The sequence below is a fragment of the Battus philenor genome, unplaced genomic scaffold (genome assembly GCF_028537555.1).
Source record: "Battus philenor isolate CCGP_79_NKW_IND1 unplaced genomic scaffold, ilBatPhil1.0.hap1 SCAF_18, whole genome shotgun sequence".
In the NCBI taxonomy this organism is placed as follows: domain Eukaryota; kingdom Metazoa; phylum Arthropoda; class Insecta; order Lepidoptera; family Papilionidae; genus Battus; species Battus philenor.
This window is the reverse complement of record NW_027181680.1, coordinates 3,637,893-3,709,981: the sequence shown is the minus strand read 5'-3', so window position 1 is coordinate 3,709,981 and position 72,089 is coordinate 3,637,893. Positions and strand designations below refer to the sequence as shown.

Here is a 72,089-nt window from a genome sequence, read left to right as displayed (position 1 = left end):
CCGCCCCCAAATATATCTACCAGGAGATATACCGTAATCTGGTTGGCGACCGCTGTGTGGAATTAAGCAGTAAATCCTTTGGAAACTTGTTTGTGAGAATTAGCAATCCTATATAATGAATGCATGAAGTGTGAATTGTATAAGGTTGCAGTTCGGGGATCGAATCCACGACCTAAGATTGCAAGTCTCAATATTCTACCGCTCAATAAAGTACGATCTTAATTGTTCATTCTCATTTTTTAATTTGGTCACGCTAAGCAATATAACAATGACACTGTGGAGATGCCTTTTGACAAAGGTTAAGTGAAATATTCAAAATTCAGAGGGTGAATATTTAAACGGTAAAATAACACCGTTAGATTATCAAACGTGCTTCAAGACTCAATATTGGGTGATTTTTATATTATATTTTTACAAGGCTTATTTTACCTTGTAATATATAATATGTATGTAATAATGTTTAATCTTTCCAACCAGTCCAATATGGCAAAAGAGGTTCTTTGACGCCTATTCCAAATCTGTGAAGGTGGCCTATGTCCAACAGTGGACGTCTTATGGCTAAAATGAAGATGACGGTGATGATATTTGTAATCATTAAAATTAAATTATCACGAACATTAACAGACGATATAAACAAAGTTTCCTCAAAATTTGTACAAAGATCACTATTTACTAAAAAGAATATTTTTACTTAAATTTTCATAGCGCAATTTTCAGTAAAAATGCGTAAATAAATATATGACGTGTATATGCAATCGTTTCATAAACGTCCCATTAAAAGGACATTTTCACCGTCTTTATATTTTACCGCGACCAAACGTTTTCTTGTAAAAATACTTCTGACAACAATATGTCACACGCAGATGGTAACTTCCGGTTGTTAGTTGAAGAGGGTCGCAAGGATCGTTATCGTTCAAGAGTTATTGTTTCTTTCTATCAATTCTCTTTTCTACAATGTTACATAACTCAATGTTAACAATCGAAAAGTGTTTTAATAGATGTTATTCCATAATATTTATTATTAATAAAATTATTACGACAATAAAACGATTTAATGCTTTAAATTTTAGTGTATTTTAAACGGTTTTATTTAGTTCGACCCGTACGGAATTTGTTTATTTGAGTCAAAATTAGAAATTGAAATTTAAGCACCTTCCCGTTGTCAGATTGATCTGAAATTTGGCACACATATTTAATTTAGATGACAATACAATATAATAAAATCAACAACTTTATAAATCTAAGATGGCCGCCGATACTAAATGGCGGATAACATATTTTTCCTTAACCCCCTCAGTATGGGTATCAAATGAAAAGGCTATACTGGTAAAACACGATGATTATGTCATAATTTGAAATTCAAGATGGACGCCGTTCCAAAATGGCGGACTAGGTACATATTTCAAAACTGTTTAACTTAAAAGTTTTTTAAATGTATTTATATTAGTGTGTGTTGTTATTATGATGCATCTCTTTTATTAATTTGATTGAACTACCGATTTCAATGTCATTCAATTTTTATTCAATTTCAATTTAATCATAGTCAACAGAAAACTGTTTAATTAAAACTTATTTTAAATAGCGTATTGATGAAAAATAAACAAATGGGTAGTTTTAAAAAATGAATGTTTTTTTTTTAATAATATTTATAAAGTTGGATAAAAAATACTTCATGATCAATTTTCTCTTTGGCAATAAATCACTACTATGTAGAGACATTATTTTATCATCTATTTGATACTTGTCATTATAACACAATCATAAGACATCTACCCAAAGATGAAACAAGATATCTCTTGAATAATTTACCCAGGTTTTTTTACCACAATGGATGGCTATCGTTGTGTTGTATTATGATACGCAGTGGACGCTGTTGCCCATTAAAAAAAAATAACTAGTATGTCCGTAGCGAATCATATTTAATTGTATCTCACGATATTTAATGGAATCAGGCATTACCTTGCGGAAGTTCATCCTAAGTTTAGTGTTTTGTGTACAGAGTTTAGTGATTAGTGCCAAAGACTTTGTGTTTGGCACTAATCGGTGTAACATAACTCCTGAAGATGCCCCGTGGCAGGGGTGAAGCACGTGTTGAGTGATTTGACGGTGGCTGTTGTGTAATTTGCATTATTTGCCGTATGCGCATTTGTCAGCGGGCTGGCGGGTGCTGCAGTTTATTGCACGACTACCACTGCATGTGCGGAAGTGGCTAAATATTGGTCCTTTTCTTACTTGTATCTCATGAATTGAACCCGCAACTTACAATCACAAGTCTAGTTCCTCTACACCTGCTGCCGCAAATAAAATTGCATAGTTTATAATAAAATAATAAATATCATTCCAAGTTCAAAAAGAGACGATCCGTAATACACAAGCTCAGCAGGAAAGGTAAAAGTAAAATAGAAGCAAAACTCAACGTTTCTTAACAAAACGTAAAGAATGGTTTGTCGTGCGAAACGATGACCTCCCGTTGGGACCCGTCTTCCATTTCCAATAAATAAAGTTAAAAGGGTAGGGCAGGGCTATTCCTATAGGAATTTAAACATGGTCAAAAACACCCGGCAAATGAAACGAAGACCTTTGTGATAATGAAATGTTCAAATTAAAATTTTCTTACAGGATTAAGTCTAATAACGGTAGTAAGTAGTGATAAGTATCCTCTGTTGGAGATTAGGGTTGCAAGTTAACGACAAGTTATGTCGGATACGGTTTGGCGATCAAATTGCCATGTCATTACGTCGCTCTTGGACGGGTGGATTATTGTAATAACACAACAAACAACTTACGTAAGACTACCTCAAACTTACATAGGATTAGTTTTAAGTTACAAATACAACAATAAGATTAATAAATAGTTAATAATCAATTTTTCAATTATTTAACCATTCATCGTTTATGGTCAAACTTTTACCACACAAGCCGTTCGATCATGGAATGATTTACCGCTGAATGTAAAACTTGCTAACTTACTTCATATTTTTAAGAAAATGGTTAATAACTATTTGTTAGACCTATGACTTTTTATTTGTTAATTCATTTATTTTTCTCCCTATGTTTTTTTGTTCTTTCTGATGCAATTGCGATCCAAATTAAATTGATGTTTTTATTTATAATTGTATTATATATATTATATGTATTATACCTTATTCGTTATATGTAGTATGTTAAATACATATGTATGTATGTTTGTGTACGTATGTATGCTTTGTATGTTAATTTTTACTTCTAGATTTTTCATACTATGATTGTATGTAAAAGATTGCGTTGTGTGATAAGACCGCCCTTTGTATTTTTTGTGTATTATTATGAAAGTATTTAAATGTATCTTAGCGTGTACAATAAAGAAGGTTTTTGTTCAGGAAGGTACAAAAAACTTCCGATTTCATTTTAATGTACATAAATGACATTAGATGACTCTTAATGAATGTATTATTGTGATACATTCAAATTAATCAGTTCTTTTATAAAAAGAGCTTCAAATTGGTTGTCAAGGTTTGAGGGTATAAAATAATAAGATCATGAAAGAAACGTCTTATTAAGGTAGAATATACTTTAGACGCCGTCTACAAAGCGAAGCCTCTCAAAGATCTTCACGATCACCTGTCCTGCACTGCTCGCATCCAGCAACCATAACTATTACAACGCATCCAACAGCTCGTGGTAGCCTGTCAAGAACATTTCAGTCCCAACAGCTTAAAAACTCTACTGCTTCTCTTTTAATGAATGAATAATAAGGGTGGCTGGATAGGGCAGTGCAAGACTGATTATTATGACAATTTTTAGAGAAACTCTATGCCTTGCAGGGGGCGTCTGTCGGCTGACATAAATGAAACAATGTCGCTATTTCTTTATTTCAAATGCCCACGTTTGTCCATAGTAGGCGTACATAGCCTTGGAGTTATGCACAGGTACCAGCCACCTATCATAGTATTCTCAAGTGACAATTGCGTGGACTCTTTTTTTGTAATATATTGGACAATGACATGAAAAGATCACATAATGAAAAATTGACTGATTTAAATTCTTTTCGTGCTTTTTCGTCTTCGTTTCAACTCATACATGCGCACTGCAATTAGCATGCGGGTTGGCAATCGCTGTGTGGCATTATGTTACGCAGAGGACACTGCTGGCTATCCTCTTGAAACTTGTTTGTGGGCAGTTGCTATTTTATGTAATTAATATACTAAGTGTGAATTGTACATGATTCTATCCCGAGAATTGATCCCACGATCTGCGATCGCAAGTCATAATCCCCTACATCAGGACTACCACTGCTCGACTTTCTTACTCATTTTAAGTCTATTCAAAAAGTTATAGGAAAGTAGTTTTTATTATGAAACTCTGGCTTGTAAATTAATTATTAAATAATCAATTTAAAAATATATTTTCTTAAAAACATTAACAATTTTGTTTCAAATTGAAATTTGACCCTAAATTTTACAAACAGCATTTTGGAACTACTCTGTTAAAATATCGATCCTGTGTCGGGTACAACCTTGTATAACTTTAGGTACAACTTGAAACCGAGAAACCATTTTATCACCATCATTTCAGTCGAAGGACTGGACATAGGCTTTACCCGTAGATTTATAATAAAACCTGTAGGAAGCGGTCTACATCCTGCGTTTTCCAACGACCATAACAATATCACCTGTCCAACATTTAATCTATTTACTTTTTTTAAAAAAAGCGCACTGTAAATCAACGTTGTATTGTTTTTATAAGGTATGTACCTGCCGGTAACAATTTTAACAATTTTACCATTTGATAGTATCTTAGTTAAAGTGTATATAGTTAGTGTCTTGTAGGTTGGTATTACATATATGAACTGATGAGCAAAACCATGCTAAGATGTATGTTGCTAATTTCTTAGCAGACTGTTGTATTTTATATGATACCTTCTATTATGGAATATTTTGTACGTTTACAACAATTAACATAAATTAAAAAAAAACGGGGAGTTCATAGTGTATTTATATAGTGAAAAACTCGCTATACCAAAATATATAATTTATTTGTAGTAAACAGTTTGAGATTTTTAAATAAAATTCTGCAAAATATTATTAGACTACCATTTATAAAATTCATAAGGCATATCAAAAGAAAATTGACGTAAAAGCATTTATTCAACAAACGAATATTTAAATGATTAGAATACTTTGCAGTGATGTCACTTAGACTATATCTGACAAAACGTGTACGTGCATAGATCCTGTTGTTTCGAACATGATAAACAATATTAGCAAACTTTATTAAAAGATTTATAACTGTGAACTTTCTTCTTGCTTCTTATCCGCAACTATAACACGTTGTGAAGCAGATTAGAGTAAAACATAAAGCAGATTAAAAAAAGTTAGGGTTAATAAAGGTCCTGTTAAAAGTTCAAAAGTCAAAAAAAAAAATATTTAATCTATGTATTTGTATATAAAAGCAAGTTTATACATACATAAAGCTCTTATTCTATATTTATAACAAGTGTGTGTTCAGTATTCTATACATTTTAAAGCGAAAATATTATTTCTAGTTTTAACTAATTTAAATTAAATTTCATTGTCTTAAAAGTAGACCTCTTCCAGTATTGTTCTATTCTCTGTCGTACAAAGATTAAGGTTTCCCTATTTCCAACCTATTTTTGTTAATTAATGTTTGGTGCACCTTATTCGAATTACATGAATTTAGTTCAACGGTTTTCGAAATAATAACATAATGATAGTGTAATACGAAAATTTATTAAAATTCAGATTATTATCTATAAAAATAATTATTGTTTACTATCTGTCGTTGAGGCCGGTCGCATTACAATAGAAAAAAAGTATGCAATAAAGTTCAGAATGATCACATTATATAGGGTGATGAGAAAGAGTGAGGCTTTTTGCTGACTATTTTCAACACCTATTTTGAATCACCCGTAATATATAAGATACAAAAATTTCAATAAAAAAAGAAATGATCAAACGTAAACATTTTCGTCAAAAACTTCAATTCTCCAGAGTCACACGAAGCCTCATACATAATATTACCACGAAAGTTTTCAACTTAATTTCCCTCACTATAATTATAGAGGGGAATATCGCCATACGCGAGTTCCGAGAACACCAATTTCAATAACACACAACTTTAATTACAGGTGTCAAATGGCTTTAATCAACGAAATCGTGGCTTAGAATGGAGCGGGGCACCTTCGTGAATAACGTGGGCCGTGCACTCGTTTAGTCTATTTAAATGAAGTCGCTAACAAAAAGTACATTAGCGTAATTGGGTTTGGGATTGCCGCACCCGTGTCCACCGCATTCCGTGACTAAGTTACAACGAAATCGACGATTTCAATTAGAAAAGCGCGTAATTCATTTGGGTTCCTCGTTTAAATATGGTGGATGGATAAAAATTAAGGTTATTCAATTCATAGATGACTTTTTGTTTTCACGAACAATTTACTTTTGGTACAAATGGTATTAAACTGTAAATGATACGCTACAATGTGAAAAAAAAAACATCATAGACTTATCATAGCACAGTTCATTTATGCTAAGACTCAAATAAATCCCTATAATATTAATAAGTAATCAATCAATTTTACTTACTCTATTACACGTACAATATGTTATCATCATTTCAGCTGTAGAACGTTCACTGATGGCAAAACCCTTACTCATTTTTATTTCATTTTCATATTTCCACTAAGACTGTTGAAATAGTCCTAAGCAAATTGCCTCGTTCTCATGCGAGGAATGTCTGACAAAGGTACAATTGCCCGCCATACATCTTAACCATAAATATTGACACAAGATAATACAGACTCTTCGCATAATACCCGAAAAGCAACTTTTAAAACACTGTACATTTCCTACATATACCTTCAAGTTACGTTCTCATACGTCTATGGCATAACCCTCACATATTGATTTTCACTAAGACCAGTTGAAAATGTCATACATTTAGCGTCTTCTAATGATTTTAACGAGAACGTTTGTTTACCTTCTTTTTAATGTCTCCCTTTTTTGGAGAACTTTCGTCCCCTCTCCCATTTTGGGGGCAGAGACGGTATAGATTCGAGTAGATAGGATTTCCATATTTATTATTTTTATCCAACATTCTCCATCATTTCTTAATATTTTCTTTTGTACCATTCTTTTATACGTCACCAAATCTATTTTTACTCATTTATATAATTTCTTCTATACTTTGCATCTATATCTTCTCGCTTCTATATTCCCAGGTCAAGGTTTTTATTGATTATGACAATGTTTACATTATCGCAGTTATTAACTCCTTTGTATAAATTATTAACATTTTTAATATTATTGTGAAATTTTGAATATTTTATTGTAAAATTTACATTCACATTTTTAACTTATATTTTAATAGAAGCGACTTATTCATTTTGTTTCGCGTACAACTTATTTTGCCCCTAGAGTCTTCTTATCTTACTTCCTATATACTTTGAGTCTTAACTGACTTTTTATCTTATTTTTATTCATTTTATCCCAGTTCCGGGTCTAATTACAGCTTAGAGTAGACAGCACCACATTTCTGTGGAATTGTAGGAATGTTGGGCACAGGTCTCGTCACCCAAAAGGGACGCAAAGCTACCTTCTTCTATCCTTTTTACCATCTGGACTTCTGCATCAGAGTAGACGTGTATTCACCTTGTGGGTAGATACCATACGTTGTGCCAGTCCATGGTCTTCACTTCAATACCATAAGGCCCCAGCGACTATCTGTTATGCGCGATATCACTCTTCATATACTCGTCTCATAGTCATTTCAAAATACCAATCCATCGAGCCACATCTATTACTCTCGGTCGTCTAAGGCTCTCATTATTAATGACATTAAAAATAAACGGTGCGTTCTCATAAATCAATTATTAGTTAAACACAATAACAACAATACGCCGATGTCATTACAACTGTAATAAAAATATTAATTATAAGGTTTTTAATTATGATTGTGTTGTGAAACAAAAATTATTATTATATTCAGCTTGTAGGGCCAAGTGCTTAAAGAAATAGTATATTATCAACGTCATATATTGTTTTAAACAATAAATACTTCTCAATAGTAAAATTTGTTAAAAAAATTTTCAACATACTATAAATTAATTCATATTTACCGTTGAATAAACTTGAATAGAGCAGTCAGTTGTACGAGCTCATACGGATCGTATTCGACTGCTATGTTAGCAGGTTGTGTTATGATTTCAGACACGCTGAAAATATATGGAAATTAAATTAGTCTTGTGGAAAAGGCTCCATTTGATTAATAGAGATATTCCGTTATTCAATTAGTTTGATTTGAACATATCTTTCTACAGTTTATACTGTGCTTATTCTTAGTATATACTATGTGCATTATTAACATAACGAGAGTTAATGTATGGCATAACATATCTTAAAATCAATACTTTTAGAAATAATAAATAAGTTAATGATAATGTTGTAAGAAAAAGCGTTTTCGAAATTCGGAATACGATATATGTAACATAATCATTGTTAACTATCTTTACTTTACACGAGTTAAATTGAAATCACTTGAACTAAATATTCAACCCTTAACTTGTACAGATATAATGAAACACCCTGTGTACACATACATTTTTTTATCTAAAAATTCTACTGATTAAACTATGATTTAAAAGTTTTAAATTCCAAATTGAAAAATCGGTTTCTCCAAAGCACCCATTACTTTATTTCTTCTACTATCCACTATCTCCTTTCCTGTTCTCAGCGACACGATGTTATGATTTCCAATCCATTACTTCCTTAGTAAGGTCATCGATCTTAATAAAATATGACAAGCCCATTGACCCTTCAATATAAATCAATAGAAAATAGTAAATTAAATATCAGTTCGTGGTTTTGTTAAATAATATATCAAATTACTATCATATTTATGATGACTTAGTAGTGATTATTTAGAAATAAAATGCACGTTAAGATAAATATTTGTACCAAGACAAATACTTCATCAACACTATTATCCTGTCAGATGATTGGCGTCTTCTGCAAGGTATAGGTCTATCCCAAAAATAGCCACTCTGTATTCAGGTTGATGTATTCTTTGTTAGCCTTGTTGGGCTTTTTACAACTTCGTCGGTTTCAGGGTTTTCTAGTAAGAAATATTTTCTACGCTATACTTTTCGCCGCCTCGCGGCGCTTCGGTGCGCTGCGAGAGACTTGTTTTGTTGCTGCTTTTCTCCTTCGATGATGGTGCTGGAGTCGTCGTCGGTGTCTTGTTGTGTTGTGTTGTTCTTCTTGCTTCTGCCTCCTGGCAGTTGCTATTCGGTGCGCCCTCTTGCTTGGGCGTGTCTTGTCACCTTGTGTGTGACCTTCTTTATGGGGGCAAAATAGCCACAATGGCCGGTCTTGTTCTGCTCGCATCCTGCGTCGTTTCACATAGTGTGGCGCTTCTGACATCGTAAACGCTATTTCTCGTATTGTAAATAGATTTTTCAATAATAATTATTATATTGATTAATAAGTAGTCCTTATGATTATAATAGAAACGGTAACGTTACAAATATTAACAATGCACGCTTCCAATCAATTATTTATACTTGTCAGTAATCAAGAGCCCCACCACGGCGTGTACCCTATATTTACCGTTTGGTTATAGGTTGATATTGGTTAAAGGTGTATAATATTTGAGGAGACTAATTGTATAATTCACTTACTGGATCAGAAATAATAAATAATTTAGTAGTAAAGTACAAAAAGTGTATTCGAAATTCGAATCACTATGTATTAAAATGGATGGAAATTACCATTTGGTCATGAAATTAAATATGTCTTTGTAAGCTTTTAACAAAAATTGTTGACCTACCGGTGGACGCCCAATTTAAAGCACAGGAATCTCTCAAATATCGCCACGATGATAGTCTTGCGCTGTATGCAGTGACTTACCACGACCCTGGCTATGTCATCGGTTCGCCTAGTGTAGGCTCTACCCAATCATCATCTTCATCATCATACTAATCGATGGATGCTAACTGCAAGGTATAAGCCTCCTCCAAAGATAGCATCGCCACAATCATGGGCGACGACAACCTTCGCCCATCATTCCTATAGATTGCTCGTAGGGTGGTGAGTAACACTGTTAATAGAAACAAAACAGTACAGATAAGTAGGTACCTAATAAACTGCATATAAAATAAGTAGTCAATTAATAATAGGAAAAATAGAATAAGAAAAGTGTAGTAATGTATTAAGAAAGCAGAACCCAAAGAAAACAGTGATAAAAAAAAATTGAATATGTAAAAAATAAAAAAAAGATTAAAAAAAATGTACCTAGCCACCTAAGAGTAATAAGATGATGGAAAGAAATAGAGTAGAGCCATAAAAAAAAGATAGTCACGATAACTAGTCTTTCGCTGCTCGTATCCAGCTATAGAAAAAATAAATTATTTATGAGCTATACATACCTGTTTAAAGGTTTACCCGTATCTAATCATTTTGTATATAAACACCACAAAGTCCCGGAACATCTAAAGAATATGTTGTGTAAGAATCCTTGTGATACCTAGTAAACCATGTTTACGTCAATCCCTAAATTTCCGAGAACATTACAAGAATTTATCGTGAGCCTTCAGAACCTCAATCGCTGAAGCGAAAGTGCTATAGTTATAATGTTTAGGATACTAGGGAAGAATTCCTCTCATACTGCAAGGAAATAATTAAAAAAGTGATACAAAAAAATAAAAATTAAAGAAAAAAAGAAAAATTTTAAATAGACGATAAGAAAAAATGTGATAAAATGTAACTCAAAATGTGATATAAAATGTGATAAAAATGTAAAAAAGAAATAAAGATAAAATGTAACATGTAATGTGGGAGGAATGAAAGGTCACAGAGTAAAAGAGAAAGATAACAGAAAAGTGGCATGAAAGAATAGATTTAAATCATATGTGAAGAATGAAAGGAGAGAATGGAAATAATAAATAATTATGTGAAAAAATAAATTGCCCGTAAAGTCCCTGTCCCACCAAAGATAGGGGTACAAGAGGCCCCCAATAGCGGGGGCCATTAAAAAAAATGTTTAGACATAATACGAAGTTAATTAAATAAAGTTACAACACATCGATTCCGATGTATTTTAAAATAACGCCTAAAGACCACTAAAATAATAATTTGCTTTGAAAAATCTAGTCTAAACTGATCTCTCGTTGTCTACAAAATAATATTAACTAAGTTAGGTGGACACGTCGTAAAAATGTTGAAGCTTTCCAGGTTTCGCCGATATTGCAATCTTAGAGTACAAAGTAACTTTAGAACCATCACAGCTTTATAAGTATTATTCTCTTAATTAAAAAACCACTATTGAACTTGTGGCACGTTTTCTATTTCTTAAAAAAATATTAATTATAAAGGCACAATGAACACGGTAAGACTGAGTTCACATCGGAAAGTGTACCATAATAAAAGGAAGCCTTAAATCTGTTATCTCTAATGTCATCAACTTCAAGTTCGTATCGTCTCTCCATACAACGCTATAGATCCGGAACCTGTTCGGTAAATTCATAGAACGAGAACTTAAGTCTCTATAATAATTGTAATTTTCTCTTCAGAGTAAATATAGGTATGTAAACTGATACGCAGGAAAAATTCCAGCCGCTATTATCAACTTTGTTCTAAATGTACCAATAGAGATCACATCGGCCATTGATCTCAGGAGACGAAAATTTTCGGATTATAATCCATCATGTGTACTCACTGCATGTTAACGTCATATGTCATTTGTATATTTAAGGTGATGCTTTTAGTATCATATAGTGTACGGCTGGCATACGTACGCGAATTAGCAAAGTATCCATGTACCTTGATTAAATTCCAACTATTATATCGAGAATACCTATGCAAATATAATCGTGGTATTTATCACGAAGATCGGCGTAACTCGACCTACCTACTAACTCTCGTATCGATGCTATTTCGGTGCTACGTAAACTCTACGAATGTGCTACGAAAATGATACTGGTGCTGCTACGCTTTCTAGTAAATAGTTTTGTGCAATATTTTATAGAAAAATACTAGAGACATTGTTTTACTTCACATTAAAGTGAAAATCATAGCCTTACCAAAAAACTATTATAATTTCTTTTTTTTTTACTCTTTCGTCAGCAAATACCTTACATTTTAATAGCAAGCACTAAAACTTTTTTTTATATCACGCCAGCTACAGTGATCACTTTGAAAAAAGTTACATTATTTATTTTTTTAAATTCAAATGCGACTAACAAAAAGCTTTTGTCAGTACAAGCCTGCAGGTCCAGATAGTAAATAATAATTATTTTTCGTAGGCTGTAATTCGAATTTCAAAACATTTTTACAAGCTAAACGGTCACCCATTTCAAACCTTTGAATATAATACCAATCACCAATTAATTAATCTCTTATGTTTTGATACAAGTAATACATAAAATATAATAAAATTTAATCATACTATTTTTACACTTAAACATTAAAAGTAATGTAAGCATAGCTTAATGCATCAGAATCCGATCGGCAGTTTTGGTGCAATATTCGAATTTTATCTATGTATTATCTACTAAAATGTTTTTACGCTGCCAGGCATAATCGCTTCTAGTTTTTTGAGAGAATATTTTGTTTGTTTTTTTTGCAATATTTTCATTTTCACTAACATTACGCTGTACATTTTATTGTTTATACTGGCTTAAATTGATATGTTTAATGACTAAAGTGGATAAAGTATGTAGTTTTTTTTTCATATGATATTCATTCAGCCTTCATATCAGCTGTCATATACCGACTGCAAGACATGGAGCTCTCACAACAACTTCTTGCGACCTTGAAAATGTCGTCGATCTACTTCGTGGGTTAACCTAAGCCCGTCCCGTCTACCAGCTCTCTGTTACCACTCGGGAACCTTTCAAACCCATCGACATTCGGCTGCACGAGTGATGTACTGCATACTGCATTTCATAAGAGCAATTCTTTGAGCTACTTCATATTATATAATTGCATTATTCATTAATAAAAATCACTGTTAGGGATTAACTTATAAAAGCTTTTAAAGCTTACTACTAACTTCAGTAACTAAGATAAACAATTTCACACCATTGTTCTACACTTTATATCAAGAGAGCGAAACGCCTGATTCTCATGCGAGGAATGTCTTACAAAGGTATGAATGCCAGCTATACATCATAACCATAAGGAATATTGATGTAAGATCGTACAAACCCTCTGCATAATGCCCAAAGAGCACATTTTAAAACACTAATTTCTAATCAATATTCGACTTATGTTTTTATATGTCTGTATTTAAGATCGACCTGATTAACTATACATGAATCTTTTAATTAATTTTTCAGCTTTTTTGCCGTTGACTACAAAGCTACAGTTTACAGTTATTTTCTTATTTATTGGTACCGATATCCATATGGGTATTATATAATTATTAAATTACCATTTATGTGCGACATCAGAATAATTCCAAATGATTCCAATTTGGTAAAAACTGGAATCCGATTGAGTTATCTTATAAAGGCATCCCTCAATTTGAAGCCACGAGGTTTTCAAACACGCCCTAATATGAGAAAGTCCACGCTAAACTCATGAGTTTTCGTGGTCACTTTTACAACATTATTAATACAGTAGTAGAGCAATTCATTCCTAAAATATATGTTTGCTTAAAAATCTTTCACACTTGTGTCAGTAAATACACAAACACAGCCACACAAATAACACTCTCATACGCAAGTACTCAAGCACACGTAGGCACGCACATACTCAAACACACCCAGAGCAACAGATAGAGGGCGTGTGTGAGAGAGAGAGACATTTGCACGCACGCACCCGTTTATATTTGGACAGTCACACAGTTACGGGCACACGCACACACACGAATACAACATTGTAAAGAAGTGTATAATTATGTGTATGTAAGCAGGAAGTAATCAACAAAAATAATTTACACTTGTTTAGTTAAAGCTAAGTTATAAATAGCGTGTCGAAAATCAGTATAGCGTGTCTAATAATTGTAGAGACTAATTGCTGTTTTCATTTGCTTTATCTAGAGAGCCTGCTGAGCGGGTAGGATGCGGCGGCATGCACTGGAGCGTGGTACTAATGGCGGTGCTTACGAGCGCCATCGCCCCACAGACCAACGTAACAGGTATTATCCACTAATCTACTTTTTTGATATATATTTAAAACTAGAACATCTTGCTTGCTGCCAATTTTATTCATAGATATATACATCTAAGTTTTGTGAAGTGTTAATTAAGTAGGTTCTAATTGCAAAAAGGTTTTGTAAGTTATTTGCATATATTTAACTGAAATAGTATATATAATTAGATATCAAATAAAAACTATTTTACGTCTTTGATAATCTTGTTTGTATTAAACAACCTTTTACAACCAATTATAAGTATATATTTGCGTGTCGCTGTTTTTAATATGATGTCCTTCCTCGTCATTATTATGTATATTATTGTCGTATCAGCCCATAGAGCCCACTGCAAGACATAGGCTTTCCAAAGATACCTAGGGTCAAATATACCATATTCTTCATGCTTCACGCAGTGTAGTTTTACGTTACGCATGGAACGCTGCTTGCTATCCTCTAGAAACTTAGTTTTGGGCAGCGGCAATCGTATATAATTAATGCACAAAGCGTGAATTATATAAGATCGTATTCGGGTAATCGAACCAGCGACCTACGATCGCAAATATCTCTCCTCTACCGCCGGGCTGTCATTGTACAATATATATTTTAATTACAGAATAATATTTGCGCAACGTTTAAAATATTTTTAATTTTGTGTAAAAGTTTTTTTTATTTTTTAATTTACAGACTACATTAAAATACAGAGAGATTTTAGAAATTGCACTTGAATTAGTGCTATAATCTAGAAAAAAAAAACTGTTCGTTGTAATTATTCTTTTTTTATATGATCTGTCTATCTAGTAATATATCCGTTACTAGAAAGATAAATCGTAGAAAGTGTTAATAGACATAAGTAGAATATTTTTGACCAGTATTCTCTGTAGAAATAACAAAGCATTGTAACACACGTAATAAACTTCTAATATCGATTGGAATTAAATGTAATGTTTATTTGATATTTATTTAGAAACCCTATTTAAACGTATTTTGTTTTATTATACAAAGTGAGCTTTAGAGACTGTTAAAATATAAATATATCGATGTTATAAATAGAATTTAGAGTTTTTTTTCAATATTATTTTGACATTGATTTTGTCAAACATTAATTTTAACAAATCTAAGTCTATTAAAATATAAATAAGGATCATTATAAAAATAGTTATCTTTAATTTAAAACCTTATTATGAATAATTTATTTCTTTAATATTTGTATTGTTATAGAATTATATTCATGAAATTTTATACATTTTAGAACTCCCAAGCGTTGAACTAACAAACGCTATCCAACAAACAAGTACGTTTGCTCCCACGCCGCAGAACATAATGAGATCAATGACAAACAAATCCAGAAGACTGCCGCCACGGAAGGGTAAAGGAGATTCGCCAATGTTGAATTATATATTCGATTCATATGCAACCAGCAACAAGCATTTTCATGACAAGTAAGTTGTAAACTATATTGAAAACCGTCTTTTAGTAATGTACATTTGTATGTATTAATTACCTAATTTTTAAATAGATAATGTTTATAACTGTCTACAGCTCTATCTATAATTTTAAAATAAGATTCTATACTCTCCATCTTCCTTAAGGAATCAGTTTAATAAAGGTGATTGGAAATAGATGTAATAGCTTTAAGGGTTGAAGTTATAGCTCATTTGCAGACAACCGGTATAACACAATGAGAATATAGTGATAAAACGCGTTTTCTAAATTCAAATTTTTACATATTAATAGCAATTGTTATACTATCTGTCCCCGCAGAATTAATACTCTCAGAAGTTATTGGCATATTTTAGATTGATCATTTCACACAGGGGGTTTGAAAATGCCTGTATAATACAATATTGTAATATTGTAGAGACAGCTTGAAATCATAATGGGTTTAATACATTTTTTGATGTCTTGTTAAAATCATTGTGACGATGAATAGTTTATTATGTGGCAAATATGTATCTTTATAAAACGTGTTTCGTCGGTCTTTTATAGAATAAGTATGTAAGATAAGATATATGCTTAACTATTAGTGAGTGCATTGTTCTATTCAACTAAATCGTCAAATGTGAATTAAAATTCTAATACGAATTAATATGGAACACATCAAATCTCCTTTATACTCAAATTAAAAAATATATATATTTTTGGAAAAAATTAGAAATACTATAAATTACATTTAGCGTATTTATAAATGATTTCTACGTCTATTGTACTAATTTAGCGAACAGACAAGAAGGAGAGTACCCGTATAAATAATTTTTTTGTAAGAGATCTGTGTCTAGCAGAAGGCATCTATCAGCTGAAAAGAAGTAGAAGCTAAGCTTTAACAGAAATGGGTGTTTTATATAATATTAACAATAGTGAATTTCTTAATTTTTTTCCTACGATAAATAAAAGGATATCGAACTTACTTAAAAGTAAATAGGAAGATTGACATGAAGCAATTTATTTTAATACCCAGTAGACAAAAAAAGTTTTATTTTCAATTACTAGTATCATTTTTGACATTATATAAAAAGTACTACCAGTTAATTCAAATAAATTACGAAACAATTTTAGATATAAACAGTAATCAAACTTTGCCTGTTACTAAATAATTACATTTTTATCATAACAACATCTTGGTTAATCATTTGAATAAATCAAAATTGGAACACGCTACATATTAATTAACTGTTTTGTTCTCTACATAGTTCACTTTTAACTTGTTTAAATAGAATGTTTCTTTTTAAATATTGTATAAATTTGTAGTTCGTATAGAACTTTAAGTAAATAAACCTTAGTAATAATTATATAGATGACACTAGTCACAAAATGAATATTTTCTTGGTGACCTCATTGTTAACTTAAAAATTATAGAAGAATCATATATCAATTTAATCGAAGTAACACTGTTTATCATGTCAGCCGTAGAATTGTCGTTAATGCCATCCTCAAGAAAATATTAATATGTCAAGTTTATTTTTAACTTTTTCTTTTTTTTCTTAACTTTTTCTTCTTTTGTAACTTATCATATAACAGAAATAGACAATTACAAGTACATCTACATCTGCCTTAATATGTATAGAGTAGGAAATGTGAGAAAATATTACGAATGGAAAAGAGAAAGTAAATAAAATGTAAACTAAAAAAATAATTGTCCCTGGTACTTGATCTTAAAAATGTTTAAGGAATGACAGGCCCCAATAACGAGACGATATTAAAAATAATTGTATATTTCTATACTTGTTTTTAACACCTGCCTTCTGATTATCTCTGCACTAAAATTTGACTGGTAGAGAATGTCTAAAAAGGCATTAGTTTTCCGTCTTAGGTACCCAAATAATAAAAAATCGTATTATATATTTAGAAAATAGCATTTAGCATTTAAGTGCTAATTTATTTTCTACACTTATACTTATTTAACTGCCTCAAACTCGCTCAAAGCTTTGGCATTTACATTACACATTCGGGTATGTGGAATCCACAAAGATAGGAATTTAATTAAGTATGAAACTAAGTTAATAGTGTTGTCTCCGTTGCACCCGTTGTAAGAAAACATGTGTAAAGAGATCTTACTTTTAAACAAGACACTATGATCTCTACTTAATGTCCATTACCGTACTTGTTTAAGGTAAAGAAGTGATCTAAGTATTGCTTTCAAATGAGTGATGTCATTTTTGCTGCAATCGTCATCGATATTTCAGAGTTAGATTGTCTATTGCTAGGTATAGAGCTTCCCATAAATTTCCAATTGAGCAGTCTAGAAGCAGTCTAAATCCAGCATTTTAAGCGATATTAACTAGGTCAACTTCGTGGGTGACCTCCTAAGCTTCATTTCCCGTGGCCACTTTAGAACATAGAGGTCCAAATGCCATTTGTTCTGCGCGCTACATAGCCTTCTCACTGTCACTTCAACTTGCCTGACTATATCGGTAACTTTCATTCGTCTATAGACTTCTTCATTTGTGATTCGATGTCGTAGATAAATCCCGAGCATAGCCATCTCCATAGTCTGTTGACTGACTTTGAGCTTGTCAATGAAGCTTAGAGTGAGAAATTACGTTACTTTGCCGGAATCCTCACTAGGTAGGCATTAGTAATAACTTATATTACGAATATAAAATGAAGAGATGTTATCGTAGTTTCTCTCATGCTGCCCTGCTGATTTAGATTCGATGATTAATCTCTCTTGCTAACATCACTGATATAATTTCTATGATCACAAAAACTCCTAGTAAAACATATTTTTGAGGAATCTTGTTAAACTTGACTTACAGGATAACATCGTCCTGTGATATCCGAACGCTGCAACAGTTCAAACGTCTACTTTCTTTTTTCTGTGCCGTCGATGCGTCGTTATTTATACTACCGAAAAGACTTACAAACATTTGTTTATTTTCAATAATTATTTATTAACAAATATATTATTTTACGTTTACGCCATATAAAGCATTCATACATGTTATTTTTTTGTAATTATCTATTAAAAATGGTCAAAAGTGTAATGCGGTCTAAAATTGTGGGTTTATTATTTTAGTTAATTTTTTTAAACGTCAATATTTTTCCAAGCTTACGTGGTCACCTGTATTGTTGTCAGATTTTGTTATGAATTCTGAACATCCAGATATACGTACGAGTTTAAGCTGAAATTGTTTTTCCGCTATTCCCAAAACGACTTCTCCGTATATTCGTCGAATTTTGAGACATATTTTCATATGCTAAGCATAACCGCAATGCAGTTGACAAAGTGTGTCACTGATAATACAACGCGGAATTGAATCCAGAACTTTGTAGTCTTTATCTTTTTATTGCTTGTCGTTATATATCCCGTAATAAAATGTCCTTCCCGCTGTCTTATAGGCTCTTCTTACAATGATACAGGTTTCTATTGAAATACACTTTTAGTACAAGGAAATATTTTCCGTGTTACAAATAAAAACCACTCCTGCGTAGATAAACAATCTCTACATCAATCTTTATACTCGTTTCGTATTCAAAACGTATTATATTGTGTAACGTAAAATTTTATGATATTCTTTCAAAAGTTTTTAAATTTGAGATAAGAAGAATACAAATGACAGAAGTTAAATGTTTATATCGTCGTCGTTTCAACCGTAGGCCAACCACCGCACATACGTCTTATTCATATATTTTTAATAGGCGCTTTTTTACAAGCGCCATGGATACTGTCTTTCCTTAATAAGGTCGTCTGTTTACCTTGTATGTGGATATACTCTGTGCGCGCTGATCCATGGGGACACCATGAATTCATTGTTTTTTGGAGGAAGTTATTATTTACGCATATACGTATTTTTATCCTCAACAGTAATTTAACAGTTTTTCTGCCTAAAATCTATTATTGCACAATTTTATTCGAGAATTTTTTTCAAGTACAATTTCAGAGACGGTAAGCAGAAGTTTTTGTTATTATCCTAGCGTAAGTTATCTAGTTTGATTTTTTTTTAGATCTAAACCTTTCAGATTTATATCTGAAATTTTACAACTAATTTTATTTTTTATGAAATAAATAAAGACTCGTTGGGGACAAAATGATTGTAAATTGGAACACCGAGTTCATTCTATTAAGATTTGGACCCTAAGTGCAACGTATAAAGCTAAATCAGTATTTCTGTGTGCACATAAAATTCGAACTACAAGCACAAACTTCTACTTAACGATATTATAAAAACTTAAACTCTATCACTGGTGGATATTTTGTTACCAACTAACATTATAGGGCGTAATAGTGGCACGATAATGGCGTCGAACAACCATAAACGGTTTAGAAACTTCACGAAAGTTAAGTAGTTTTAAGCTCTTAGTACAAAGAAGTGTCGATTTCTGAAGTAACATAACAAGACTAAGACACTTTGTCGGGTACGAAGGAAATAAAATTACAAAAGAGTACGGCATTGAGGCGTCGGTATGAACGTTGCAATTTCCAACGAAATACTTAAATTTACATGTTATTCTCATACATATGGTAATTGTACGTAAAAATTGCCATTCCTCTCTGCCGGTTATAACGTTTTTTTAAATTGTCATTTTCACGTTGGTATAATTCTTACACTCGGCTGTCGTGTCGATTGTACGGTACGTTTTCTTTTATGGACATAACAATTAAAAGCATATAACAACACGTTGATATTTCACATGTTCGCTAAATACTATATATTTATACGTATGGTTTTTATTTTCATTTTTACCAACTATAAACCATTTCAACCAACCATTGCTGTCTCTCCTGATGTTAAGTGATGAAGAAATCAACAATGATATATGCTTGCCTAGAAGAAACCTATTCACTCTTGACTTTAAGTCTATTTAGATTGAAACTCGACTTTAGTTATGGATTAAATATCTTTGGTAATTTAGTCTTATGATTATAAATTATTCCGCACATATTCTATTAGTATCTACAAGCTTAAGATAGAAATATCTCGTTTATTATTATAAAAGTCGATAGAAAACAAAAGAAAGGCTTTTATTAATCATGATGAAAGAACGCTTGATAGCGATTTTTTTTATTTATTTATGTTATTTGAGACGTCAATAAGATAAAATATTGCGCGTAGACTCTTTTTCCAATTAACTGTTATTTGCTCTATCTCTTTCGCTGAGCACAGAATACGTTAAACAGGCGAAAGTCAATCGTTTACAGCCATTAATATTATACTTTTATTGATAATTATTTAACTAATTATAATTGTTACATATTTACACTTTACATTATCATGAAATCAGATTGTTTTAACGTTAATTATTATTATTAATAATTGTTTCAAATATCAACTTTGTAGCGTTCTCCGTGACGCACCAGAGGAGCTGTACTGTTGTTATTGGTTGTTAAATATAGCTTGTCATTGGTCGCCATCTTGATGAATTTCTGGAGGTGTAGTGATTTAAATTCTCATATTTTCTACACGGTTTTTATAAGTTTTATATAAGTCGTATCTTTGTTGATTCTTATTAATAACTTACTACTGGTAACTTTGTATGCTATCAGACATCAAACTATAGAGCTAGGATGTCATCTTCTAGCGCCATCTATGGGTCACATATGTAATATAGTTCCGACATGTGATATCGAATAAATTATTTTTTTTGTGTTTTATAGGCTGTAACTTAAAATTATACTTCAAAATACTACAAATAAATAAAAATTATAATAAAATGAATTTCTCAAAATCAATATATCCTTGTGATTATTACTATAGTTCATTCATTCATTCATTCATTCGGTTAACCGATAGCCGTCCATTGCAATGCACAGACTTCATTCAAAAACCGTTGTAGTAAATTAAGTATTATTACAAAATAAGTACATGTAACATACGAAATTAATTACACTCATATATATGATAATTTCAAAAATTTCTCTATCGCACATAAAATACGATATAAAACTTTAAATTATTTGTGCGACTTCTTTAAATTAATTATAATAACTTGCAGGACAAATTATTTATTTTTTAATATAAATATTCATTGTTACCCTTTTTTAAATACACAGGTTTTACGAAAATAGACAAGGAAAATAAATTATAGACAGTCTGGTTGAGTAATATATAAGTTCCGTTACGTAACCTTGTATATACCACCGCCTCGAATAAAAATCCAACGCCCCTTTTACATAATAGTTAAATATATTAAGTTTATATATCCGTCAATAATCTATTTATATCAAAATAACTCCCTCTCTCTCTTTCTCTGGCTCTTCCCTTTTTTCTTTATATCCCTCTCTTTCTCTCTCGATATGTCTAACAGACAGCAATGATTATTAATAACAAAAAACATTAAATAAAATTTGTGTAAAAAACTCCATTTTTCAATCTATACAGTAGCCCGTAGCTTTCTTGAACGAAGTCAGTATTGTTTGTTTTGTTTTACAACAATAGAAAAATAAATGTTAAATTTATATCTTTAAATAAACTCTTCAATTAAGAAGGCAAACTGTACTACTACTATGCCTCGGTGAACTTAAAACAATATTTATTCGATGTAATACATACTACATTTTTACAACTTTTTATACAAAAAACACTTAAAAGACACTCTGAAATATATCCTTCATTTTTATCTATATTAGGCACACCATATTATCATGTATTACTACACAAATCACAAATTAATACAAACGTCATTCCGTTTTACAAGAAAAGATCAAGAGGTTGACCGGTCAATATATGGAGTGATGACACTATGAAAGTTGCGGCATATTTAAGACCAATTACGAGGGCCAAACTGAAAGTTTTTAGAACTGGCAACTTAAAAGCATTATATTAAAAAAATAAGTTTAAATTTTAAAAATAGAACTCTTTACCAATAATATTGAGTATACATTTCATTCATTTGTCATTTGTTTTACGATTTGGCGGCAAATTGAAAATTGTCTGTGCACGTCAGAATGAATTTAAGCCGAGTAAATTTTCGTGCAATAATTTTTTATGACTTTCGATGTCATATAAGTCAACAAGAAAGTTATGATAGACTTCGATTGGCTTTTCACGATGAAGCCCCATCTCGTGCCACAGTTTACAACTGGTTTAATGAATTCAAACGTGGTCGAACTAATCTCACCGATGATTTGCGTGAGGGACGGCCTTCTACAGCGACGACTGAAGACAATATCAGTGTTGTGCGGCGTATGATAGAAACTGACAAAAGAGTGACCTATCAGCAGATTCGGACAAGTCTAGGCATAGGTATGAGTCAAGTGCACAAAATCCTCCATGAACATTTAGCGGTCAGGAAGCTTTGTGCCCGCTGGATACCGCATAATTTGACCGAGGCTCAAAAACTCTGCCGTGTTGATTGGTGCCGAGAAATGATCCAAAAATTTAACGGAGGTGACTCAAATGCTGTGTTCGACATACTAACGGGTGACGAAAGCTGGATTTACTGTTATGATCCGGAAACCAAAAGACAGTCTGCTCAGTGGGTGTTTCCTTCCGAAGAGTTGCCAACTAAAGTGAAGAGAGGTCGAAGTGTTGGAAAAAAGATGGTGGCCTCGTTCTTCGGAAAGACAGGTCATTACGCGACAGTTGTCTTAGAGGATCAGAAAACGGTTAATGCAGAGTGGTACACTAACAACTGTTTGCCACTTGTCTTGGAAAAAGTTCGAGAGAAACGACCTCGCAGCAGGATCCTCCTTCATCACGACAATGCCTCGTCGCACACCGCCAGGCAAACGATCGGCTATTTGGCGACCTCAGAGGTGTAATTACTGGGTCACCCGCCGTATAGCCCCGACCTCGCACCCTGCGATTTTTATTTATTCCCGAAAATAAAAGAAAAACTTCGAGGAAAACATTTTATGGACGCCGAAGAAGCAGTGGCTGCGTTTCAAAACGCCGTCGAAGAGACCCCTAAGGCCGAGTGGGCAAGGTGCTTTCCTCAATGGTTCCATCGAATGCAGCGATGTATTGATGTAAATGGACGCTATTTTGAAAAGTTATAATAAAACTAATAACTTGCTAGAATGCTTAGTTTTTGATTTTCTAAGAACTTTCAGTTTGACCCTCGTACAGTTAGAGATACAGAACTCTGGGATAAAATAGAGGAGGCATATATTTAAAACTTAAAATACCAAATAATTTCAACCGTTTTGAAATGTAGATATAGCTTAACCGATTGATTGCTAAGCAATTCTTGCAAGAATACTCCAAAACTGCGGGACTTATTTTGACTTGTCGTCAAATAAAAAACTCTCATTTAGATAAATATCAATAAATTTTAATAACTCTTTTCGTACAATTTTCCCTGACTGACTGACTGGTTTCTGATGATGATGATGTTGTTAGCCTTGCGGGCTTTCACAACTTCGTCGGACTCAGGGCTCGCGGGTCGAAGACCCGCGAACTAATATTTATATACTATCCTACTGCTGACTCTCGGCGCGTGTGTGCGCTGCAAGAGACTAGCTAGAGTTGCTGTGGCTTTCCTCCTTCGATGTTGGTGTTGGAGTCGGCGTCGGCTTTATCGGAGTTTTCGTCTTCATGTCTTCTGTGTTGATGATGATGGTGTTGTCTTCGTTTTCTTCTTCGATGTTTTCTTCTCGCTACTGTCTCTTGGCAGTAGCTATTCGGTGCGCCCTCTTCGTCGGGCGTGTCCTGGCCATCTTGAATGTGGTCTACTTGGTGGTGGCCCCCTCTGATGTTTTCAGGGGGCGTTTTTTAATGCCTTTCGGGGTCGGAGCGTCCTCGTCCGGCACTGCGTGGCGTGGCCTACGCTTTGTTGTCGTTGCGTGTGTGTCTGGTATGTAGTTGGCCGCTTGGGCCACCAGACTGTTCGGATGATGTATGGCGTCATGGAAGTATCTCCTTGACGCCTCTCCAAAGTATTCTCTGATTGTGGGGAGGTCTAAGTCGCTGTGGAGGTCGACGTCCCTCTGGTATGGTGCCGCACCGGTAGCTTTCCGGATGAAGCGGTTTTGAATTACCTGCAGGCGATTCAATTTCAGCTCGCTGACATGAGCGAAGACTACGCTTGCGTAGGACAGTATAGGTCTTACGCAGGCTTTATAAATGTGAATTTTGTGCTTCAGCGAGAGTTTGCTGGAGGCACAGAGTAGAGGGTGGAGTTTACCCAATACGAAGGCTGCTTTGTTCCTCACGGTTTTGATGTGAGGTGAGAAGTTTAGTCGGGAGTCTAGGGTGACTCCTAGATACTTGACCGATGCTTTCCATGGGATTGGACGGTCGAAGAGGGTGATGTTGCCTAGTTTCCTTCTCTCAGGTACTGGCTTGAGTCTGCGCATCGGCTTTCTTTCGAATTTCCGGCCGAAGAGGACGGCTTCGCTTTTGTCCGGATTGATGTTGATTCTCCACTTCCGGAACCATTCGCCTAGGCGGTTGGCCGCGGTTTGGAGTCTGATCGTGATTCGGCCCTGATGCTTGTCTGTGTAGAACAGGGCCGTGTCGTCGGCGAACATAGCTAGTCCGACCTGGGGGTCTTTTGGTATGTCGCTGGTGTACAGCGAGAATAGGAGCGGTGAGAGGCAGGAGCCTTGTGGTACTCCTGCCAGGAGCGGTCTTTTGGAGGACCGGGCTCCTTCCACACGATATCTGAACGTGCGGTTCTTCAAGAAGGCTTGTATGGTGAGCACAAGCCTGTCGGGCACCTTGAGTTGATAGAGCTTATATATTAAGCCCTCGTGCCAGACTTTGTCGAATTCTTTCTCGACATCGAAGAAAAGTGCGCCGGTGAGGACGGGCTTTTTTGATCTTCCTTGACCTGACAGTATGTGTTCTGTCAGTCTGTGTACTTGGTGTACACATGAATGCTTCGGTCTGAACCCGAACTGTTCGTCCGGGATGAGGTTTTGACCGAATGCGAATTTCTTCAATCTTGATAGGATTATTCTCTCGTACACTTTTCCCATGGTGCAGAGGAGGCTGATGGGGCGGTAGCTGCTTGGCAGCTCTCGGGGCTTGGCTGGCTTGGGGATGCCGATGACGACCGCTTCTTTCCACTCGTCGGGGAAGGTGCAGCTGGCTAGCAGGACATTGAAAATACCTGCAAGCAGAGTTAGTAGCTGCCCGGGCAAGGCTCGGAGCACCCTATTGGTGATGCCGTCCGGCCCGGGTGCCTTATTAGGTTTGAGATCTGTTATGATCTCGGCGACTTCCTTTTCTGTCACTTCCGGTAATGCATCTCCCTCTGGGGGGAGTGCGGTTCTCCTACTTACTTCTGTGTTTACCAGATGTAAGTGAATAGGGTCGGTATAGTGCGTAGATGGTGTGCACTGGTTTTCTAGACTGTCGGCTAAACATTCGGCCTTCTCTGAGTCCTCGAAGGCGAGATCGGCATTGTTTGTCCTAACTAAGGGAGGGATGGTTGCGCAGTTGTCCATCTTCAGGCTTCTGGCCAGCCGCCAGAAAGCGTACTGCGACGGTTCCAGGTCCTGAAGCAGCGCATCCCACCTATCGTGTCTAAAGTCTGAGACGCGCGCTTTCACTTGCCTTTGTAGGCGGCGCAGTCTCTGTTTGTTAACCTGAGAAGGATGTTTGTCATGCTGCCTCATAACGGCATCCTTTTCCCTAATCAGCCTCCGAATGGAGCCTGGGAGAGCCCCGAGTCGGTGTTCCGATTCGGGTATCACCCTTGTGGCTTCTTCGATTGCTGATGAGAGGTGAGCTGTTAAGGATTTGATCGCTCGGCATGCTATGTCGGGCGTATCAATTACGTCTGGAATCTCATCCAGGTACTGGGATTTCGTGGCCTCGAGTTTGACCCCGAGGCTACGCCAGTTGACGACGGTTTTGGTCAGAGGGACCTCACCGCCGGACCGGCCCAGCTTCATGACTACTGGTCGGTGGTCAGATGTAAGATCTTGTACCACCTTTATAGCTGCTACTTCTAATGTTATGTTTTTAAGCAGCGCTATGTCTAATGTTGACGGCCGATGGGTGACTGAAGGTGAGTACCTCGTCGGCTTATTTGGAGCAACTATGTCATAGTTAAGTGTCCCCGCTAGCTTGAAGAGCACCTTACCGTTCTGATTTTGGCCTGATGCGTTCCAGGAGGTGTGTTTACTGTTGAGGTCACCTGCCAGAAGCACTGCTGGACCTAGATTCATAATGGATTCCAGGTCCGATTCTAATATTGGTTTCTTGCATTGTTGGTATGCAGACACAATTACTAGGGACTGATGGCCCGTCATTGCCACCTTGCAGATGGTGGCTTCTAAGTTGTCTAAAGGGGGGGGTGTGATAGGCACACAGTGGAGTTTTCTTTTGTAATAGATCAGGGTGCCGCCTAATGGTCCGGTCAGCCTGTCCTGTCTAACTATTTCATAATTGGCTATCTTGGGGTCGCGAGTTGCTGGTTTAAGAAATGTTTCTTGAATGAGCATGATGTCTACATCGTGCTCCCTAAGAAACAAGCCGATCTCGTCCCTCTGAGACTGGAGTCCGGCCGCGTTAAAGTACGCGACAGTAAGTGTTTTAGGTTTAGTCCTTTGTGTATTTGTACTACCCATTGTGGTTAGTTCTTGTGTTTAGTGCTCTGCTTTGAGAGCCCTGATTGTTGCGGCGTGTCTGATCGCCACCTCCATCCTTTCTTTCCACCCGCTAGCGGCGTGGAGGTCATTTGATAGCGCTAGGACGCTATCGATATCAATACGGTCCAAAAATCCCGTAAGGGACTCTAGTCCCGCACCTAAATCTGTCATACCTGCCCTGGGGGTGAGTTTTCTTGCTGCTGGTGCTGGTGGTTGCGGCCTTGCGGCCGCCGCAGCTCGAGCTGACTGGGTTCCCGGCAGGGGTTTGGCCCATGCCGAGACTAGTGGAGCCGGTGCCGGGCGCAGCGGCGCTGGCGGTGGCTGGGTGGCGGTTGTGGTACCGCGTGGTTCCGGGCGGGGGCGGTGCTGGTAGCGCTGATTGCGCTTTGCACCCCCGCGGTGCCTGCGCGGAGCTTTGGAGCATCCGCGATAGTTCGCGGGATGTCCTCCAGCCTTACACAGGCAGCAGGTTGGCGGGTCGGCCGAGTTGGCCGGTCTATCGCACTTAATTGTGCTGTGATCTCCATCACATTTAACGCATCGGGGGCGGGCGTAACAGTTACGCGCCGAATGCCCGTATAGTTGGCAGTTGTGGCACTGCCCTATCTGTCCTTTCCTATGCGGGGTTTCTATTTTAATGCCGCTGAGCTGGCACAACGTTTTTACGTTGTACACTTTTTTGCCCTCCGGGGAGAGCTCAATTGAAGCCATCAACAAGGGGATGGGTTGTTTTGTCCTAGAGTTGGACATCCTGTAGACACTCCTCGCCGGAATGCCTTGTGCCTTAAGGTCTTCGAAGGCCAGGCCTGCGTCAACCTCAAGAGGGATGCCTCTGATGACAACCCTTAGCTGTTTGTCCTCCGGGAGAGCATAGGTGTGAAACCCTATGTTCTGTGCCCTGAGGTGCTTTGTAAGTTTACGGTAGTCGTCTACCGTACCTATGTTGATAATGATACCCTGCTGGGTATTTTTTGCCTTAAGGCAAGAAATTTTATTTCTGGCTATCCATTTGGATAGCTCATCCCATTTGCCCTTCTCCTGAAGGATAATGGGCGGAGGGGGTTTGGGACCCCTGGGTGCCTGTGGTTCGATTTCTTGCGGAGCCTTGCGCTCCGTCTGGGCCACTTTCTTAGGCGGCGATGCGCCTGGTGATGGGAGGACCGAGGTGTCCTCGGTTTCGCTTTTCTTGAGCGCACGTTTGCGCTTTTTAGTAACGAGGGTGAAGCCCTCGTCACCTGTCGAGTTAGCGTGTTGTTCGACCTCCATGTCGGAGCCGCTGGACTCTGACTCTGAGGTCGTTTTGGATCTCCCGTAGGAGGTGGAGGGCCGGCCCTGTGGGGTCGGACGGGTCTCTGGCCTGTGTGCGGCCCTTGGGTTTTTATCCGGCACTGCTGTGCCGTCGTCGGTTTCGCTTCCTAGGAAGCGTTTATGCTTCGCTATGAAGCCTTCCCATAGTTTGGGGTGAGATTCCTGGAGGAAGAGGACTAGGTGCCTCCCTAGTTCCTCCATCTTGATGCTGTTGGATGGTTGCGTCAGTTAGTTACTCCCCGCCTAGCGGCAGGGAGAGAGAGTCTTTCCTCCCTCGGTAGCCTGCTCGCTTGCGCGGCAGCCACCAACGGGAGGTAAGGGCGTCGAATTGGTCTCCCAAGGGAGACGAAATAAATGGTGTACTTACCCCACTGGAACCCAGCGGCGTTTTCCACCTCAGCGTGGCACGTGCACACTCACACACTCGGGCGCTCTGAGCGCACCGTCGGCTGCGCGCACTTGCACAAGACACGACCGCCCGGCGGGCTGTCGCGTCGAACACTGAATCACACAACTACTCGTCGGTAACTTTGGCGGGCAGCATGGGCTGCCGGGGACTTCACAATTTTCCCTTACGATGGTTTCAAGATATGATAAGAAATAAATTAAAATACGTTATGGGTGTATCGAGGTTCTCCTCGAGCGCACTCTAGGGGCAACAAAGACACTGAAACGTCGTGATTTAAGAGATAAGATAACGCATTACTATTGCGCCGCTGAACACAACTGTATTTGGCAGGCTGGATAGGAGAGCTCAGCTCAGGGTCGACACACCATAAGACTCCTTTCGAAACCCTTTGACATAAACAAACTGCAATAACTCATCAAAGACATCTTTCTATCTTACTCGAGTACTAAGCGAGCAGGGGTACGGCAAGCAATACCTGCACAGTTTTAAAATAATCAATAACGATACTTGCCCATGTGACGGCTCCACAGTACAGACTTTTCAACACTTACTTAGACACTGCACCCGAATCGAATTCAAAAGACGTAACCTCGTGACCTTATGTGATAACCTTAATATACCTCCGTTCAACTTACCGGACCTCCTCAAAAAAAAAATCTACGGCGGAATCTTTTGATGAGTTGGGCTGGCACATTATCCTTAGCCTCAAGGCATTTAGGGGTCTGTAGCGCTTGGGCAGCGACTTGAAATAAAATAGTAAACCAACTAATGTATAATTAAGTAAAACTTCTAAAATTGTATTGTAAATATGTGTAAATTTTAGCTGTATTTATCCATAAGTGAAAATTGTATTAGAAATATTGTAAATAATGATAAAACGCTGTCGCGCCTCGTAGCTGGTAGAAGAAAGATCCGTATCTAATAGCGGCAAACCTCCGCCAACTGTCTGCGTTTAGTAAAAGTGAAAAAAAAACAAGCGATACAAATTAAAATAAAAAAAACCATTGCGCCGTGCAGCAGTCAAACGGTTAATAAATGTATTGTGACTTCAGCCGTATTCCACAGAATCGATTTGACTTTAATATTTAGAGGACTATAGATTGACGCGGGGTTAGTTCAAAAGAATCTCGCAGGATGATACAGCGAATAAGCTGATTTATTAACACTTTAAATACAAACTGAAGCTAATTAATACGAACTAACTATGCTATTTAATGGAATCAGGCGTTATTTTGCGGAAGTCCATCCTAACTAAGAAAATGACCAATATTTAGCCACTTCCGCACATGCAGTGGTAGTCGTGCAAAAAAATGTACCGCCCGCCAGCCCGCTGATAAATGCGCATGCGGCAAACAATGCCAATTACACAACTGCCACCATTAAATCACTCAACACGTGTTTCACCCCTCCACGGGGCATCTTCAGGAGTTATGTTACACCGATTAGTGCCAAAGTCACTCTGTGGGCTGGCGGGCGGTGCACTTTGTTATATGACTACCACTGCATGTGCGAAAGCGGCTAAATATTGGTCCTTTTTTTAACTATGTTATGTTTCGAGGTATCGTATCTGAGAGAGAGTGCGCGTGGACACGGTGACTGGGTCCTTTCTTTTATCTACTCGGTCCTGAGCGATGGTGGCAGAGGTCACCATCTGATTGTTTCGGCGAATCTCTCAAGACACGAGACGCGAGGTGAGGTTCCGTGTATGAACGTTCAGCGTAACGCTAGATGACTGTAACAAAAATCGCGATGTTTGTTGTGTCAAGAATTTTAGGAGTATATAGCCTCTTTAGATTAGGTTAAACAGGTTGTATATACTAAAGGAAATAAAAGTCAGTTAAGTGAAGTAAATCGCATGAATGTCCTATACTATATGTCGTGAAAGTTACCTGTCTATTTACATCAGGGATATTATTACGAAAAGTTCAAATACCGCGGCGCAGTTGTCGTCTTATTGCACTTGAGTCGTAGCTTGAGATCGACGTTTATCAACATGACGATTATTTTGACGGCAGATAAAATATGAAGGTTCAATTGGCAGCTGCAGAATTAAACTTTACACTTAATAATAATTGTCTTAAACAAAGTATTTAACGGTCCGTAGCGATTGGGCAGCGACTTGAAATTTAATAATGCAGAAATTAATGTATAATTGAGTAAAAGACTTACCTTATATTGGTTACATATATATACATTTTAGCTGTTTACCTGTAATAAAAATTTTAAATAGTTATAAAACGCTGTCGTGACTTGCACCTGAAAGAACAATGATCCGTATGAAATAGTAGACGCAAAAAAATTAATATAACTAAAAATACAAATTAGAATCAATAAAAAAAACACTTAATAATATATGTAAATGTTTATCTAGAATTCAGTTATTTATAAAATAAACAAAATTTTCTTATTATCTTAATCAAATGCATTAATTTACACTCCAAGTAAAATAGAATTTATATTTATATTCTGGAAGTTTCTTCTTTCTTCTGTCACTACAATAAACAAAAGACTGGCCAGACTTTTTTAAAGTAATAAATGGAAGTATTATGAAATTTACGACACTATAATAAAAATATGTAAATATACTGGTTATCGTTATGATACAGAAGTTCATAAAATATAAATTATGACAGATTTCGGGCGCCTTCGTTCGAAGGAGACGTTAGCTCAGAGGACACTGTACTCGACGCCTACACTGGAGCTACAGTACTTTTTGATTGTCAAGTATCGTCTTTAAGAGATAAAACGGTGAGTTTAAATATACATTACGATTTTTATATTTTTAAGCTTTAAATAAGCAGGCTAATATGTCATATGATATTATGATAGATAGGTGGAATTAAGTTATAAGTATAAAGTTATGAAACAAAACTTATCAGCATTTCATGGATTCACCGTACCGCTGCCGAGTTCAATACTGTACAAAGGAACAAAGAAAGTCGGGAAAAAATTAGATCCGGACCGAAAAAACTCCTCTCCTTGCGTAACCAAATTTTAACGTTGGATCTGTAATTGTATTAACATTTCATATTTTCCATCCGACATCTCTGGAAATAGGTTATAGAAGTAATTTAAATACAGTAATGAATCAAAATAAATAAATAGATACAGTGACCATTAATTTTAATATCTTTTGTTCGATTAGATGTTTTCTTAGTTTTGAAACCGTATAAATACAATAAAATGAAAACATGTGAGTTAACTAATATATCCTAACAACAATATAAACCAACGCTCGAACCATCTTTTATGAGTATCGTCCCTTTAAGAAAACCAGCGTCCCTTTTTACTAAACAGTTAATAATATCAAATTCAGACGTAAGTTCTCTCTGTTTATAACAAAATATAATTCTTTCTATCTCTCTTTATCTTTTTATTTTTCTTTCTTCTTTTTCTCAACGTGCCATATTTTTATGAAGGTCGATGACCATTGGGGCAATCTAAATCTTTGACATCACGGCTCTGTAGGTCGAATTGGTGCTCTTCCAAAACAAAAAAAACTCAGACCAGTAGGTCTGAGTTTTTTTCTTTCCGTCTCTCCGTTCTTGCGCCTTATCGAACTGTATCGTGATAATGAATTATCTAAAACTAAAAAAATAATTACAATTTTTTTACATTAACTCCAAGTTCTCTTATTAGTTTGCTGTCCTGTCTGCGAAAGGTGTTATATATTTGAAAGCATTAAAAACGTTTAAATAAATTAACGTTGTTACTACTAAAGTACACGGTAAACAATTATATTTTTAATTCGCAGGTATCATGGATCAAAGTTTCCGACAACGAAAACTTGGAATTACTTACCTTAAACCTCGACACGTACACGGCCGATAACAGGTACGTTCAATTTCATTACAAACACCGGGCAGCAAATTCCAAATGCTCTTTTGTTCGCTGTATATGATACTGTGGCCATTGTGTTCTATTTTATTGTTTAATATTGAAATTTCTGGAAGCTTCACCTGAGGCAAGGCGACCTACTGTATATTAATATTGAGGCATTGTTTTTGAAACTCAATTCTGTCTACGTAATTAGTTCACGTAAGCGAATATCAAAAGCATTTATTCGTTGTTTTAATTAACACATTATTTATTCATTTCACCTCTCGAGAAATTAAGTCTTGTTTACATCTAATTCTACTCAAATATCTATTAAATACTATAAATTAACAAAAAATCTGGGTCTAATTTCTAAATCGATAGACAAATAAAAAAAAAACTTTTTTGAATATTTTTAATTTTACAATTTAAATGTGTTTAATTTAGTTCATTTAGAACCGATTTACACGCTCTTTTGCTTTGGTGAACAATACCTAAATATTAACTGACTAAACCCTCGTCCTATGTCCCTCAAGTTGTCAACTTGTTATTCTCAGATATAACGTTGGATGTTTACACAAGTTGTATCACAGCTTACTTACTAAATTGAATATCTGATAAAAAATGCTATCTCTTATTTAATCTATGCATTAGTCTCTATTAACACTTACACATCTAGTTACACTTAGATATTGAGTAAAACAAATTAAAGAGAAAATCACTTCTTTGGACGAATATATCTTGTGCCCTTATGTATATTTCTCTTGAAGTCTCTCTCTCTAATCTATGTCTTAAAAGAGGTTACTAGAAAGAGAAAGTAAAAAAGACGACATAAGTAAAGTATTTTTTTCTATAGGTACCGAGTAGACGTTGCCGGTGAAACTTGGAGGCTGTTCTTGGCGAATGCGAAGGAGCAAGATTCTGGTATTTACTGCTGCCACGTATCGACCCACCCGCCGATGTTAAAGAGATTCAAACTGATTGTACATAGTAAGTTTTATTTGATACTCATTGTAACAAACTTTTGAACACTTTTTTTATATATTTTTTTACTTGCTAATTTAATGTTTTATGAGTGCACTTTCTTTTTATATTTATGCTTATGTATTTATTAATATGATAAACGTTAGTTGTAGGTAAAACCTTTTTTAGAGTAACTTTACTAGTCATAAATATACCTACACATGCAAAATACATATACAAGTAAGCGTTTATTTATTTATTCACACAGTGATTGGGTGAATGTATAGTTTATTCTCTATTGATTACGTAAAGTACATTCTATATAATAGTACAGTCAGATAAATATTAAAATTATTACATATCATATTTATTGTTTTCAATATGGCGTTACAAACTTTGTATTGCCAGAAATTATAGCCCATAGTTTCAATATATTCACTTTATGGAGAATGATTGGAATTGGTGAAATAAGCTAAACATTCACCCATTTAAATCATTTACACCTACAACCATTCAACGTGTTTAAGGAACGTGTGACATTTCTTTACATACTTCTTTCTGTTTAATCCTTCTTAGACTATATATTTTGAATAGGTCTACTCAATTTCTTTCGATTTTTTTTTCTGTTTCAAACAATGAGGGTCCAGTTTCTATCCACCTATATGTCATGTCTGGCTCACATTTCTGACCTTTTCCTGGTCTTTTTTGGTGCCATGGTCTTCAATGTAAAAGGTTGCATAAGGAATCTTGAATCTTTATGGAAATAGTTCATTCCCATTTGAGGCTTGCCATTCTTAGACCAATATCCTCCAGTATACTAGTGACTCTTACTTGTAGTTTATTTATAATTACATTGGTGATAGCCCAAGTTTTTGGTCCTTATGATAAAACAGGAAGAACGCATTGGTTAAATACTGCTTTTTATTATAAACTGTTAACATTTAAAAACTTCATTCAATTTGTTATTCTGTTTAATGCATAACATGCATGAAGACAAATGACAAATGTGTGATGTATCTATATATCTTTGTTCCTAACGTTCATATTAATTTGTTTGTATTACGTATAAAACCAAAAAAAAAAACATAAAGCATTGTAAAATTTTGTAAATGTTCGGGTCTTAGCAGGAACGTAAGATTTATTTATAAAGGACCATCAAGGACTAAACATTTGATAAGTATAATCAATCTATCCGAAATGAATTCCAGTGGGGCTTATCCCACAACTTTCTCCTTGCAAGAAACCCTGTATCGCAACCGAGGGAATATCAACATAATAATAGTATAACAGATTTAGTGGAGTAAAATAATAAAATTCAACTTTTATATTGGCGATATGAACCAATTATCATTTTACTGCTTTAGTAACACAAGTGGAAATTCGTACCGGAAAATATAAATATATAATAGCTGTATTTATACGGCTTTCTGTGACTGACTACGTAATAGACCTTGAGAACTAGTATACGTATATACACATTTCAAACAATTCTCTGTGGGTTATAAATAATAAATATAATTTTTTAACGCTATAGAGTTTTTTTTTAAATTAAAACTTAATTTGCTATGAGTAAAAATAGCATTCACATGTTTCTTTTTCAAAAGTTTGGTGCTTTATGATTTATAGTAATCGAAACAATAAACTTAGTGAAATTAAAATTTCAAAAAAGTTTAATTAATATCCTTATTTAAGTCCAAGTGACTCTAGTTAATTCTGTCCAATCGAGCAATACATTGTCGTTAGTTAAACCATCTGTAAACTAAGTTAGGTTTTAATTTTAAAGATTCGTGTGTGTATGTATTCTACGGGCGTCGGTGAGAAACCACTTACACGTTTATGTTCCTAGACATACCTATGTGTAATAAAGACCAGATGCGATCGATGTAGTGCGTATTTTAATTATTAGGTTTGTAATTTTTATAAACCACGACTATAACTCAATGATAATGACAGCGACTATCTCACTGATGTCGTCGGAATTCAAATTGTAGTTAGAACTTTATTTCGAACGCGCAATAAAAGTTTAAAAAGTAATGTGGTGTAGTGGCCAGTAACACAGAGCGTTCTCACTTAAACGCCATGTAAGCAATTTTATGAAAACTATTGGTTAGTATGTTTATTTTGTATATATACCTTTCTGTAGATGAAAGCCTCTCCCATCTTCTTCCATGTATCAGTGTCGCTGTCTCTGGCTAGGCAGTCTTTGCATGTTACATCGATTATCTCATCAGCCGACTGTCTATTTGATTTGCCTACTTTTCCCTTGATAGCATTATTTTACAAACTACAAATTTTAATTTAGTACCAAAATTACGAAATTTTACACCACTAAACTTTCATATTCGGTTCATAATCATCCTTTCAGTCGTAAGACGTTCACTGCTAGACATAGGCCTTCCCATAGATTTCTAATTGGACTGCCTAGAAGCGGCCTGAATTGAGCGTTTTCCAACTGCCTTTTTAAAAATTTCTGTTTACCTTATGGCGATGTCTTCCGGTGAACTTGCCGGTTCGTTGTCTCCATTTATAACTATAGACCTTAAGGCCCCAGCGGCCATCCGTTCTGCCCGCCACGCGGCCTGCCTACTGCCACTTCAAGTGACTAACCGGCTGTTCTATGTTACTTCCTTAGTTCCTTTTCATTAGTTTACGTATTTCTTTATTCCTGGTAACAAAGTAAAATAAACGTATCGTAATAATCAATTGCTGCTCTAAAAATCCATAATGTTATTTACGAAATAATCCAAGCAATTCAATAATATCTCTCTAAATATATATATATATATATATAAATATATATATATTCAAAGATAGATAAAAGCTTAATGCAGAGAGTTTTTATTGAAAAACCTTTTCAAATATGTAATCTGTAACCATGAATAAGTCATCAAGTGAAAGTAATAGATGTAAAAATATTTTTGAAGACGGATGACCTTTGCTAATACGCGGAGGGACTTGGTAGTTATGCCCTAATACCTTTCTTTAAAAATAAGGTCGAGAACGTACAAACTTACGTTTTTATTACATTTAAATATAGTAATTCTATTAATTAAAATTTAACTTTTAAGTTAATCTTTCCTTTTTTTCTTTGGTAGGCTTTTATTAATAACCATGTCGTGAAAAACGTAGTAAGTGTTAACTATTTTCTCTATTTCTCATAAACGATCATTTCGTGATTGTGAAAACTAGGGTCAAGACCTTAGGCATTTCAAAACGTAAATACCACTGGCGGGTCCCTGAGGGGTGGGGCACAGTGTAAATGGCTCTGTGCGGTTCAATGACCTAAGAACCTAATATTTAAGTTAAGAAATACTTCAAGAGAGACAGACACACATGCGAGTTAATGTCAAAAAAAATAATGTCTGTAAAATATAGAAGAAAAAGAGGTATTCGTTATTGATCGTACTAAATTTAAATATTTCTAAATTAATGAATACAATACTTTTATTTCGTATAAATGTACAAAACACGATTAATATACATATTGGAAAAAAATATTCAATGACGTGAAAAACCAATTAAGCAAAGGTAATGAATGCGTGTCAATGTGATGTTGTTATTATTTATTGTCTTCAGAGATGTCTCACGATTAGCAATGGCTTGGTTATGTAGCCAACCGATGACTTTGCCTGAATGCACAGAATATAATTGCCCGGACAGTGCCGCGTTTCAGTTATAACAGGGTATGCTCATATGTCTGAAAGGTTCCCAGTCAGTGGACGCTGCGTGGGTAGACCATCCAATGACATTGCCAAGGTCACGGCAAGTCACTCGATGCGGGCAGCGCAAACCGTACTTACAGAGGACCTCTATCATCTGCCATGATGAGGATGATGATAATAATACTTGTGAGCCTATTTCCTGTCAGCAAATCAACACGTGAACACCTTCCCAAATTTTCTTCATAATCGAGTTCATTTTAGAATCTTGTCGAATCTACAGAATATTAGTAAGCTAGAAACAATATTTAAATAAAGGCTATATTAATCACGGAGTAGTAAGTCATATAATTATAATATGACACAAATTTTAAAAAGTCGCTTAATGTAAAAAGCTACTTCAGATAATTTTTAAGCTCGAGAATTTGTCCTTTTCTTTACAATTTTGTTCACAACATTATCTTGTTGTTGATGTGACGTTTATATAATATATTATTAGTTTATGTATACATATACATACATATTAGTTTATAAAAATTATTTCGTTAGCAACAAGGCAACATTAAACCCAGCAGTAGAGAAGAAAAACAATTGCGATCTAAGAATATATATATATATATACATATCTATAGTAAATCAGGTTCACTTATAAATTTTGTTTGCAGAACCCGAAATAAAAATGATAAAAGAAGCCTTCTTAGAAAGTGGGGAGACTCTATCTCTAAAGTGCATGGTCCTGAATCTAAATCCGGGGGAGGTGACTCCAGAACTTCACTGGTACAGGGGAAACGTCACATCACCATTGGACGAGATCAGAGGAGGTGTTCTTATTGAAACTGACCATCTCACAATGACTTCTCACCTTCAAGTAAGTGATAATTATGATATAATTTTATAATTAAAGATTATTATAACTAAATTAGTGTTACTTTTATTGCAAAAAATTTATACAACAGAGACAAAACGAGGAAAAAAAATTAAAAACGTAATAATTAGACAATATTATAATTCAAATGACGGCCGTTGACGGATGTTTTTCGAGTGGCGACATGAGCCAGTAGATGTGTCGAGTGTAGGTCACTCACTAAGTGAACCGACTAAATAGTAAAGCTCTAGGGAAGTTACTAGATGCAGGAAACGCAAGATCAGTTATCGTGGCGATGTTTGGGGGCGGTCAGTGCCTTGCTGTGGCCGTCTATTGTTTAAATATGACGATGAAGAAATTTCACTATCATGGCTCATTCTTCCGCTTCTGATATTGCTTATGGTTAAAACTTTGGCTCAATTAAGCTAACTTATTTAACATATTTTAACTTAAGATGCTATCTCTAACGATGCTTTAACTAATGAAGATGTAATTTAATCTAGTTACTTAGATTACCTGTATAAATATATAAAAAGTATATTGAATAAGGAATAAAAGTAAACATGGTTAAGTATTTTATATTACGTAACCATGTTTACTTTTAAATTTACATCTAGAAATCTGTATAAATATATAAAAACTATATTAAAAAAGGAATTCAAGTAAACATGGCTAAGTATTTTATAATAGATTGGATTGTTTCGAAAGGCAGTCTATATATTTGTGTTTATGTAGACGAAGCTATTAAACAAGGGACGGCGGTTGAGCTGTGGTTGGTTGGCCTTCCATAGGCCTGTTGTGTTAAATGCACACGCTCATGTGTATATGAAAGAGATATCTACCTATTTATTGACTCATCACGATATCTCTGAAACCATATAATTTAGAGACTTGAAATTTAATTATAATATTAATTTTATCATGTAAAGATCAGCTAAGAACGAAATTAACTAAATTTTACTATAAGAGGGATTGACAAAATTTTCAAGCTTTAACTCCTTATCATGTCAAGATCAGCTAATAATTCACTAAATTTTATTCTAAGAAAGATTGACGAAATTTTCAAACAATAACTCCTAGAGGTATAAAACGTCCAGAATATTATTTTAATTCATGTTGATAATTACAAAGAAATTTATTATTGGTAATTTTTTCAATACAAAAATAAATTCGGGCAAGAAACATATGGTTAAATATATACTATACCAAATAACAATAATAATACTTATGACGATTTTCAAAAGATTATTGGTGCGAATACCAAATCATCGTACTGTGTCTATAAGCAACAAGAATTGCTTCGATTAGCGTATGTTTTATGCAAATTTATTTATCTTTTTGCGTATTTTTATATATTATTAACAATATTTTTTGCAGTCTTAATTTAAAACGTGTGATTGGTAGTATTTTTTTAAATTATATAATTTTAGTAAAATATTTCACAAAATAAATATAACGAAATAGTAAACAAATTCTTATTATAGTCATTACTATCAAATATGTATTCAAAAAATTTACTCAAAATCATCAGGTAGATCGTTCTTTGTTTGCTAGACAAAAGTTACCTCTGTAGATTTAAAAATAAATAAAAAATTCGTTAAAAGATTAAAAAAAGAAAATCTTTGCTTTATCGGTATAATCGTATAAAATTACACGTGTCGTAATGAAACTATAACATTATTAGCTCTCTTACGTTTCTACTATTGGTATATAAGCCTTACAAATAGAACGTGAAACTTGAATGCCATTTATACATTGGATATTGAATTCTATGTTGGTTTACTCGTGGAGCTGTTGGGAATAAACTATTTATATCAACATTACTAGCAAACTTTAAAAGAAAACATAGTAAAAAAACAGTCACAGGAATAAACATACATACGTAATTATTTTTATTTATTAATTTATGATGTGTATGTTGTGTAAAAATATAGGCAAATTTGGTAATTGCAATATATTAAGCAGTAGCGATTGATTTGTGACGCTTTTAAATCCCTTGCTGACATTCCAGGGTGACTACTTTAGTTCAAGTCACCTTTTAAGGTTCTATCTGTTTATATTGACATCAACACATTGTTGATTCAAAATCTTTTCAAATTTTCTCTACTTAGGTTCTATTGGAGATTACGTAATTATTTTCTTACATGTATTACATTTTCACGTCTTTAGGGATTTTTTGTAACAATGCTATTATTAATATACTCTGGAAGCTTTCTATGAAAGACAGTTAGAGTCCCAACAGCGGAAAAATTGCATAACTAATAAACATTCTTTTCGTTGTCAAGTCAAGACCATAATTTATTTAAAAAAAAGAATACTGGCTGCAATTTACTACAATGCATTTTGAGTAAATGTCGTATATGGATTTTAAGTAAAAAAATTATAACGAAAAAATATTTTTTCTGTCATGTTTTCTTATCTGTGTGTAGTAGTAAAGTAATGTCACATAGTTTTTTTTTTTAATTTTTACTCATATTTTTTTAATCAAAAGTTATCGCCAATTTGACTCCAGATAAAACATTTAGCTTTAAATTGGCTAGTAACAATTCAAAATACGACAAAAAGACCGCAATCATGCTTCAAACCGGGTGGTGGCCACTTGAGCCATATAATTTTTTCAATTAATGTAATCAATCTGTGTAACTTTCAAATAAACTTTTTTTTAACAACGAAGCTCTTTTTTAACATATAACAAAATGGCTTCGGGTCCAAATTATGATATTACTTTTGCAAGACAAATAGAAAGTTCTTATAGTCTTATTATGATATGATTACATCTGTTATTAATGATTACAGTACAAATGATTAATGCCTCAGACTTGAGAAAAAAAGACGATCGAAACTCAAGGAGACTGTATTTTATTTGAATAATATATAGTTACGTTTTTAATAATCTTTGAAATTACCTCAATGCGAATACATTTTTCCCTGGTGACATCTTCTACGAAGTCACTTCTTATTCTCCATGGTCAGATTAAGTCAAGTAAATATTTGAACTCCCAATTAAATATACAATTAAAAAAAACAGTTCGTCAAAGGTTTTGTTAAGGTATTTCAAGACGGACATGACCTTGAGTATTGAAGAAACGATCGAAAAAAGAGAGTTGTGAATAGTTCGCGGGAACAGACATGGGTCTGGTCCTAAGATTTCCAATAAGTCCGGATGGAAGCGGTCTGTTTCCAGAGTTTTACGACGATCATAAGGTCATCTGTCTATCGTGTGTTTTTTTAAGCTCTCCTACCGTGTGTGAGCAAGAAAATTATTTACAATAAAGTTCCATGCTCCTCTTTTGTTCTTATTAAGATCTTTCATTCATTCATGTGTTGTCCTTCTCTTTCTATTCCATTCCTTTCCATGCCTTGTTGTCTATCTTACATCGCCTCTCTACCTTCGTCTTATTTCCAGAATACTCTGACAATTGAAAATTTTAATTTTTGACCTTTATTGTATCCATTGTTTTTTTACCCTTTCCTATTACACATTTATCATAATTACCATTTTGGTTTTTCACAGTTTGTTCGCAATATTTATCTCTCGTCTATTGACTTACATCTGATTTCTATTTATTACTGGTACGGTCTTGTGGTTGGACGTGCTACTCTACACTTCTCGGTGTGCGATCTCCACTTCAGAACCAACTTTACGTAAATGATCTATGGCTCGTGAATTGAAAACACTAAAAAAGCTACCACATATCATATTTGTGTTCGCTGCATTTGAAACAAGGGCACGTTGAAACCTCTGACAAAACTGTGGGTGTACAAATTACACTGGAGGTAATTGCGTCATTCTACCCGGCGCTGTTTCGTATTACAAAGCCACACCCATACGTCTAAATTTAAAAGCGACTGTTGACTGTTTTTAACCTACTTTTATGTTTACTACAGTTACATAAAAGTAGAATATGTTATTTAGTTTAACCTTATCCTTAGAATATTAAATAATAAACTTATTGTAATCTGTATACATGTCTACCATAAATCAAAGTCAAGCCGAAATCGTGTAATAGGGCAGAGTATACGCGGAAGCTTTAGTCACCACCTGATGTATGTAGTAAGCGCGATTGTCAAGACTTACTTAGATTTTTGAGAACAGATGGCTTAACTTTAGACTACTTTTGCGTACCTGTCGAACACCTCTTGAGATAATTAGCTTTTGCGCAAACTCTATTCGTAATTACAGAAATTTTATATATCTCCTATTAATTAATTTATGCCTGCACTGTTCTGATAGTTGTGTAAAAGAGCTTCCTTAGCCTCTAAATAGGCATTTGTTATTAATTCGTATTTAAGTATTAGCTATTCCGTCTAAAATATGTATGTGTATATATGTAGGTATGTTTTTATATATGTTTATACAGTAATATGTATTTTTGTATGAATGTTTATGTGTATTATACTCGGAAATGTGTCGTATAATTTTTTTGTTATACATATACCCTTAATTGACTGACTTACACGAATTAAATGGGGGGTGGTCTTCAAATAAGTCACGAGTTAGTCAATTTAATTTTATTTTATGACAGAATGACACAGTTACTTTCCAATATATACAGATTCCGCGTGTTCATTGTAGCAGATCTTAGAAGACACTTATGTTAGCTTAATCTCAATTTAGCTTTCTGTGCTCAAAGGCTCTTTCGATAGCCTCGATTTTAGCCACTGCATATTATTTTCAATTTTCATTATCATCAGCGTTTCAGCCGTAAATCGTCCTCTGCTAGAATAAACCTACACCAGAATTTTTTAAACTTTTTGATAAGTGGGAATATTTTTAACACTTATTAGTTATTTTCATTGGGGAACTCCTGTTGAACTCCTGGAAAACAGGAGGCTTGATTCAATATTATGCTTTTAATGTAACATGCTGTAAATGGTTTGCATTCAACATAAATGACGAAATATTGGTAATGATGAAATATTTATTTTCTTCAAAAATAATACCAAAAATTGTCCCAACGGCGTCGTTGAAATGTGCGATATCAGACTGTCACTGGCACCGACTATCCAAATTAGTAATGGAATTTAGTTGTACCGTTACACTTTTAATATGTGTTTATGGTACTTCCTTGAATGTTATAAAAAGCACGTAACTTTTGAAAGACTACTGAGTAATCTCCACAGAACCTCGGGTTTAAAGAAACACAGTGTAAGAAACGCTAGCCTACCACATAAATATCCAATAAGGTCGGTAGGAAGCGGCATGCATCTAGTGCCGTCTGTATTTTTATTACTTAATTGAAATCAATAATACAAGTATTTAAATCCCTTAAATGTCAAAAGTACTAGGTCGGCTGAAGTTTTATGTATTATTACGTGGAACTTCAAGGTCGCACAAGCCGTTTGACGCGAGCAACCCAAAACTGGTCTTTGTAGCGATATTTGGGGAAGATTGATGCTATGCTAAATTTCTCCCAGTTTTCATATTAAAATCTAATAGTGAATCGCGAATCTCTTTTATTAAAGGCAATCTAAAAACATTTTATTTCTTTTCTCTTACAGTCTTCTTTTAGTATGACCGTTTTTTTTATGGCTCCCGCTATTGGAGGCCTCTCGTACCCCTAATTTGTTGGGTTTTTTATCTTTAATTTTTACTCACTTTCATTCTTCTCGATTTCTTTTGTTTTTACCTTTTTTCCTTCACAATATCTTTCATTCCTTCTTGCTTTCATCGCCTTCCTTTCATCATCTTATTACTCTTAGGTGGCTAGGTACATTTCTTTTATTTTTTATTTTATTACTTATCCTATTTTTTTAAAATCACAGTTTTCTTTTTTTTTGCGTTTGACTTTTTTAATACAATACTACTTTGTTCTTATTCTATTTTTAGTTTATTTTTCCTATTATTAATTGACTAGTTATTGGTGCAGTTTATTTTGTACCTACTTATCTATACTGTTTAATTCCTTTTAACAGTATCACTCGCCACCCTGCGAGCAAACTAGTATGACCGTTGTGTAGGCGTTGTGTAGGGTTCTTTTCTCTACACTTTTTAATGTAGCGACTTACGACCTTATCCCTTCATCGCATTTGTGGCCATACTCGTAGATATTTATGAAGCCATGTTCTGCAAACTTAAAAATGAAATTTATTCTCGTTTATTCTTTCAATAGATATAACACTAAAATATTTGTTGACTGAATATGGAAATAATTATCTACAGACTTCCACAACCTCTCTGTACTATTCTAGACTATTTAGCCTATTCATTTTTAATCACAGACTATAAAACAACTACAATACTTTGTGTGCTTTAATTACATGTTTGTGAGTCCCCTGCGACGAAAGGTAGGACCATAGTGCAAGCGGGTCTGATAGTTTAGATTTACCAATCTAAGTATGAAGTTAATTATATATAGATAAATAAGTGTACTTGTAACTTTACATCAATGTGTCCACATTCTTAAATCGTGTAATTCTTGAAAATTTATTTTTGTAATTTAGTATGATCATTTTATACAGAGTGATTTATAATAGGTGCAAAAGTTATAAAATTTTCCCTGAGAAACGTGTTATACTCTCACCTTCATAAAGCATTAACTCCTATAATCAAATACCTTGATATATGAATCTGGAACTTACCTTTTATTTGTATTGTGTAAAATTTATAACATATAGAAATTTTCATTAAAAGACGGTAAAAAGACAAGAACTTAGTATTGAAAATCAGCTAAAACACTATATACAGTGACAAAATATTCAATACATATATGTGATATACAAGTTTGTAACCTGAGAATCGAACCCGTGACCTACAATTTCAAGTCTCAGTCCTTTACAACTAAGATACCACTTCTCAATGCGTTTTATATTTAAAATGTAGTAAAGGCGTTAACATTCCCTTAGCGATAAGATGTTCAAAGTCATCGTCAGTCAATAGACGCTCTCTGCTAGGCATTGCTCTCCACCAAAAATTACCTTGATGGCCTGCCCTTGCGTTGCCCGTATCCAATGACTTCCCGTACACTTTAACTATGTTGTCACCACCAGAATTAAATAAGTTAAAATAAAAATAACTGTAAGTTTGTTATTATAAATACTGATTTTTAGTATTATCTACTTTGGATCATTTATCTGTGTTTATCGTGATCGAAATGCCAGGAGAGTCAAATTTGTTAGATTGTGGTTCCCTATATCTATATACTCCCTTATACCTATATACCTTTCAACTTAAAAATAAACTCAAACATTTTTTTGTTATCAATGTAAAAACTGCTTTAATAGCGTACGAATAATGCTATTGTTTAAGCTAATATATGTCATGTAACGAAACCCTGAAAGTGACATTATTTTAACTGTACGCATCACAATCTAGTATGAGTGTATAGTCAAAAAGCTTATCAATATACACAAAATAATTTGAAGTCGTTGTGTAATTCGTTTTACTCAATTCAACCTAGGAAATTCACAGGAGTTAATGTATTACTTTATGAATATTTCCACGTGATTTATACCTCTCCCTCGTTACAAGATATTAATAAAAATTATCTTCCGAGTGCAGCAGACGACGAGCTTTTATAAAACAAAATTCTGCATAATATTTTCGCTTGTTGCTATGAGAAATGGCAAAGTCTTGATTACCGACTTTACGTGCTAAGAGACGTTTTACTTCGCCTTTTCTAGAATATTTTGGTTCAAAAATGTTAACGTTTCAACGTTAACTTTGAAGTGGATTATTAGTGTTTATATACTACGAATCGGTAAGCGTAGCGTAAGACGTCCACTCATAAAGTGGACAGACAAACTTTAAAGTCGTCAGAAAACGATTCAGGCCACTTACAGTTCTATTAGAATTCCCTGGAAGACGACTAAGTGATACAAACTTTGGACGGAATACCTAAAGTTATCAGTCAACTCAGAGAGAGTTGATTTTGTTACTTTACTTTTATATGAATATTTTTGGACGCTAATTTAATTTTAATTAATAATTAAATCACATTACGTTTCTCATTTCTCGACTGTGTATTTGGCACTATTCGGTATGACATAGTTCCTGAGGATGCCCCGTGGAGGGGTGAAACACGTGTTGAGTGATTTGACGGTGGTAGTTGTATAATTCACATTGTTTGCCGCATACGCATTTATCAGCGGGCTAGCTGGCGGTGCACTTTGTGGCACGACTACCACTGCATGTGCGGAAGTGGCTAAATATTGGTCTTTTTCTTACTTAGGACGAACTTCCGCATGGTAACGCCTGATTCCATTAAATATACATTACGTTTGATAATAATAATTGCTAAGTTATTCTAGTAATAGTTAAGTTAATTTTGAACGACGAGAGAAATCGACACGAGAGGCCTATTTCATAAAATATTAAAATAGACAGAGACCTGAATGTTGAAAGGAGTTATATGGATCCGAGATGATCCGCCACCGTATAAATGTCAATTAGAAAAAAAAACGGTAAATAAAATAATTATATAAATTATTTATGAAGGGTATGGATCATTTTAAATTGTAGGCGCGAAATTGTAAAATTCTAATTGGTATAAATAGAGAAATAAATGTCTTGTTCGAAACTGTATTAATAATACTCAGGTTAGATCAACTTTGAAAATAGTCTCAGGTGATAAAATTTCTCCAGAAATAGAAAAGGTGAATATATATCAAGTAGAAGGACGTAAACAATAATTTAAGTTTATATGTGTTTATTATAATGTACTAGTCAAGTATTTTTAGCGACATATCTTAAGTTTTATATTGTTTATTTTAACCAAGTTAGCTTTTTAGTTTGACATCACTTGAAAATATTTTACAACGTATCAGGATTTTTACTATTACATTTGAGTGTATTGTAAAAACGTATGTAATCTACAAAGGATTTAATAATTTCCTAAGAGACATTTTAAATATTTAAAAAACATTAACCGCCCGCTATCAGTGGCACCACACGCCGACTTCTACCGTCTAGGCGCTGTAATGCTACCTTCGTTCTCTCTAAATTACCGCAATATATTTACGGAGTAAAGTGTAAGTGGGGACTTAAATATTTTCTCCTACTGTTAAGGTAGTATTACATAAGAGTACAGTAATTTATGAAGACAAAGATAGGGATTTAATGGAGAGAACTCTGTCGACTGTGTTCACGATTTTATTATAAAGTTTCTTTTACTTTGCCTGTTATTTATACCTTTCTTTACTTCTGGACGAAACTAAACACTAGTGGACACGAAAAAAGACCTTTTTCGATGTAATAAGTAAAATATACATTTTTAATATTTACGTAATAGCTTAAAGACTCATTGAGTAACATTGTAGTGTATTTATTCCCGCCTAACGGTTTCCCTGTTTAGATTTTAATCTCTATCATAAGGATAAATAGCATCAATTGATGTATTTTTAGAACGGATTACACAAAATCTGAGCAGTGGTAGCTCATCGATAATGGATTAGAACTTGCGATCGAAGGTTTCAGGTTCGATTCCCGCGATACAATCTAATATAATTTAAACATTGTGCATTAATTATGTAGGATTGCCATTGCTCACAAATAACTTTTCAGGGGATGAACAACAGTGTTCTCTGCGATTATATATACCACTCTGCGATTCCTAATCCACAAACATAGCGTTTATAGTATATCCACCCATAGATATGTTTAAGAGAAGTCTATGTCTTGTATGAGCATACATGCGTCTATTGGTTAAGACGACGTCAGAGTAAAATCTGTATCAATATCATTATCATTATGAAGTAACTGCTCAACCGCAGGATGCTCACTATAAACTCATCAAGGCATCTGGAGCCTTCTGTTCTGTTCTGTGTTTTTCTACCTGCTTGCTGCCTCTACAACATGTCAATTTTCTGGGTTATATACTATCGTTCATTTAAGAATACCCTCATTCTTGATTTTTTGAGCAATCATTTTAATAGGACGCAAATAAAATGTTTATAGTGCATCACTAAAATTATTATTAGCCAAAGAATAAGCTCTTTTAGGATTATTAGAAAGCGTTATTTGGCAATTACTGGTAATCCAATATATAATAGCCATGTAGAATCTTATGGTCTAATATTTTATATCACACCATCAATAAAATACCTAATTTATTTTTAATAAATATTTTTTTACATATCAAAAACACAATGAAAATACATCTAAAAGAAAATGTAGCGAAAATATAGCGGCACAATAGGCAGTGTTATCGGTCGAGACGATCTCTACCAGACAACCTTCGGATAGAGATGAGAGAGATGAAGTAACGGGCGGCGTAGGGTGTACATAATAAAATACACATGAAAACACAACGAATTTCAGATAATAATACACTTTATTTTATCTTTTTAAAAGCTGAGAGCAATTATTTTTTTAAGCCGTAATGCTAATATTTAGAAACGTAGCCCGATCGAAATATTTGGCTATACGTTTTATTTATAAATAGAAGAGTATTTTTAACCAGTGAAGTAATTTTAAAAATAAATCAACCCTTTTGTCTCTAATAGACTATAAAATCTTTGTAATTTAAGATTTTTATTATTTTGTTTACAATGAAAGCTATCAGTTAATTGTATTTATTAATAGTATTTCTATTAATACAGGTTGCACTTCTGAAAGTGGAGGATGCAGGCAATTACACATGCGCCTTGGAGGCACCTCTGATAATGAAAACCGTTGCCAGAGTTCACGTATTACAAGGTCAGTATAGATTTCTACAAGTTTAAGTTTTTTTAACGTGCAATTTCAATTTAAAACTATTTTAATTTATTTTACGCTTAAATATTTAATGGAATCAGCGTTATCTTGCGGAAGACCATCCTAAGTAAAAAAGGACCAATATTTGGTATTTAATGCCAAACACAGAGTGGCACTAATCGGTGTGACATAACTCCTGAAGATGCCCCGTGGAGGGGTGAAACACGTGTGATTTGACGATGGCGGTTGTGTGATTCGCATTGTTTGCCGCATACGCATTTATCAGCGGGCTGGCAAGCGGTGCACTTTGTTGCACGACTACCACTGCATGTGCGGAAGTGGCTAAATATTGGTCTATTCCTTATTTTACACTTTCTTCATTAAATATTTATTATTTATAATCGTGCCGTGTGGGCCTGGAATAGAAGAGACCCACTTCATTCCATGGTGGGTGTCGTATGTGGCAATAGAAGGAACAGTTTCCATAGGATGGGCATCAGCGTCATCTGACACCACACCGTGACCGCCAACCCACCTACCAAACCTGGCGATTATGGTATATCTCCCCAATGGTAGAGTTAAATAATCAGTTCCTAGTCGCCGGTGGCCTGGTTGTTCCCGGCTATGGTAGCAAATCGGGCAACAATAGCGAGGCAAGGCGTGATTAGAATATCCCACTGAAAAGAAGAAGACGAAATATTAATTTGCCAATTAAAGATTCATTTTACAAATCAAAATTGTTTCAAGTCATCAAATATTTCTCATGGACTGACAAAACTGATCATTAAACGGTTTTATTTAGTTCGACCCGTACGGAATTTATTTGTTTATTTATTTGGGTCAAAATTAGAAATTGAAATTTAAGCACCTTCCCGTTGTCAGATTGATCTGAAATTTGGTACACACATTTAATTTAGATGACAATACAATATAATAAAATCAATAACATTATAAATCTAAGATAGCCGCCGATACAAAATGGCGGATTACATATTTTTCCTGAACCCCCTCAATATGGGAATCAAATAAAAGGGCTACACCAGTAAAACACGATGATTACGTCAAAATTTAAAATTCAAGATGGACGCCGTTCCCATATGGAGGACTAGGTACATATTTTTCCACAACCACTACAATATGGGTATCAAAAAACCGTTTAACCTAAAAGTTTTTTAAATGTATTTATTTTTAATGATAAAATAATTGACGATTTAAAAGTACGTGTAAATGATTACTTGAACAAAAAAAAAATTTAATTAGAGTTAGTACAACTAACTGGCTTAAGCATAGAAATTCAAATGAACAATCCGGTGGTGTTAAATCGCTTAATTGGGGTGCCAATTTACAGCTAGATTTCATGATATTACACGATCGGAAAATCTGATATGCAATAAATTTAATTTTGTTTCGGTGTGGCTGTGGATATATCTAGTTGAAACTCTATCAGTGTTATTAATATACGTTGGGATATGAATGCCTTTTTGAAAAACATTATTAACAAGAGATTTGTATTTAAATCAAAATAAATGAAAAAAAGTTATGACCGCTGGAGCTTTATGACTTTTGAGTAAATACCACGGATAGGCTAGCATAGAGTTCACCCACAAAGTGGTGAAATATACCTGTCAAGGTCGTCGGAAAGTTCTGGACGCAGGCTGCTTTCACTTGTTATTATTCTACAAAGCAGGCCTTTGTTTAGTTGTGGACATCCGACTGCTGAAATCATTATGATGAGGATGAAATTAAAAAATAATTTAGTAAATTGCAAACGATTTGTAACGTAATTTTTAGTTAAATCTGATTTTATTACTGCCAGCATTATTAGCTTGCTTATATATTTTAAAATATTATGTGTATAATGTAATGGTTCAATCTGTTTGTTCATAAAGGTGCATTGAAAATAAATAAATAAGTCATTAGCATTGTTCTTAATTATTGAAAGTATGGTTTTGCATTTGGACAAAGTTCTTAAAAATAGTAACGGATTGGAATAAACATAATACTGCTAATAATATTAGTAATAATAAAATCAATGTTATTAGCATTAATTTTAATAATATTAATGAGAACAATACTTATAATATATATTAATGATAATAATATTAGTAATTATAATATTATAACAACAAAAACAAAAATAATGATAATATTTAATGGAATCAGGCATTACCTTGCGGAAGTCCATCCTAAGTAAGGAAAGGACCAATATTTAGCCACTTCCGCACATGCATGCATGACTCTGTGTTTGGCACTAATCGGTCTAACATAACTCCTGAAGATGCCCCGTGGAAGGATGAAACACGTGTTGAGTGATTTGACGGTAGCAGTTGTGTAATTCGCATTGTTTGCCGCATACGCATTTATCAGCGGGCTGACGGGCGGTGCACTTTGTTGCACGACTACCACTGCATGTGCGGAACTGGCTAAATTTTGGTCCTATTCTTACTTATAATAATAATCAATAATTCTTAAGTTTCGGGTTTGGTATATTAGGTAGTGCCAAGTGAAATTATATCAAGCCTTTATAATCGTTATCATCATTGTGTAAGCCGCTAGACTCCGGCTGTAAGTCAAAGGCCTCTACCAGTGGTCTCCACCATGACTGGTGTTGCACTCCTTGTACCCAAACCACTGAATGAAACCGGAAACCATTCCGGCGACCTTGGCTGTATCGTCGATTCACTTAATGGTCTTACTTATGTACCTATGTACTATATATGTGATTCGCAATTCAAAGTTTTTGCTTTTTTTTCACGAAAAACTACTTCAAGTAGTAGAAGTGTTCTGTTAGAATCGTTAAATGAGGCTAACCGTTTACAAAATTAACATTATATATATACATTAGTAACAAAGTGCTGAGATAATGTAATCGCCTTTTTCCATTATCTCTTTCATTTGCGAGTCCGAGAAAGAAACAGCCACTTAGGCTATACATTTTTAGTGTGCGTAAGTATTTAGTGGAAGATACGTCGATATATATTTTTATTTTGTCTATCCTACATACATATACTGCCTAGTTTTTGAGATAAGATTGTTAAAGAGATAACAAGGCGTAGTGTATATGTTATATATTTTTATTTACCTTTATCTCAGTGTTACTTTTCATACATAGTAAATATTTTACTATATTTAAATTTTAAATTTAGGTTTGATTTAATATTAAAACCTTTTTATCAGTAAGTTTAAGTCTTGTGTCGCGTATTTTTAAAAACCTGTTGAGTAATAATAAAAATAATTAGATTCTAGTTCGATTAAGTACATTATAAAGGAGAAAAAAAAATGTGTGTGCTTTGAAATAATTTTCTAAAGCATATTGCTGATTTTGTTAACTTTTATGTCCCACCTATACTTTAATATACCACGATAATGTAGATAATAAAAGTGTTGATGCCTAAAGAGAGGCACATTACTATAAAATATATATTTATTCTTTTTTTACATCTTAAGTTACCAGTAGATAGCAATGGCATTCACAATCGTATAGTTTCGTCGTTAAAGTATTCTGTCGTTATAATTTTAATTTTAACTGTAAAAACTTTATGTAACTGAACTGTTGTATATTCTGAATGATATACAGCCTGTTCGTAATTATCAACTTCATTTAATACATAAAAAAACATTCACAATTCTAGCTCTCACAATCGAATATTCAATTACGTAAATCAACATACTTTGAAGACGTCTCTCAATTTTGTGTAAAGAAATATTTGATGTTTAATTTTTTTACAACCTTACTTACTTACGGAGTGTTAAAAGAAAGGAAACTTTTCAATTCTCAATATTTATTCTTCTGGTATTCGATTTCCAACTTTGTACTTTATAAAAATATTAAATTTATTACAGGGAAAACTTTTTGTGAAAAAACCACGATGGTCTATTCATTATTCAGTCCCTACGCTTTCGAATATTTATTAGTCTGAATTTTCAAATTCCTTTTCAGTATTATCTTATTTAATTTTGACAGTGCTCTGTGTTGTTAGTCTTTACTGCCTTTATCTCTAACAAAGTAATATTTTCGACTCCGACAATATTAAAAATTATTTTTGGACAATACAGAACTACAGAGGTTAGTGTCATTTAGGGCTTGAGAAGAATATTTGTATAAATTATATTTAGCGCTATAATATCGCCGAGTTCCATCTGTCCGCTAATAATTCTCTTTTGCAGTATCATGTTATCAAAATATCTAAAAATATCATCAATGTCATCGTGGTTTTAGCCCATAGAAGTCTACTTGCTTAGTCCTTTCCCAAAGGTATTTATGTAGGAATATACTCTATTCGCCAAGCATGGCAGGCGGGTTGACGATCGCAGTGTGGTATTAGATTACGCAGATGACACAGAGGGCAGGATTCCATGCTCTGAAAACTTGTTTTGTGAGCAGTAGCAATACTTTATAATTAATGCATACATAATGTTTTATGTAACATTGTATCATGGGAATTGAACCTGATCTACCATTATCTGTATTTAGTACATTTTTCACTTAGTATAATATTTATTTTAGCCCTCAAAGTGTGTAAATTTTAAAATGTTCTCGACGTATTATCTTAAGAGAAACCTCAAACCACCATATGACGTATTATTTGGGTTCTAAAAACCCTAAAAAGCATTGGATATATGACATTATATGTGGAGAGAAATAAATATAAATTAAATCTGCCTTTTTATTTCGGTTAAAAGTAATGGATATCTAATTAATTTTTTATTGTTTTCAAATTCATACAGGGTCTAGCCTAGCGGAGCTACAAAGCGGCGTGAAATCTACATCCAGCTACATAAGCCTGCTGATTACATCCATAATCGTTAATCTGATTATATCCCGTGACGTAAGATGACCTATTTAGGCGATATATCGCGAAGTTGAATGAAAGGCTGGACAACGGAAGAATTTCAAACATGGGGAACAAGTTATTCGTAAAAGTAATAAAAAGGATACGGCATAAAAAAAATAAAGGGACAAATTATTTTAACTTATGTGTGGCAACCATACAAGAAAAAATTATAATTGGATAATGTTGATACAAAATAACATAATTAACAAAATAACATAATTAATTGGATTGGTTTCGATTCTTAGTTACATTCAACTCATATTTAGGAAATACACGCTTGCGAAAATATTTTACAGTTGACTAAACTCTACTCAGTTTACTTGAGCTAATTCTATCTTATTAGGGTTGTCGGTTATAGAAAAATTTGACTTTAATTTAATTTAAACATCTATAGTAGAGGAGGCAACAAAAAAGTTATAATTTTTGATTTTTGGACCAATATGAATTTTGGTATTCAAATTTGTAACGTGTTATTTGAATTATTCTAAAAATTTTTTAAAATCTTTAGGTTTAGTTCCAAATCTGCCAATTGTAAACACTCAAATAAAATGTATTATGTTTTGTGGATAATTGTGGCAACATTACTTTATAAATATTGATATATACGATTACGTAGATAAAAGGTAATATATATAAATATTTAATATTATTTGTCGAGTGGCAACCCTAATTATAGATAAAATTAATGACTCGATAAAAATGTGTCGTAAGAAGTATATTAACTGTGAAGAAATATTATTTATTGTCACCAAACGAGAGTAACGTACGATTTTGTGGGTATCGATTTATCTCTCAACATGCCATCTTTTCTGGGATAAGATCATAAGTTCCGGGATAGTAATTGTGTTAGCCTTGAAGAGAGACCTTTCGTTGATTGATTTATTGATGATTGGATCTTTATTTATTGACGTTACTTCCCTCTATATAGGATACCGTCCAAGGATCCCCTGATTTACGAGGAGTGTCAGCGAAATTGGGATTGTAAATATTACATGTAGTTAGATACGTTATTCCTTCGTCTTGTAGTGTCTATTATAACTGTATATTTACAAATATTCAACAAGTCATACATCTATTTATTTTAAAATACCAAAAGGTCGATGACTTGTAGTTGAAATGAACTATTTTTTCTTGTAAATAGTATCATTTTTATTTTAGCCAGATAAATTAGCATATGTTTAATTTTTGATATCATTGTCTTTGTGGTATATGACTATATATATACATAAATATTTAAATAGATTTAAAATGTTAAATAATTTCACAACTGTATTGTGTTGCACTAAATGTGTTCTCTGAAATTATATGAATTGTACATATCACTACGAAAATATAAATATCTTGATGTCATATCTTTCAATGTAGTGCACTAATTTCTAGAAAATTTCTTGCTATCTTAAGGCATTATATAAGCAATTATTTTTTAAAAACTAACAACTTTTTCAGGTGAGATTAAATATTTCATTTACAATTTACTATGTTTAATTGGTTTATTGTAATATATTATTAAAGTAATTAAGACCAATAACATAATCATAAATATTAGTAACGAAATAAATGAAAAAAAAATATTGATAAATATTTGCTTTAGGTATGTAATATAAAAGATTCATATTCATCTTAAACATACAAAAATAAATATACAAATTTAATACGTAATAATAATAGTTAAAAATATCTCATATACCCTAAATTATTTCGATCAAAAATCTAAGGATCTTTGTTCTATTTTTGTGTCAGCAAATTCAAAAGCTATACTATATTCACCTGGCCTTGTACAAAAAATGTACTACCTCTCTTATTGGTTATAAATAACGATGTAAGGATGGGTTTACATGGTGATTAAATGTCAGTTTATGTTTGGCGGGAAAAAAAAACAAAGCCGATGTTATTTTATCGCTAAAAAAACTTTGATAATTTAAATTGTTATTATTAATGTAAGAAACCCGTAAATAATAAATATTTTTTGTTTTCGACAAGATAAAAATAAAATAGATAAGAATTCCGCAACCCCCAATATGCAAAGTTCTTCAAACCTGTCCTTTTCGGAATCTTTATGAAAGGCCTAAAGCCATACTACCGCTAAAATGGTGAAGTTAAAAATTTATGTAAGATATTTACGTGTTCGTTGTTCATCTGTCCCTTTCATATGCTTACAACTGTGGTTAAAGAGCAATATATTAAATCTAACAGGCGAATACAGTAAAGTATCATATTTAAATTGCAGGAATGTCCACATAAAGATATGATCAGTGAATCCAGGCACAATCTCCATTATGTTTAAAAGAAAAGTACAGTGTAAAATAACATATAGATGTAAACTACATATCTTAATATTTTTAAATATTTATTATGTAACTTCGTAATGTTTTTTTAAATTAAAATTTATTTCAGGTTTTGTGCCTTAGCATGTATAGACAATAGTGAAATATTTGTTTCTATATTTCTTATGTTAATTCTATGACGATTTATATATATACATAAATATAAGTTATATGATAAACATTTTAGAATATCGGTGCTTAAGTTGACTGTGGTTTCATTGAAGTAATTTGTTATACGTGTATGTAAATTATTGATGATAAGATTTTATAAATAAAGGATATTTAAAAATAGAAATGACTTTTTTTTCTGTTTGCGAGTTCGTTTTGAAAAAATAATGTTTTTATTGAATTTAATATATACTTATTGTTATATATTTAAAAAAAAACGAACGATTTGGCTATAGGATAGGATTTTTTAACAAATTAGGAAAAGGAGCAAGAACGTTTGTTTGGCTGCAATACAAAAGAATGGGTGTACACAAAGATTTGTGGTAAAAAATGTTACAGAGCATCTCCTTGGTTCCAATGGCCCTTGAGGTGGGAGGTGCTGGAGTGGCGACCACTAGCCTGTGGACGCGGTTTGGGCAGAACCACCCATTGGGTAGACTGACGATATTGTTGAGATCGCAGGAAGCTGGATGCGAGCAACGCAAGACCGTTCGTCGTGGGAATCTTTAATGGAGGCTTTTAATTACATATTTATATATAACATTTATTGTATAAAGCGTTCTTTATCAACCTCTATTCTTATAGTTTTTATTTATGATAAAATCATTGTAATTACGACACCAGAACCGGAATAAACATTTTTAAAAATATGTAGTATGTCAAAAATGAAATTTAACTACTTTAACTATAATTTTTTAGTAAAATCCTTAGAAATGTTATAGTTGTATATTTTACTAAAAATGATTAAATTTCTTGATTATAAATAAGCAAAAACAATTTTATATCGAGGAAAATGTTGTAAGTAACATTGTAGACAAAGAAACATAAAGTTAACTTGTGTTTGTAAATTCGTCATGTAAGCCCTGCCTTTAGGGAGTCTTCGAGTTTTCATCTGAATCGCATCGGTACTGCTGACACTAATGAACTTTCGAACCTGTATCAAGAAGTAATCACTAAGTTACACTGTAACACAATACATTTTGGTCTGAAAAAGCGTCCTCAACCCTTCTTGTGATTCCTGTGAACCTTTTACGTTTGAAATTGTAAATGCCTCCGGCGTTATAATTAACAAATGAATACGTTGCTTACATTTATTTCAAATGGCAATTATATAAACTGTAAGAAATCTTTTGTAGTAATATTATTACAGCAGCAACCAAAACGTAATTAAATTACGAATTTATTGTTTCGACGAGGAAAAATATTTCATGGATGTACTCAATATTAGAAAAATATAAGGAAAAATTGGGAGAAAAATGAGATACCCAGTGGCAGTATTATAATGAAACAGACGAGATGAACGGAGTCGCGTAGTTAGCAAATAGACATCCGACATGTCGCGTATATTCTTTTTTCGAAGGATATTTTATTTATCACATTGTTATACTATTTTTTATTATAAAATCGTAGTATTTTACGTAATAAAATGTGCCAATATTTTAAAGGTATAAGGACACTCTTTGTTAAATTACGACCCAATCTGTTAAAATAGTTAATTATAACTGTCTTTATATTAGAACGAGGGAAAAGATTTCTTATTAAATATTACGTACAAACTTTTTTTTTCTTAACTTAAATTTTTTTCTGCACTATTTATATATAATACTACTAGACTTGTATAATATTAAAAATCGTCCATTTTGAAATTCAAAACCTGAAGTAAATTTCTACTGCAACAGCAAAATATCACTAACTTCTTCCTCTTCCTTTTTAACCGATTGACACCCACGGCTGGGCATGTGCCTCTCCCACAATTTTCTATAGAGGAATTTACCATAATCGCCACGCTTGGCAGGCGAGTTGGCGATCGCATTGTGCTATTATGGTACCCAAAGGAATACTGCTGGCCATCCTCTAGAAACTTGTTTGTGAGCAGTAGCAATCCTATATAAATAACGAACAAAGTGTAAAGTATATAAGATTAGATCGACGATTATTAGATCTACGAGAAAAAAAAATGAAACAAAATTACACCTATACGCAGTAGTTAAATGTAAAGTAACTAGTAAATGTGTGTCAAATTTTAAAATACGAAGGAACTTTTTCTTTAATTTATCAAAACACATGACTACTGTGACTACGATGTTCTTCCTGGATAATACAGCCTTATATCCTGAACACACAGTTACACAGGTATGTTAACAGGCTACGGGTTTAAACTTTTGTAGTTGGCTTTATGATAGCTCTTAAGCATTACAATGTAATTTATTGTAAAAGTGTACATATTTGCAAGAAGCTAACAAATTTTTGAAGCCGAGATTAAGTTCTACTATTTTTGAAGTTCTAACCATGTCTACGCATTTTATAAACTCATGTACACTGATATAAATTAATATTTATCAGTGTAACAGTAAATTGCATTAAAAAACAATTATTTTGGTGCGGAGTACTAAACTGAATTAACGTGAAATCCATTAAATTTATAGCAATTGCACGGGTAACAAATTAGCAGCGCTCGACGGTAAATACTGAGGCGCGATTATCTCTTAATCTGAACCGGAAAACGTCACCCTAGTCTTAGCTTTACGTCGACATGAGAACCTAATTATCCACTCAGCTCTTGAAAGATGAGCAGTCTCGAAATGTATACAGACATAAATAATGAAAAACTATTTTTAAAATTTAAATAGTTAACAATATTTAATTTAAAAATATAGTAATCTAAATTTTGAAAAGATCTTTCTATTGTCAGATGTCTTTTCTGATTGTGTACCTCCAGAAGATATTGATCCGTCGTATTCCTATATAAAAAATATTTTACCTAAAACATTTATTATAAAACTGATCATTTTATACACGGTATTTAGAAATCAGTGTGAAAGGAAAATCAGATCAATGTGTAGCTCTCTGTCTATTTGTTTACAACTTTTATATATGTTATATATAAAAAAGATTTTCTATTTACAGAATCATATACCTCATCAATCTACTACCATAGGATTTAGAGACTTGAAATTTTATAAAAATATTCTTTTCCCTAAGGAGAGTTTAGCTAAGAAAGGATTTTGCGAAATTTTCTCCGCAAAGAATTGAGGCAGCGTTCATTAAGATCGCGAGACAGCTGGGAGACATCGAGTATATTTGTATAGCAACAATTGTAAATAATATGTGTGTTACCCGCTTTGCCAAGAAAAAACAGTAATAACAACTAATTTTCTATAAAATCACGGACAATCACATAAATCCCCCATTAAAGCTTTTCTGCGCCGTCGCGGTGCATTGTTATTAACCTACCACCTACCTAATAATGAGCAAATAAGATCTTCACCAGCTTGTATTTCTGGTAATGACTTACGAATCCCAGACGTGGTTGCACACGATGGACTTTATAAAGGCTCAAGTTTGCCTAGAGGGCAATGGAGGAAACTGTACCTGTGGTTTCGTTGCGAGATCGAATAAATAATGAGGAAATCCGCTTAATTACCCAGTCTGCTGACATAGTTCTAAGATTTGTCCGTCAGTAGTGGCAATGGGTGGACACATCGTTCGAGAAAAGATTGGCCGTTGAAGCCTTAAGGTTCTCAAATGGCAACCACGAGCCATGTCTACGGAGTGAGTAGAAATGCCCGTAGGCGAACGGAAATATGTAAGTAGGAAGTCGCTGAAAGCAGGCAGCGCAAGGCAGATCATTTCACAGTGGACGTTTATTGGCTGATATGATTTCCTTTCGCGTTGGATAGGCGTTAATTAAAAGTAATGCATATTTAATATTTTCCTCTTTAGCTTTTATAGGTATAGAATAAAATATACAAAACTTGTAGAGAACATTTATAACCATTTTAAAAATTACTAAGAATGCATGGTGTGATAAGATAAAATAATATTTTCTACATTGGAACTTTGAACTCTTAATGATAGTCAACTTAGTTTTAACTTATGTTGATCTTTGCAAGGCATTATAGTTGTGGAGAAGAAGCAGAAAGAAACTATAACAACTCATTATAACAAGTCATTACATCTATAACGTCTTTTGAATGAATAGAGAAAAAAACTAATAATGATTGAAAAATAAATTTCATTAAAAAGCTTTTTACATTATTGTTTTAAACTTTTAATTAATAAGTCTCCACTTGTAGGCAGGAGCTATCTCCTATCTATATACCCATCAATCAAAAGACGCAACCTGATTTGTAGCTTAATGAGATTTCATTATTTTCAAGACTCTTTTGTTACAAAACTTATATGCACAAATTTATTGGATACAGACGTAAAAGCGTTTTGACGCTTTGATGGACGCCGTGATGGATAAAATCTATAATTTCGGATAGGAAACACAAAAGACATTTTTACCGGTAACAAAGAGGCAATAGTATTCTATTTAAGATATGCTGGCTTGCAGTTAGCTACGAATCAACCTAGATATTTATTACATAATAAAGAATAGGTGATATATCTTTTTTATTTGACATTTAGTGATACTTACTTTTCAAATTTTTTCTCTTTATCCAAATAAATCATTTCATGAACTTTGCACACGGATTGGGTCATCAAGAAGTCTATAGTCAGAGTTCAAAACTGTTAAGAGAGTAAATACTCACAAGTTTGTTCTGCGACCGATCTGGTTTTTGTTCAGTAGCGATAGCCGGTATCAAGCAAACTTTTTTAACAAGCATTTTTTTAACTTTCTATCATTTGTAGAATAAACAAGTAACATATAGAGAGACATATACCTCCCCTATATATTTTCAAACCGACCAGCTGGAACCGGACCATATCAAAGTCATTTGTCAATCTTGACAGTGAACGTGAAGAACGTTGAAGTGAAGACCATGAACCAACAAGAGCAGCATAAGATGTCTATCCAAAAGGTTGACAGTTAAAATCGTCATTGGAAAATGCTGGTCGCTTCCAACCAACAAGACGCACGGACTCGACATTCATATACTATCGTCATTGTTTCCAGACAGTTATAACTTAGGAGATAACAAGATAACAGTCAATAGGTTTACTTTAGGTAAGAATGTCTTCGTCATTGCATAACATATATATATATATATATATATATATATATATATATATATATATATATATATATATAAGTTGAGTAGTTCACTAATGTTTACATTGTATACCGTCTCTTATGTCAGGCCATATGAATCTGTAAATAAAAAAGCACTTTAGCGAGTAAGCTTTGAAACAGCTTTACATTTTACGAGACACATTTTAAGCTCGAACAAACTATCCCGACTCCAAGTGAACGTGAAATTTATACCGGATGCTCCTCGATACTTGAGAAAACATTTCTAAGTATAAGTTTTTTACTTTATCGAGATACTTGTTTGCAGAGTGTATGCAACGATGAACTTTGCTCGCGTGTGACGATGCGATGTTTTGTGTTTATTCATTGAATTGCTTTACAGTATATTCTTTTGTGTGATGTTTCCCACGAGGTTCCTAATTTAAATTGTACGTGTAATATGTTCTAGATTATTAGTCTATAAATTAGCTATTTGGTGTATATACTATATATATGTATGTATAATATAACAACTAATAAAATTCAATTATGTGGAAGACTCCGTCAGCTTGTCAAACAACAGCTTTCGAACCTTCGCTTTAAAGACGCAACGATTCCTGGTCACCCTAGTATCGAGTAGGAGCGTATTCCAGAGAATGATATATTGTATTTCGAAAGAGTGTGTGAAGTCGGTTCTATAGAGAAAATCTAAGTAGACGATTGCTCGAGGAGTGAAACATTTTCTATATATACTATTTTATTTATTGTCCCCGCTGTTGGGGACCTCTCGTTCCCCTATCTCGTGTGGGACAGGGGCTTTTTAATTCCAGTAATTTATTCATATTTTTATTATTATCATTCTTCTCTTTCATATATCATCTTATCTGTCGTACTGTTTCTTTCATTCTACAATTTTCCCAGTCTTTCTCTTTTATTCCATTAGCCATACATTCATCCTCAACCACTACATTCTGGTTTTCCTTACTATTTTATTTTGCAACATTATTTATTATTCAAATATTTAACACGTATTTTCTGTGTAATTATCATCTTATATTATACTATTTATTACACTATTTTTGGTACTACTATATTCCTTTTATTTCTATATTTTAGTGTTTGTTTTATTTTTACCTATTGCATTTATTACCACCTACCTGCAGTAGCTGAGGAAGCATTCTCTCTCCTCTTCGTCTTGCATGATGGCCGAGATATTCCTTTCCTCTATCTTTTTGTCTATCCGGCATTCGGAATCTGCGCGCAGTCTTCCGAACGCCGGACAGTGGGCCACAAGGTGGACCACGGTCTGGCCCACGGCCGGTTCACAGAAGCACAAGGGGTCCTCCTTGAGCTTGAACCTGTGAAGGTACTCAGGGAACCCCCCGTGACCCGTGAAGAGCTGGGCCAAGACCGTATCCATCTCGACACTATTTAAGAACTGGAACGACTATATATTAAAATTAATAATTACTTACTATGTCCACGGAAGTTTTGTACTACCAGAAGGTATTAGCCTCTCATATTACAATGGAAAAAGATATTAATTTAATACATTTCGTAGTCACTTCGTATAGGGCGATTGTAAATTCGTCCACCAACTGTCGTTTGAACTACCAATAGCCGATCCAGAAATTAAACAAGATTTTCATCAATACATTATAGCCGTTTTTGCTTATATGCATGAATAATCTTTCTATCTAAATGTGTAATAGCCCACATATCTTTCGAAACTTATAAAAGAAATTTGAGTAACATAGACATCCAATTGTTTCGGGAACAGTAGTTTTTTTATTCGTTGTATATATTCGTTTAAATAAAAATGTTAGAATAAATTGCGTAGGTCCCTCTTTGATTTAACACCTGTCTGGTATTTCCAATTGCAGCGTGGTGCATTGCGGTAACATATTTCAATGTACAGTCTACAATAAAAGTCCTTTGCTGAATATATGACCAAATTTTCATGATTTATAAACATGAGTATATCAGTTATGATATTGCTTATTAAAGAAATTAAATTTTAACTTGAGGAAAATTATTAAAACGTTTTTTTCTTCTACATCCAGTCTTTTAGTTTCAATCTTAATAATACAAATGCTTAATGATCAAATATATTTTCATATTAGTTTCTAACTATCTTAACTTTATTTAAATTTGATTAATTTTTTTATTGTAAAATGCTCCATTTTAGACATAGAGTACTGCGTTATATTAGCTTCGTATTTTCTCTATCCATAAAATTTTATGTAAAAGTCATAAACCTCTGACCTATATAGACCTCGATCATAGCCTTTCAATAGGACCAATTGAAAGCGGCCTGCAACTAACGCTTTCTAATAATCTTAACAAGATCGTCTATTCACCTTACTGATGGATTCCTTACGCTGCGGTTGCCGGTATTCTTCTCTTCTCTTCTTCTCCACTCTAGAACCTAAAGGTCCCAATAGTCATCTACTTGCTGAATTTATTCGGCCCCAAGCCACTTTAATTTTCCAACCCACATGGCTATATTAGTTACTTTCGGGCCCCTTATTCTTATTAAAAATTACGGGAAAATCACGATGGCTATCCTTCTCCGTGGCTCGTGGAGGACTATTGCTTGCTTGGTAATGAGACCCAAAGTGAGAGAACACGTTTCATTGACGTGCATTTTTCTGATTCTGAAACACGGTTGTTAAAGGGGCTCAGTTTTCATACAATATACTAGGGCAACTAGCAAAGGAAACGATCCAATAATTACTGATATCAAAATGAGTCTACATTTGCTGTAATAAGCGGTATCAATGGAACAGCAATCAGGACGCAGACCCAATCATCATAAACACATTTGATTTGCGATAACTTTAAAATATTGTTTTATGTTTTATATGCTATCACCATATATTATAACTTTATTGGTTACGAAAACGTGCCAACGTATCTTTAAGCGCAAACGATGTAACTTGTAACAACGTAGGCGTTCGTAGAGTTTCGTAGCCTTTCGTAACGCAAAATTCGTAGCACGCAATAATAAGTAATGGGATGTACTTATCCTTTACCACCATGTTAAATTTCTTTACCCCTTTGTGAACTAAAAAACATTCATTCTGACAACAATTTCATTGAAAATATCTCCCTACAATGGCTTCAACTCCACATTTCTCGCTGATAATGCCTTCACAGTGTCACAGTTATCGCTCGACATCAAATGAACTGTGAATTCTATTCTCCGTTATCGTTCCAACGTAAAGAAAAGTTATTTCAAATAAGTGAAACTTGTGTATGCCATTTTTCGAGCACGATGTCTGTTATGTGAAAGTTACTTTATTATAATCACGTTTTAAATATCAGAAAATCACATGAATATTTTTAATAAAAACTAATTTCACTCAATCTCGCATGTTAGTAAGTTTATTTTACTTTCGAATTTATTTTCTTTTATTTATATTATAACTTCAGCAAACAGAATTTAATGAAAAATAAATAAAAAAGCGTAAAGTACAGCCTTAGATACAATGACTAAGCTATCTCGAGAGACATGAAAATAAATTAGGTTATGATTCAAGAAAAAAAGACGACCTTGTTGTCGGTAGAAGTTGAATGCAAGCCTCTTCATAAAACCTGCCTAAGAAGCCTATAACCTGCAGTGGGCATCATATTGTACACATACAGTATTGTATATTAAAATCAAAGTTTATGAATTCTACTACTTGCTCGGATGAAATTTATTCACGTCGACAATAATTGTTAATAATTATTTCCAGTTTTTCTGTATGATTGCTGACATTTTTTTTGTTTCAATATGCATACACTACAGTTAGCGTTAAGAACAAAATGGAATATAGTTGTCAGCTTAACTACACCCCTCATCTGTAACGCTACAACAACATATATTTTCACTTTAACTAGACAAAGCTTTTGGTTACTCAACTCTAACTATAAACAACACTTAACTTTATTCAAATATTTTAATTTTCATTCATATATCACAGGGCTTCTTAAACTAAGGGTCGCGACCCTAAATGGGGTCGCGTAGCAAAATTCTGCGGTCGAGAGATTTTAATGTCAAATATTTATATATACCATTGTATAACATCACTAGAGTTGGTGGAATACAGTGGACTTGCAGCGTCTAGACACGCGCATTTGTTGAATGTTTTAAACTAATATAAATACAATTTTATAATTTTTTGTGCAATTTTTAATTTTAGATTTTTGTATGTTTCAAAACGAATTCTAAAACTACATATTTTCATATGTATGTGTATATATAACCTAATAAATAAATCATGAAAAATATTAATTTATTTTTCTTATATATTTGTATGGGGTCATCAAGAAACTCGGTATCATAAATGGGGGCGTAAATGACAAAAGCTTAAGAAGCCCTGATATATCACGTCAACCAATAGACGGCTGTTGAAACGTATAGAACACATTCATAGATCGCCCTAATGGCCTGCAACCTTGATTTCCTTCGTAATATTACACAATTCCAATTAATTATCCCAAGGCTTTTTTTATAGTTACAGGTCACGCCTAGGTTGGGTAATCATTTCTCAGAGATATTTCTTAGATGTTAAATGCTGTACATATGGAGCAGGCGTATGGCCGTAAATGGACTTCCTATGCCTTAAGTGAAGACGATGAGGCTTTATTTAAATAATTATTTGTTTAATTAGTATATATAATTTAAGATATGGTTTCATCAAGTAGTTCCATCTAATATCCAGTGAAAATTCAACGATTTAATCAAGCGAACTTATTCGTGTTATGTTATATCTCTGTTGATAGTACAAAATATATATATAAAATGAATGATCGCTTTTGAACGACAAATTATAAAGAAACGATGTATTTACTGAAATGATAATATTTTGAAAATATTTTTTCGGTCTTGCCATATAAATATTGGTACAATGAATGACAATATTTTTTATTGTATGTAATATTTATTACTTTAGCGGTATGTTAGTTTATAACTTAAATATAAAGCCATAACATGTATATAAAGCATATTTATAGGGGTCTTCTTTGGCTGCTATACAGGCCTATAAGCGTTGAGCTCATTTATCAATAGTAGCACGCACTATTTCTATGGGAAAACTCTTCACTACCAATCCTATGAATTATTTTAGAAACTCCAAATTATCGTGGCGTTTAGAGCAAGCCTTAATTCACTAAAACTGACCATAAATCATAATCCAGTGAATTAAGATCAGTGGACAACAGCCAGTCTTCAACTCTGATGAAGCCTAGAACGTTACTTTCTAACCAAGATAGAGTGGATCGAATTTTATGATCCAGCACCGAGTTTTGCTGACCATTCTTGGTTGTTGAACATGGTGTTGCTATAAGTTTTAATTACCTTCTCAAGAATAGTATTCTTATACACTTGTTGTTCTTATACACAGATGTTTTGATGCCTTTTATAGCTAATACCCCACCAAATCATTACTGAAGTCGGATAATTTTTTTAGCGCTTTTAGAAAAAAATCCGATTATTTTTTTGTTAAAAATTATTAATTTTAAAAATTTTTACACCCGTAAACAAAAATTTTTGTGACCTCTCTTTAGTGCCGCTTAAACAGCTGTTTTAATTTAACCACACCATTTTTTAATCAGTTAATAAATTACCAGCGCGTCACTTATAGGCTGCAAAGCCTGAGACATATTTAAAAATACGTGCCATGGTTCGAGTTTCTAGTTTCATTTTTCAAAATATTTTTTTTCTTTACTGCTTTGATCGCCTCTTTCGTACGAACACTGCGCGGACGGCCAGATATTTTTCTGTCACAAACAGAGAAGGTTTCATTGTACTTATCAAATGACCGGTAACATAAATATTTTACAAATACCAACCGTATGGAGGTTTTTAAAAATTGCCTTGACACTATACCTACTTTATGTAATGTAATCACAAAGATACGATTCTCTTTATCACCCCCTCCATTTTAATTTTACAATATTAACATCACAAAATATTTTACGATATTTTGGTGCTAAAATAGTAACACAGTATAAATTCATATAAAAACGACATATTCCAAATTCAAAAGTATTATTTTGTTTATTTTTAATAATAACAATATTTATCGCCAGACTAAGTATAGTATGAAGATAATAAAAATATTGCGATGCTTTTGTTTATGCGATATAATTCGATATAAATAACGTAATGTCTTAGTCTTGATAAAGCGATTCCGTTGAAGAGAGCCAACCGACCGAAACACGCATAAAAGCGCTGAGTCGTGAAATCAAGCCGCTTTACGGCCTTGTTTTTGCAATAGATATATTTCGCTCGCCATTTTATGTTTGCCGAAAAGTTATGATCTACAATTTTTTTCAATGAACTCTTGACTCGTCATGCTTTATTTTTAAATTTCATCATCATCACCGTGTCTGCTGATAGACGCCCATCTTCAAGGCCTCTCACAGAGATGGCCACAAAATCCAGTCTTACGCTGCCTTGGTCTAATGTCTGTTCAACTAATAGAGGGCGAGAGAGGCAAGCTCAGCGCTTGGAGCGTTTGGACGTGTCTCCCGACTTACCCGCCTCCCATATTGCTGACTTGCAATTAGGTTCACTACCTTGCATCTTAGCTAGGATTAGCGACAGCGGTCCGGAGAAACACGTGTCTCTCCCGACTGCCGATTAGTCCTTGATTCGTGCTACATACACTACACCCCACTCACTACACTATACACCTACACGGGTATAGTTCTCCGCGTATGGACGTCTTCGTCGTAACTGAGGTACGATCCCTAGCGTAATTTTTTTTAGTCCATGGACCTCTGTTTCCACGGGCTCAATTTCGATGAAGCTGTACAAAGCCTAGACCGGCTAGCAGCACAACTTACACATCAAAATAATGGGGGGCCTGTCCACGCGGGGTCTACGTGTTAGCCTCTCAAGAATCTTGTCACGTCCGACGAATGATTCTTTGAGCTACGTCAGTAACTTTAGATACTTCTGCGTATCTCGTTATTCCCGATTCCAATGCTTTCTAAGTGACATTGGACCTTCTTATAAGGCCTAAACATAAATAAATGCAACAATAAATATTTACAATATTTTCGAGTTATTCAATTAAAAATATCCTTTATAACAATAATATAATTTTAAACTTCCAAACTTTTTATAGAATGGTAAAATGTATATATAAAGTTATATATTCATCCTATTGACATTAGTGTACCTCGTCTTACTTTACCACAGATCTTAGACCACAGGCCCATTACCAGGAAATTAATTGTTTACTCTATACTTTTGAAATACGAAAGCTTAAAAGGTATTCCTTTAGGGGTAAGATGTTCCGTAATTGAAGGTATTTCTTAATGAGCGGTTGGAATTCGCAGTTGATTGCATTTATTTGTATATACGTGAGTGCGAATGTACAAACTCCTTTACATAATCAATTCATTGATAAATTTGTAATGTAATGAAATAACGAATCAAGATAGATTTTATTTATTTAACTGTGGTAAAACATAACGTAGATAGATATATCTGTTGGGTCTGAAAGGTTCTTGAGTGACGATCAAGAGACGGTGGATGAGGCGTACTGAGGTCACGGGTAGGCGTTGGATATAGGCAGCGCAGAACCTGTCATTGTGGCAATATTTTGGGAGCCCTATACCTTGCAATGGGAGTCTATCGGTTGAAAAGAAAAAGAATACATTAGAGAAACATTTTATGACCAACACTTACGTACAAAGTGAATATGGTAAATATTACGTAAAGTGAAAAAAATAATTTTACTTTAGAAAAAAAAATGTACTTATATATACATATATATTTCTGAAATCATTGATATTTTAATATGGTGTACTATACAATAATTGGCAACAAATGATCTTTACATTCACCTCTTTAAAGCATTTATACCTATAAACCTTTATATAGATAACTGAAGCTGGAATGCGTGCAATAGAATTTATAATGGCTAACATTCAATACGCCACCGGCTATAGGTAAGCATTTCCCATTACGGAAGCCGACATGGGAAGGTCGGAACGTGATCTGCCCTTTTCGTACTAAACAAGAGCGCCTTATAGCTTTTGGTTTGATTTATAGTTACTGAAATTTAAATAAACGATTACACTTATTTGTGGTTTATGAAACGACTGGTTGATTTTAATATTAGATTTTTCCGAGGATATTTCCGTTTATTATGTAATCAGGACATAGCTATTTTTTTATGACCTCCGCTATTGGGGGCCTCTCGTACCCCTATTTATGGTGGGATAGGGACTTTATTAGCATTTAATTTATTAACTTAATTATTTTATTTTCATTCTCTTCTCTTTCATTCTTCGCATAATCTTTCATTCTGTTCTTTTATACCACAATTCTGCTTTCTTTCCCTTTTGCTCTGTTTTACCATTCTTTTATCCTCTTTTCATTTTACATTTTCTTAATTTCTAGTTTTGTTGTATCACATTTTTATCTTTATCTTTATCACAGTTTAATATTATTTATTTTTACATATCTTTTTTGATTTTCTTTTTGTTTGTTGATGCCTAACTTTTATTTTTTTCTATTGCATATTGTATAATTCTTTTGCAATAACTGAGGAATTCTTTCATGGTTTCTTTTCCGCCTATCAGGGAGGGTAGGATATAGCTATTGGTCCACTATAGTAGACTGAGACTTGCGATCTTAGTTTGCAGGTTCGATTCCCAAGATAAGGTTGTATATAATTCACACTTTGTATTATAATTGGGATTAATATTTGGGATTGCCTTTGCTCATAAAGTGTCGAAAGGAAGGGAAATAGCGTGCTCTGCGTACCATAACACCACACTAAGATCACCTACCTGCTTGCCATTAGTGATGATAATGGTTTATCCCTCATATATATTATAGTTATTATATAATATTCATGTCCCGGTAGACGAACGCGCGACTATTTGATCGCTAGTATTCCACTAATTTTGTATCAACTAATTTGCAAATAAAAGTGATTTCCTGATATTGTACAAATGAAAATAAAGAGTGCAACTGTTCTAAACAATTTTATATATTGAAATTCTGTAACACATTAGTTTTCTTTTTTATAGAGAAAAATTTTACTTAAAGTTAAAACTCACCGCCTATTTATTTCTTTTGGTTGTAAGTAAAATTTAATTATATATATTTAATTGACAATTTATTAGTTTTTGTTTGAATGAGTATGTTGTATAAATAAAAATATATACAACGGTTTAAATTCTCACTAATAAACAGCTAAGTAACCTATTTAGGTTACTTAGCTGTTTTTGAGAGAGAACCCTACGTGTAAAACTACAGTCCATTAAATATCAAAGTGAAAGCGCCTCTGTGTAATACGTCTGAAAGCGCAACAATATCTTTACATTATTATGATATGATGTATTTTTCCGTATATTTCTCTAAAAAAAAAATATTTATTTATAACACTTGTACAATTGTAGTGCCTTCCTAAATAAAAGTGTATGTAGGGTTCTGAATAAAAAAATGCGTTCAAGTTTCAATATATAGTAGCATAATATAACAGCAACGAAATTATGAATTTTTACTCTATCTGCGGATTGGAAAAATCGCAGACAATGTTCAGTTTTATCATTTCAAAGTAAACTCACCCAAAAAATCAACGGCGACTCAATCAACATTGGAACGATTTCCTTTTTATATTTCTCATCAATGGTTGTCATTGTAGCGTAAAAAAAATCATTGGGAGCTAAAATTATCCTCTGGTGTTGGTGAAGCGTGTAAATACAAGGTTATTATCATGTAAATTGCGTCAAATTGAAATTCTAAAGAATTCGTGAATGTAGGAAATTACTTTTTGTGAGCATCTTCTTTGAAGGTTCGCCTTCGATCCTTATTGTAATGGAAATATTATTATATATCGGGATCACACGAAGTCAGATCAAAAGATTTTTCATGCCAACATCTACAAAGAAAGCATTGGTGTTTATACAAAGTTTTTTATAATTATCATACTATTAATATACAATTTTTGCATCTGTCAAAATCACACGGCTCTGGTCATTTGGAACATAATATTCATTAAGGGCTAGGTTGCATGACATTGTCCAGCGAACTGTAGAGATAATTTCTTTCCAAACTATCTACGTCATCTCTTATACAACGAAAACAGCTCATACATATATATGTGTCATTATCCTACGCGAGCGCGGGTTATAACGTAACCTATTCGTAACTTTTTTTTAATAATAACATACTTTCAATTATCATATTATAATTTCAATCTTTATTCAAAGATTGTTACAAAGTGATCAGCTCGGACAATAAACTGGCTTTTGTTCCGTGAGTTGCGATAATATATAACTTTATTTATTATTATTACTTTTTGTTATATATCTTTCTTAATATACTTTTATTGTGTACGTATGTTCACTGTTGGACAAAAACTAGGCCGCCCCTGTTACTGCCGACAGAATAAGTTGGAGAGTTGTATTTATAGTGTAAGGATAAATATTTCCAAGGAAATTGGTGTCCACAGGTGACAATATATGGATGGGAAAGCCCTACACCAAGAACTAGCTATCGTAACAGAAGTACTGAAAACATTGGAACGGCATCCAAATTGATTAAAGTAACAAGTAGATGATTAAATATAGCGAGATTGGTAAAAGCTTCAAAGGTGTGAATGTATTTGTCAGCAAAAAGCTTTAAAGATTTTATAACTATTTCCAATAAACCAGTGAAAGTTTACGACTCTAATATATGTTACAATAATAATTAATTTCTAAAGAAATGTCTGCAAGGATAGATAGTAAACATTAATTAATTGTAATGTGTAGTAATCCACATTTTGGGTGCTGTTTTATGTTCCATATTATACATTTATTTATATATACCTACACACACACTGTGTCTTTGTGTGCATGTGTGTGCACACATGCACACAAAGACACACAACATACACACACGCACTTACACACACACACCCACATAAATATATACGAGTATGTTAATTTACAGAAAATTAAATTAAATTAGCTATTTATTTGAATTACCTATAAAGACAAATTATTTCTTTGTCATTAATTATATTTTATTAACTAGAATTGCTTGAA

At 33.7% G+C, this 72,089-nt stretch overlaps 1 protein-coding gene across 1 annotated transcript; it reads left to right on the top strand.

The window, feature by feature from the left end:
* The first annotated feature begins 14,066 nt into the window (after positions 1–14,066).
* On the top strand, positions 14,067–56,599 carry LOC137920455 (uncharacterized). The gene is made up of 9 exons (XM_068763822.1): positions 14,067–14,140; positions 15,396–15,569; positions 31,460–31,574; positions 32,581–32,660; positions 33,499–33,632; positions 37,930–38,132; positions 48,669–48,765; positions 53,491–53,591; positions 56,429–56,599. The coding sequence occupies exons 1-9, from the start codon at positions 14,067–14,069 to the stop codon at positions 56,597–56,599; spliced, it is 1,149 nt and encodes a 382-aa protein (XP_068619923.1).
* The last annotated feature ends 15,490 nt before the right edge of the window (positions 56,600–72,089 follow it).

Coding starts and splice junctions, on each gene's coding strand:
- LOC137920455 (XM_068763822.1), top strand. CDS start 14,067: ATGCACTGGAGCGTGGTACTAATGGCGGTGCTTACGAGCGCCATCGCC. Junction 33,633..37,929: donor ATTCAAACTGATTGTACATA/GTAAGTTTTATT, acceptor TTTTGTTTGCAG/AACCCGAAATAAAAATGATA. Junction 38,133..48,668: donor CAATGACTTCTCACCTTCAA/GTAAGTGATAAT, acceptor CTATTAATACAG/GTTGCACTTCTGAAAGTGGA.